Raw genomic sequence first — 72,089 nt, 5'->3', positions numbered from 1 at the left:
AGGGTCTATTTTTCTCAATTTCCGCCTGACTGAAGTGCCCAAAGTAAACTGCCTGTTGCTCAGGTCCTAAAGCCAGGATATGCATATAATTGGTACCATTGGAAAGAAAACACTCTGAAGTTTGTAGAAATATTAAAATAATGTAGGAGACTATAACACAATAGATATGGTAGGAGAAAATCCCAAGAAAAACCAACAATAATTTTTTTTTTGAGAGCCCATGCTCTTCCAATGGAACGTATAGGGAAAAAATGTAATCTAGTATGCAATTCCTATGGCTTCCACTGGGTGTCAGTAGTCTTTGTTCAAGGTTTCAGGCTTGTTTCTTCCAAAAACGAGGAAGAATAATGAGTTTTAGTACAGGGACGGACTTAGAAATTTGTGTATGCGCGAGTGACGAAGAGGACACGCACCTGCTAATATCATTTTCCTATTGAACATACTTTTTCCGTATGAAATATTATAGTTTAATTACATTTTAGGGTATCTGAGGATTAAAAAGAAACGTATTTTGACTTGTTTTAACCTGTCTGGGCTAGGGGGCAGTATTGAGAATTTTGGAAAAATATGTTCCCATTTTTAACTGCCTCCTACACCAACTCAGAAGCTAGAATATGCATATTATTGTTCAGGTTTGGATAGAAAACACTCTGAATTTTCTAAAACTGTTTGAATGGTGTCTGTGAGTATAACAGAACTCCTATGGCAGGCAAAAACCTGACAAGGTTTCAAGCAGGAAGTACCCTGTCTGACAAGGAGTCGTGCGTCTTGCATCTTTTTATTGAAAAGTAAGGATCTTAGCTGTAACGTGACAATTCCCAGGGCTCCAATAGGCTCTCAGAGCCCGCGAAATAACTGAAGGTTTACGAGGGAGCCTCAGGTTGAAACATATTATCGCCTTTTGTAAGTGGATGCTCAGAGGACCTTTGAGTGATGCGCGTGCATGAGTCGCTTCTGAGGAGAAATTTTATTCGGCTGTTTAGGCTCAATGCATACTCCCGGTCGGAATATTATCACTTCTCTACGACATAAATGGCATAAAAATTGGTTTTAAACAGCGGTTGACATGCTTCGAAGTACGTAATGGAATATTTAGACATTTTTGACACGCCAATGCGCCATGCGCGAAACCGGGAAGAAGCATTCTAGAACTCACGAACAAAACGTCGCTGTTTGGATATAACGATGGATTATTTGGGACCAAACCAACATTTGTTATTGAAGTAGAAGTCCTGGCAGTGTATTCTGATGAAGAACAAGCAAGGTAAGAACATTTTTCTTATAGGAAATGTGATTTTGGTGGATGCTGACCTGGGTGGGTATCTAAATAGCTAGCCCTGTAATGCCGGGCTATGTACTTAGATTATTGCAAAATGTGCTTCATCCGAAAAGCTATTTTAAAATCGGACATATCGAGTGCATAGAGGAGTAATGTATCTATAATTCTTAAAATAATTGTTATGCTTTTTGTGAACGTTTATCGTGAGTAATTTAGCAAACTGTTAGTAAATTCACCGGAAGTTTGCCGGGGGTTATGCGTTTTCTGAACGTCACATGCTAATGCAAAAAGCTGTTTTTTGATATAAATATGAACTTGATTGAACAGACATGCATGTATTGTATAACACAATGTCCTAGGTGTGTCATCTGATGAAGATCATCAAAGGTTAGTGCTGCATTTAGCTGTGGTTTGGGTTTATGTGACATGATATGCTAGCTTGAAAAATGGCTGTCTGATTTTTTCTGGCTGGGCACTCTGCTGACATAATCTAATGTTTTGCTTTCGTTGTAAAGCCTTTTTGAAATCGGACAGTGTGGTTAGATTAACGAGATTCTTGTCTTTAAATAGCTGTAAAATAGTCATATGTTTGAGAAATTGAAGTAATAGTATTTCTAATGATTCAAAAATCGCGCCACTGGAATATCAGTAGCTGTTACGTAGGTGGGACGAAATCGTCCCACATACCCCAGACAGGTTAACAAAGTTTAGCGGTAGCTTTTTGGATTTCTTTCTCTGCATGTCGAACAAGTGGATTACTCTAATCGATGGTGCCAACTAAACAGACTTTTTGGGATATAAAGAAGGATTTTATCTAACAAAACGACACTACATGTTGTAGCTGTGACCCTTTGGATGACAAATCAGAGGAATATTTTCAAAAAGTAAGTGAATATTTAATCGCTATTTGTGAATTTATGAAACCTGTGCCGGTGGAAAAATATTTTGATGTGAGGCGCCGTCCTCAAACAATCGCATGTCATGCTTTTGCTGTAAAGCCAACCACAAATCAGACAGTACAACTAGATTAACAAGAATTTAAGCTTTTAACCAATATAAGACAATTGTATGTACCTAAATGTTTAATATCCATTTATTTGAATTGAGCACACTCCAGTTTCACCGGAAGTTGTCCCGCTAGCGGGACGCCTAGCCTTATTAACCAACAGTGCAGATCAAGAAGAAGAAAATATTTACCAAGTAGGCAAAAATAAGAAGTAATAATAAAAAGTACGCAATAAGAATAACAATAATGAGTCTATATACAGGGGGCACCGGTACCGAGTCAGTGTGCAGGGGTACAGGCTAGTTGAGCCAATCTGTATATGTACATTTACATTTACATTTACATTTTTGTCATTTAGCAGACGCTCTTATCCAGAGCGAGTTACAGTAGTGAATGCATACATTTCATTTCATACATTTTTTTCCCCCCGTGCTTTGGGTGAAGTGACTACGCGTAGGTAACAAACAACAGCGAGTAGCAGCAGTGTACAAAAGGGAGAGGGAGGGGTCAATGTTAATTGTACGGTGGCAATTTCTGTGAATTGTTCTGCAGTCTAATGGCTTGGGGGTGGAAGCTGTTGAAGAGACTTTTGGTTCTAGACTCCGGTACAGCTTGCCGTGCGGTAGCAGAGAAAACAATCTATAACTTGGGTGACTGGAGTCTCTGACAATTTTATGGGCTTTCCTCTGACACCGCCTATTATATAGGTCCTGGACGGCAGGAAGCTTGGCCCCAGTGATGTACTGGACCGTTCGCACTACCCTCTGTAGCGCCTTACGGTCAGATGCCGAGCAGTTGCCATACCAGCCGGTGATGCAACCGGTCAGGGTGCTCTCGATGGTGCAGCTGTAGAACCTTTTGAGGATCTGGGGACCATGCCAAATCTTTTCAGTCTCCTGAGGGGGAAAAGGTTTTGTGGTTCCCTCTTCACGACTGTCTTGGTATGTTTGGACCATGATAGTTCGTTGGTGATGTGGACACCAGAACTTGAAACTCTTGACCCGCTCCACTACAGCCACGTCGATGTTAATGGGGGCCTGTTCGGCCCATCTTTCCCTCTAGTCCCCGATCAGCTCCTTTGTCTTGCTCACATTGAGAGAGAGGTTGTTATCCTGGCACCACACTGCCAGACCTCCTCCCTATAGGCCGCCTCATCATTGTCGGTGATCAGGCCTACCACTATTGTGTCGTCAGCAAACTTAATGATGGAGTTGGAGTCATGTTTGGCCACGCAGTCGTGGGTGAACAGGGAATACAGGAGGGGCTAAGTACACACCCCTGGGGGGCCCCAGTGTTGAGGATCAGCGTGGCAGACGTGTTGCTGCCTACTCTTATCACCTGGGGGTGGTCCGTCAGGAAGTCCAGGATCCAGTTGCAGAGGGAGGTGTTTAGTCCCAGAGTGCTTAACTTAGTGATGAGCTTTGTGGGCACTATGGTGCTGAATGCTGAGCTGTAGTCAATGAATAGCATTCTCACATAAGTGTTCCTTTTGTCCAGGTGAGAAAGGGCAGTGTGTAGTGCGATTGAGATTGTGTCATCTGTGTAACTATTGGGGCTGTATGCGAATTGGAGTGGGTCGAGGGTGTCTGGTAGGATGCTGTTGATGTGAGCCATGACCAGCCTTTCAAAGCACTTCATGGCTACCGAGTTCCATGGGGCGGTAATCATTTAGGCAGGTTACGTTCGCTTCCTTGGGCACAGGGACTATGGTGGTCTGCTTGAAACATGTAGGTATTACAGACTCAGGCAGGGAGAGGTTAAAAATGTCAGTGAAGACACTTGACAGTTGGTCCGTGCATGCTTTGAGTACACATCCTGGTAATCCGTCTTGCCCAGCGGCTTTGTGAATGTTGACCTGTTTAAAGGTTTTGTTCACATCGGCTACTGAGACCGTTATCACACAGTCATCCAGAACTGCTGGTGCTCTCATGCATGCTTCAGTGTTGCTTGCCTCAAAGCGAGCATAAAAGGCATTTAGCTCGTCTGGTAGGCTCGCATCACTGGGAAGCTTGCATCTGGGTTGCCCTTTGTAGTCCGTAATAGTTTTCAAGCCCTGCTACATCCGACGAGCGTCATAGCCGGTGTAGTAGGATTCAATCTTAATCCTGTGTTGACAATTTGCTTGTCTGATGGTTCATCTGAGGGCGTAGCAGGATTTCTTATAAGCGTCCGGATTAGTTTCCCGCTCCTTGAAATCGGCAGCTCTAGCCTTTAGCTCGATGCGGATGTTGCCTGTAATCCATGGCTTCTGGTTGGGATATGTACGTACAGTCACTGTTCGGACGACGTCATCGATGCACTTATTGATGAAGCTGATGACTGAGGTGGTGTATTCCTCAATGCCATTGGATGAATCCCGGAACATATCCCAGTCTGTGCTTGCAAAACAGTCCTGTAGTCTAGCATCCGTGACATCTGACCACTTCCGTATTGAGCGAGTCACTGGTACTTTTTGCTTTAGTTTTTGCTTATAAGCAGGAATCAGGAAGATAGAATTATGGCCAGATTTTCCAAACGGAGGGCGGGGGAGAGCTTTGTATGCATATCTGTGTGTGGCGTAAATGTGGTTGCACATGTGACATGCTGGTACAAATTTGGTAACACTGATTTAAGTTTGACTCCATTAAAGTCCCCGGCCACTAGGAGTGCCGCTTCAGGGTGAGCATTTTCTTATTTGCTTATGGCCTTATAGTTGGTTGAGAGCGGTCTTAGTGCCAGCTTTGTTTTGTATTGGTAAATAGAAGGCAATGAGAATTCTCTTGGTAGATAATGTGGTCTGCAGCTTATCGTAAGATACTCTACCTCAGGCGAGCAATACCTCGAGACTTCTTTAATATTAGACATCGCACACCAGCTGTTATTGACAAAAAGACACATACCCCCACCCCTTTTCTTACCAGAGGTAGCGTCTCTGTTCTGCCGTTGCATGGAAAATCCCGCTAGCTCTATGTTGTCCGTATCTTCGTTCAGCCACGTCTCGGTGAGACATAAGATGTTACAGTTTTTAATGTCCCGTTGGTAGGATAATCTTAATAGTAGGTCATCAATTTTATTTTCCAATGATTGCACGTTAGCAAGAAGAATGGAAGGCATTGGGAGTTTACTCGCTCGCCCCGGGAATCTCAGAAGGATCTCCGATCTGCGTCTCCTTTTCCAGCGTCTTTTCTTCACGCAAAAGGCGTGGATCTGGGCCTGTTCCAGTGAAAGCAGGATATCCTTCTCGTCGGACTCGTTAAAGGAAAAAGTTTCTTCCAGTCCGCGGTGAGTAATCGCTTTTCTGATGTCCAGAAGTTATTTTTTCGGGTCATAAGAGACGGTAGCAGCAACATTATGTAGACAATAAGTAAAAAAATAAGTTACACAAAATGCTTTTTTAAAACCAAAATAGCACAATTGGTTGTTGGAATGTAAAACGTCAGCCATGTTCTTCGGTGTCATCTTCACAATCTTGTGAACCCTTGTAGAGTGTTTATCAATTACTATCAATGCGGTCTATCTAATATCAGTTCGTCCTTGCATGGCCCCTACAATCCATTAGTACAATGTCTATTTGATCGCCACTTGCTCAGTGGTGGAAATAGTACTCAATTGTCATACTTGAGTAAAAGTAAAGATACATTGAATGTCCAATGCAACAGTTTTTTTTTTATCTCAATATCAAATCATTTCTATGTAACAATTAAGTACATTACTGTGATTGTTTTCAATTAAAATAATCTAAAATAAAACAAAAAAGCTTCTTAGCAAAGCGCAATTTCTCAAGCAAGAATATTGCTAGGACTATCTGGGAGTGGTCTGAGTGGGGACGGGAACCTGAAAACTAGCAGTTATTGGCAGAGAGGTTTGGAACTCTTTCTTATTGATCTATTAACTCATTTACTGCCTGGTGATGTCACCGGGCAGGCCAAAACTCCATTCCACCACAACAGGCTGAAATGTCAGCCGTTCTTTTCAAACAGCTGTCACACTAAAAGGGAATTATCATAATTTTCACAATTTGACATTTTTATTCCAACCTCAGTGTGGAAAAAATATATATAAACGCAACATGCAAAGTGTTGGTCCCATATTTCATGAGCTGAAATAAAATAGTAGAATGAGCTGAGTAGTATAAAGCCCTTTTGTGGGGAAAAACTAATTCTGATTGACTGGGCCTGGCACCCAAATAGGTGGGCCTATGCTATGCCCTCCCAGGCCCACCCATGGCTACGCCCCTGCCAAGTCATTTGAAATCCATAGATTAGGGTCTAATGATTTTTTTCAATTTACTGATATCATTATATGAACTGTAACTCAGCAAAATCTTTGAAATTGTTGCGTTTATAGTTTTGTTCAATGTATACATAAAATGAAGATTTTTTTTTGGACTGCACTCGGCCATTAATAGAAAAGGACTCAAGTGAAAGTAATTTGTTATCATAACTTTAAAATGTAGTTGATGTGACTAATATAGTTTTGAGTCAGTGCCAGATAAACATTTTAAGTAATAATGACTTTTCATTGACTCCGAGTTCAGTTTACTAGAAGTATTTGAGTTAAAAATGCCTTGGGGTTTAGAAGAGAAAGTATTCAAAAATATAAATAGTACAGTAAATGACAGATACTGCAACGACTTAAGTAGTACTTCAAAATATTTTTACTTAAGTTACTTTTCCTCAATAAAGTAGCTGTCAGCAACGAGGGGGGTCAGGTGCAAGTGTTGGTTCAGGAAAGTTTTTTTTACACCACTGTACTTGCTCAATGATGGAAATAACAAAATAGCTAATCGACAATACAGGGTCTACATTGGAATAATCTGAAGCCATGTGTATCCCAATAGGTTGTCCCAACCAACCATGTTGAATGCATAGGCTGCCTCGTAAAGGTGCGTCTCACCGTCCCATAACGCTGCGCTCGGCTCACTCACACATTACTTCGTGGGGCGTCGGTGACGCTGCGGACGGACTCAACTATTACTTGAAAGGCAAGTAATTTCACTCAATAGACCAAACAAGCAAGACTTAACAAGCAATTCAACGAAATGGTAAACTTGACAGTTACTTGAAAAGGGTTGATGCACTTATAGTGTGTGAACAGATGCAATCAACGTCAACAAATCGGTTATATCATGGGTTATAACTGCAAAAAGCAAACCTTCATGTAATGCGTTATTTGCTTAACCCTTTAGTTTTAATATTTGCAACAACAAAAATGTGTCTTGCATCTATATCAGCCATAGAAAATGGCCCACAAATGTGTTTAATTAAAATGCAACATAAAGTAATGTAGCCGAGCCTTATAAATCAGAGAAGCCAGCATTCAATAGTAACAGTCAATTCATATACACACCGAGTGTACAAAACATTAGGAACACCTGCTTTTTCCATGAGACTAGACCAGGTGAATCCAGGTGAAAGCTATGATCCCACCTGTTAAATCCACTTCAATTGGAGTCGATGAAGGGGAGGAGACCGGTTAAATTATGGTTTTTAATGTGTGCCATTCAGAGGGTGAATGGGCAAAACAAAATATTTAATTGCCTTTTACGGGGTATGGTAGTAGCTGCCAGGCGCACCGGTTTGAGTGTGTCAAGAACAGAAACGCTGCTTGGTTTTTCACACGCAACAGTTTCCCGTGTGTATCAAGAATGGTCCACCACCCAAAGGACATCAAGCCAAATTGACACAACTGTGGGAAGCGTTGGAGTCAGCATGGACCAGCATCCCTGTCGAACGCTTTCAACACCTCAGAGTCCATGCCCCAACAAAATGAAGGCTGCTTTGAGAGCAAAAGAGGTGCAACTCAATATTAGGAAGGTGTTCCTAATGTTTTGTACACTCAGTGTAAATTGTAGACAATTAGGAATATAGCCCACAACTATATCAATATCTTACAATTAAACAAACCAAACTCAGATTGATTAATTTGCGCATTTAACCTACCTTATGTTGTGTTGGTAGAAAACAGCAAGCACTCCCTGGTATAATCCTATACAATTCACCGTCTTTGAATAGTAGCTTTCTCTTCTGCCAATGAAAACTCGACAGGAGGTCCACTGGTTGTCAAGTCCCAGTCTATACTGGCTGCCTGTACCTGACCGTCTGTGAGCTGCTGCTGCATCACAGATCGCATGGAACTGCGCTTGGGCTGAGCACGGCATTGTGGAAAACCCGGAATGGGTTAGGCACCTTGGGGCCAGACCATCTGCCTTCTACTGTATGTACCAGCCACTTGATTTGCACCCCTACTCTAAGTACTGAGAAAATAAAACCGGTTTCCCAGATGTAGGACTATGATTACAAATTGTGACGATGTGGCTTGGCAGTTTTCATTTCATGTTCCCACTTAATGCATAAATGTATGCCTAAACTATGCTTTATTAGGACTACCCCCAGTATTTATAACATTATTATCAAAGCCATGTGCCAGAATCAATCACTTGCTACTGTGTTTGGCTAATTTCATGTTAGGCTACCAACTGGGCACAACCTGGTTGAATCAACGTTTTTTCAACATAATTTGTGGAAAAGTGGAAAATACATTGGATTTGAAGAAAGTAATCATCTGTTGTTTTGAGGGTGAAATTTCAGCCACATGATTAAGTCATCATGGTAACCATTTTTTAACACAGACAAAGCTTGTATAAAATATGTTGAATTTGTACAATATCCACTGTCAAAAAACAAAACAATAGGCTGGGCAACACCTCCTACTGGAGAGTTGATCTATCTACAGCTATTCATTTGGTCTCACGTGCAGCCTTGCGTAACTTTGATATTTGTCACTAGCTAGGTTTCCATCTAATTGGCGACAGATTTTCAAAACGATATGCACATTTTCCCACCAGAAATTGGTTTCCATCAAATTGACTTGCTTCATATAAAAGCCTGTGCTTGATGGAGTAGTGCGCATAAAAATACATTTTGTGGTTAAATTCCTATGTACCGAATTAAACGTTGACTGGGTTTCCATCGTATTTTCAACTTCACTGATGCTTTTCTCACAAAACACATTCAGTTATATACGTAGCGAATGTGTCCACTCTGGTATTTACATGAACACTCTAGCCAACAGCTCGCAGATACATATAGCCTACATGATGAGATTATTATGGACAAAATAGTGAGATCATTTTTTATATGTCAAACAGCCAAGCATCATGTCACCAGAATAAGACCCTCGATATTTATTGGAATGGAGCATCAACCTCATTACCTTTCACCACCCTGTAAAGTTCATTTTACCTAATAATAATAATAAACTGCATGCTTTCCCAACGAGTCGTAGTGGGAGGACCACACAGCATGTCATCCCGTAATTCCAAATTTACTTAGATTTGATGATTATATCAACATTTGCGCATAAAAGCGTTTCCACCGACATTTCCAACGACGCATCATTATTTTTAATAACACAAAATATTCCCACCTCTTCTAGTGTATTTTGTTGTCGACATTTGGAAAGTTTACCGATACATTTTCTGTTTCCATCAGGCCTGTAATTAATGTGTGTGTTTGTTTTGCCAACATGTACATTATCCGCATAAAAATGTTGGATGGAAACCTGGTTACTGACTACTACCAATGGGCTGCGGTGAGAATGGGTGCGAGATCTCTTAAAGGGATAGTTCACCCAAATTACGAAAATACATATTGGCTTCCTTACCCTGTAAGCAGTCTGTTTCAGCATTTGTGGCACAAATCCCATTGAAGTCATGGGACCGATATAAGAATTGTCCAAAACATCAAAAAGTATCTACAATTGATTGTGAAGCTCCACAATGCTACTTATAGATTATTTAAAAATGCTTCTATCTATCCCATGACTTCAATGGGATTTGTGCCACAAATGCTAAAACATTAGCATGTGGAAACAATGACAGAGACTAAACCAAAACATGTAATGTCCATAGACTGCTTACATGGTATCCCTCCCTGTTGCTTTCAAAGTCATTCCAAAGGGTTTAATAACAGGGTTCAACAAAAAATGATGTTTACATTTTAATCATTTAGCAGACGATCTTATTCAGAACAGTCATTCTGAAAAGTACTGTTTCTCTCATGGCTAACAACCAGGAAGTTTGAAAAGACAGGCTGAGTGGGCGCGGAGCTTAAATTCATGAGCTTGCCTTGACTGACAGCTCTTTGAAACGCATATGTCAAGCAACTTGGATGCAGTGAGCAGTGTTACAATAAAATAATGTCAAGCAAATTTAGTGATGCACAAAGCAATTCAAACAACATTGATTTTGTGTCAATGACATCATTTAAAAAAATATATATTTCGCGTTTGGCATGTCTCTTGTGATGCGGTTCACAGCAGCAGTGACGGATGTGTTGACTTGACAACTGCATCAAAGTTTTGAAAGACCCTTCCCCCCCTTTTGTTCCATGCTGGCTGACGACCTAGCTATCCCGTAACTAGCTAATACCAGACTAGATGAAATGGGAAACATAAGAATCTTTGCCATAGATGACTAGGGTAACTTTTAATGATATTTTCTGACACTAAAGTTACATTTTGGCACCAGTAGAGTAGCTATCTAGCTATGTGAACCACGCAACTCTGCAAACACGCCTTTGATGTTGGTTAGAAGGCAATACTTATTTAAACTAGGTAAGAGTATCATGTTAAAATTGGTGTATTAAAATGAGAGTTAAGGGGTGGTCACCTTGTCCCCTTAATAATGAATCAAAGTGTTTGACATGGGGGAGGGGACCAGTAACTTTAAGATCAAACTTTATCAATTTAGAAGCAACAGTCATTTTTCAAGCTTTGGTCATCATATTTTGATCTGGTTTCCTTCAAATATCATCCAATTTTGTAAAAAAACATGATTTTGACTATTCATGACCTTACAGCTAGATGGGACAACCACATATCAGCCATAGTAAGTACATTCTTCCTCAATAAAGTAGCTATCAGCAAAGTCAGAGCTAGTAAGCTTAAATTTCATTGAAAGCAAGTCTAAGAAGCATTAGTTCTGTTTTATGTGCACTATTTCTATGCTCCCCATTCTTAAGTTTAGTTTCTGCATCATTTACTTTCGGTTTTGTACACCAGCTGCAAACATTTTAGGTAATGGAAAATGTATTTTACAGCGGTTTAGATGGTACAATGATTCTCTACACTATACTTGCTTGTTTTGTCACAAACTGAAATTAGGAGAACTATTATAATTTTAGCAACCAGGAAATGGAGGAGCAATTTCTGCATAGTGTATCTATAAGATACTCTTTGAAGAGGTAGGGTTTCAGATGTGTTTGGAAGATGGGAAGGGACTCTGCTGTCCTAGCTTCACTACCTGTAGGGTAGTGAGGGGCAATAGACCAGAGGTGGCAGAACAGAGTACTCTGATTGGGGTATAGGATTTGAGCATGGCCTGAAAGTAGGGAAAGGGAAAGCAAAAGGCATTCAGTTGTACAACTGAATACCTTCAACTGAAATGTGTCTTCCGCATTTAACCCAACCTCTCTAAATAAGAGAGGTGCGGGGGGCTGCCTTAATCGACATCCACGTCTTCGGCGCTCAGGGAACAGTGGGTTAACATACTTTGCTCAGGGGCAGAACGACAGATTTTTGCCAAGGGAGGGGCAGTTCCTGTTGCTGCTCCGTATGCAAGTACCATTATCTTGTAATGGATGGGAGAATTGACTGGAAGCCAGTGGAGTGTGCGGAGGAGTTGGGGGACATTGGAAAACTTGGGAATGTTGAACACCTTCCCAAGAATGCAGAGTTCTGGATAAATTACAGGAGTTTGATGGCAGAAGCAGGGAGCCAAGCCATCAGCGAGTTGCAGTAACCAGAGAGACACCCCAACACTACATAAAGAGAGACCTAAGACAACAACATAGCATGGCAGCAACACATGACCACACAGCATGGTAGCAACACAACATGGAAGCAGCACAACATAGTAGCAGCATAAAACATGGTACACACATCGCCATCAAAGCAAGCTAAACAGACACCCGCCAAGTTCTGGGGTCACCTAAACTCAGTATTAGTTTTATAAATATTCTCTTACCTTTGTTGATCTTCGTCAGAATGCACTCCCAGGACTGCTACTTCCACAAGAAATGTTGTTTTTGTTCGAAATAATCCATATTTATGTCCAAATACCTCCGTTTTGTTCGTGCGTTCAGGTCACTATCCAACGGTATAATGCGCAAGCGTAATTCGAGACACGAAAAGTCAAAATGTTCCATTACCATTCGTCGAAGCATGTCAAACGTTGTTTACAATCAATCTTTATGGTATTTTTAATGTAAAAATGCAATAATATTCCAACCGGACAATAGCATATTCATTCCAGAAGAAAAAAAAGGAGGGGCGCGCTGTCAGGCTCACGCATCACCAAGTCCTTAGTCCTCAGGCAGTCCACTCATTGACTGAGCTCCTATTCTCTGCCCGGTTACAGGAGAATGATGAAAAAACTTTCTGAAGGCTTTTGACAGCCAATGGAAGCCTTAGGAAGTGCAACGTGACCCCACAGACACTGTAGTTTCGATAGGGATTCAAAAGAAGAACTACAATTCTCAGATCTCCCATTTCCTGGTTGAATTTTTCTCAGGTTTTTGCCTGCCATATGAGTTCTGTTATACTCACAGACATCATTCAAACAGTTTTAGAAACTTCAGAGTGTTTTCTATCCAAATCTAATAATAATATGCATATTCTATTTTCTGAGCCAGAGTAGTAACCAGTTTAATTTGGGTACGTTTTTCATCCGGCCGTGAAAATACTGCCCCCTACACCTTAAGTTAAACAAATGTGGTTTCTACTGACAATTGAGATGTACAAACTATGGCATAAGGGGATGACAAGCAGATAAGAGGCAATCCGTAATTTTGATTATGACATTAATGAACAAGCGAAAACGGACATAGTCAATATAACTATTTGTTCAGCACTTTTGAAATATACAGTGACAGAATTCAGAACATGGGCCATTCTTACAGTGTACTCCCCATACAAGTCAGAACTGTAGGACAAATAAAGGGGGCATATAAACAAACAATGAAAGCTCTTATAATATTAAATGATTACATTTCTGTTAAACAGGTTATAGGGTATATGTGCACCACCAAGTTAGAACAGTAGGCGAAATTAAGAGGTGAAAATAGAACATATTATTAGTGTGAGGCACATTGAACGCTGTTTGGGTCTGTGTGTCAAAAAAGATACACTTCATATAACACCATTTGACACGTTAATTAAGCTTTTAATTTGACCCATCAAATAACACAATTCTATTATAGAATGCTGTGTGTGCTGAATTTGCACGTGCAAGCCAACCGCCACCACTACTATCAGTAGCACTGTCAAAGCTGTACAAAACTGTAGCCAAAAAAAGCACACACCGGGCCATGAACGATGTGTTTACTATACCTCGTTGGTGAAAATAGACCAAATTATTAGGGTGAGGCACATGGGCTATTAACAGCTTACTACACAACATGTACTTAGTATTACTTTCTTAGCTTCAGTATATATTTCTCCCTTGCATATTACGTAATTTATGCAATAGCATAGAAGACAGTTTGGACTCTGTGGGCATATTTTGTCATCAAACTTTGTCATCAAAGTCTGGCATTCTGGCAAACAGCCACTCCATTAAATAGCAGGCTAACGTTAGTGGTTTCTTTGCAACGCTTGCAGTTAGCCACTGATTCCTTCCAAACAACTCATTGTTGAATTTGTGATTTCCAACTTGTTGTGTAATGTTCATGTCCAATGGCCGATGAGCACCGATACGTTTTATCAAATTTCTATTAATTTCTCTTCATAATTTCTCTTCATATGACAAGGATTAAAACGGATTTGCTAGTAGATTGTCGACTTGATGATAACTGATGATGACTGCTAGCTAAGACTTTGAAAGTAAGAGGTTGACATCAGTCCAATCAAAGCTACTGTAGATATAACGTGATTTGACGTCATTTTTATCTGTGGCCAATAACCTTGACCCTTCTTGGAAGGGCACTTCTGATCTAAGTCTATGGCAGGACCCAAAGGGCTCACATTATTGATGTCTACCCTTACTAAAGCAGGGTGACGTAGTGTCCCCATGAGTGTCAGAACACTGAGCCAATCACGGTACAATGCTCCTATTTTCTGCTGGCCTGCCCCACCACCACAGAAAGCACTGAGCTAAGCAGAAACACCTGCATTTTGGAGCTGCGTGTTTGTATGTAGCTTTATTAACTCAATTATATATATTTTTAAAAATTACATTGTTTTCAAATCTAGATGAGAGAATGCCAAGAGTGTGCAAAGCTGTTATCAAGTCAAAGGGTGGCTACTTTGAAGAATCTAAAATATTAAATATATTTTGTTTGTTTAACACTTTTTTGGTTACTACATGATTCCATATGTTATTTCATAGTTTTGATGTCTTCACTATTATTCTACAATGTAGAAAATAGTAAAAATAAAGAAAAACCCTTGAATGAGTAGGTGTGCCCACACTTTTGACTGGTACTGTAGGAGGAAATGTTGCACTATGCACATGCATCATTTCATGTCATTTTTTATCTGACCTGATTCTACATATTCCCAGCGATACGGTTGGTTAATTTTGCATGGTTTTGTATTGTCTATGCTCCGTGATAGAGAGGCTACGGTATGTGGCCTACCACTGCTTCTACAGTAGTTACATATTATATAGTATGCAAGCTTCCAGTGCCTCCACAGTGTGATGTAACGTGTGGACTTCATGCACAGAGTGAACTGCAGGTGTCTCTGCTGGAATATAATCGGCAGTGAAAAGCACACTGAAAGAGGCAACACACAACCTCATTATCAACCGTCAGGGTTAATAATTCACATCTTTCAAAGCTAAGACACAATTTAAGACATTTTAAGTTTGCTCTTATGCTGAGTTTGACTTTTTCAAATATTTGGTTGTACACACAGACTGCGCGGGGGCACACACACACGCTGATAAAGAGCACACATCATCATCACATTGTGAGAGTGTCACATCGTTAGAGGTCCACTGTGCTATCCTGCTCTGGTCTAGGAGTGAGGCAGTGTTTTGCAAACACACACACACACACTGCAGGGGGCTGATGAATGACCAGAGTATGGGCTTCTCTTATGCGCCAGTGGAGCAAAAATCTCTGTGCCTTGAAGATGGATTTCATAACAAGACTCTACTGCACACTTTATTAATGGCAGAGTCCTAGGCAACAGCAACAACAAGAGCAACAGAGAAGGAATGCTGTAGTTACCGTACGACTATGTATTCACACATATAGGCTATGAGGCTTACATAAATGTTACATTAGGGTTACATCAACATATATCCTGGTTTACAGTCATTTCACTTTCTCTTTGTCAAAACTTCCCTCAGTGAAATAAATTATATACATTTACATCGCATTCAGCACACTTTTATTCAAAGCGACTTACAGCAGTGCGTGTATACATTCTCGAATGGGTGACGCCAGTTGGAATAAAATCCACAACCCTAGAGTTTAAAGAGCCATGCTTTATCAATACGAACGGAGCCACGCAGGACCATAATGTAGTTTGGCAGGTGTTCAGATCGATAATGGCTCTTGTATTGTCTCGGAATCAAATTGTCTGGGAAATTTCAACTCAGGAACAACCGACAGCTTATTAACTATACCAGCAAGATTATGATGCCCTACAAAGGGCAATACAACAAAGCATAGCAGCAGATTTTTATTTATTTATTTCACCTTGATTTAACCAGGAAGGCAAGTTGAGACCAAGTTCTCATTTACAATTGCGACCTGGCCTAGATAAAGCAAGCAGTTTGACACATACAACAACACAGAGTTACACATGGAGTAAAACAAACATACAGTCAATAAGAACATGCTATGACATCTTATGGTTTCAATGATGTTTCTGGAGACAATATCTCTCTCATCATCACTAGTAGAAAAATAGTAGAAAAATAAGTCTATATCCAAAGTGAGCAAATGAGGTGAGATAAGGGAGGTAAAGGCAAAAAAGGCCATGGTGGCGAAGTAAATACAATATAGCAAGTAAAACACTGGAAGGGTCGATTTGCAGTAGAAGAAAGTGCAAAGTAGAAATAGAAATAATGGGGTTCAAAGGAGAAAAATAAATAAATACAGTAGGGGAAGAGGTAGTTGTTTGGGCTAAATTACAGATGGGCTATGTACAGGTGCAGTGATCTGTGAGCTGCTCTGACAGCTGGTGCTTAAAGCTAGTAAGGGAGATAAGTGTTTCCAGTTTCAGAGATTTTTGTAGTTCATTCCAGTCATTGGCAGCAGAGAACTGGAAGGAGAGGTGGCCGAAGGAGGAATTGGCTTTGGGGGTGACCAGAGAGATATACCTGCTGGAGCGCGTGCTACAGGTGGGTGCTGCTATGGTGACCAGCGAGCTGAGATAAGGGGGAACTTTACCTAGCAGGGTCTTTTAGTCTTTTAGTTCAGTTGGAGGCCACGGAAGGAGAGTTATATGGCATTGAAGCTTGTCTGGAAGGTAGTTAACCTGTTAGGGTATAGGGGGCAGTATTGAGAATTTTTTGAAAAAATATGTGCCCATTTTTAACTGCCTATTACACCAACTCAGAAGCTAGAATATGCATATTATTGTTCAGGTTTGGATAGAAAACACCCTAAAGTTTCTAAAACTGTTTGAATGGTGTCTGTGAGTATACCAGAACTCATTTGGCATGCAAAACCCTGAGACAGATTCTGACAGGAAGTGGATACCTGATGTGTTGAATTGACTTTAAGCCTATACCATTGAAAAGCAAAGGGGGTGAGGAATGTTTTGGCACTTCCTATTGCTTCCACAAGATGTCCCCAGCCTTTACAAAGTGTTTTGAGTCTTCTACAGTGAGATCTGACTGAAGAAGAGCTTTGGAACGGCGATGGCCCATTAGACACCTGGCGTGCGAGTTGATGGTGGGTACTCTCATTCCGAAACGTTTTAAAAGAGAACCCAATGGTCCGCCTTGAATTTTATTCATGTTCTGGTTAAAAAAGGCCCTAATGATTTATGCGATACAATGTTTGACATGTTTGAACGAACGTAAATATATTTTTTCCGTTCGTGATGTGAAGTGAAGTCCGGCTGGCTTAGATCATGTGCTACAACACGGAGGTTTTTGGACATAAATTATGAGCTTTTTTGAACAAAACTACATTCGTTATGGACCTGGGATTCTTTGGAAGTGACATCTGATGAAGAGAATCAAAGGTAATGGATTATTTACATAGTATTTTCGATTTTAGATCTCTCCAACATGGCGGTTAGTCTGTATCGCAATGCGTATTTTTCTGGCGCGGTGCTCAGATTATTGCAAAGTGTGATTGCCCAGTAAGGTTAATTTTAAATCTGGCAAGTCCATTGCGTTCAAGAAATGTAAATCTATAATTCTTTGAATGACAATATAATATTTTACCAATGTTTTCTAATATTAATTAATTATTTTGTTGTCATGACTTGACTGCTGGTATTGGAGGGAAACGATTTCGTGAACATCAACGCCATAATAAAACGCTGTTTTAAGCGCCCTCTCTGACCATTTCTTGGCCTTCTTGATCATCTCTATCCAAAACAGGGGATCTCTGCTGTAACGTGACATTTTCTAACGCTCCCATAGGCTCTCAGAAGGCGCCAGAGCGTTAAATGATGACTTTGCAGGCCATGGCTGAAAAACAGTAGCTCATTTGGATAGTGGTCGATCTGAGAACAATGAGACTGGGGGCGCGTGCACGAGACGACTCCATGTTTAAATTTTCTGTCTTTGAACGAAAACAACGACTCCCGGTCGGAATATTATCGCTCTTTTATGAGAAAAATCGCATAAAAATTGATTTTAAACAGCGTTTGACATGCTTCGAAGTATGGTAATGGAATATTTGTAATTTTTTTGTCACGAAACGCGCCGGGCGCATCACCCTTCTTTACCCTTCGGATAGTGTCTTGAACGCACAACAAAACGCCGCTATTTGGATATAACTATGGATTATTTGGAACCAAACCGAGATTTGTTATTGAAGTAGAAGTCCTGGGAGTGCATTCTGATGAAGAACAGCAAAGGTAATCCAATTTTTCTTATAGTAAATCTGAGTTTGGTGAGTACCAAACTCGGTGGGTGTCAAAATAGCTAGCCCGTGATGGCGAGCTATCTACTCAGAATATTGCAAAATGTGCTTTCACCGAAAAGCTATTTTAAAATCGGACACCGCGATTGCATAAAGGAGTTATGTATCTATAATTCTTGAAATAATTGTTATGTTTTTTGTGAACGTTTATCGTGAGTAATTTAGTAAATTGGGTATGCTAGTTCTGAACGTCACATGCTAATGTAAAAAGCTGGTTTTTGATATAAATATGAACTTGATTGAACAAAACACGCATGTATTGTATAACATAATGTCCTAGGAGTGTCATCTGATGAAGATCATCAAAGGTTAGTGCTGCATTTAGCTGTGGTTTTGTTTTTTGTGACATTATATGCTAGCTTGAAAAATGGGTGTCTGATTATTTCTGGCTGGGTACTCTGCTGACATAATCTAATGTTTTGCTTTTGCTGTAAAGCCTTTTTGAAATCGGACAGTGTGGTTAGATAAAGGAGAGTCTTGTCTTTAAAATGGTGTAAAATAGTCATATGTTTGAAAAATTGAAGTTTTCGGATTTTCGAGGACTTTGTATTTCGCGCCACGCCCATCATTGGATAATGGAGGAGGTGTTCCGCTAGCGGAACGTCTAGATGTAAGAGTTAACACAGTGTCCAAAGAAGGGCCAGAAGTATACAGAACGGTGTCGTCTGCATAGAGGTGGATCAGAGACTCACCAGCAGCAAGAGCGACATCATTGATGTATACAGAGAAAAGAGTCGGCCCAAGTATTGAACCCTGTGGCACCCCCATAGAGACTGCCAGAGGCCCGGACAACAGGCCCCCCGATTTGACACAGTGAACTCTATCAGAGAAGTAGTTGGTGAACCAGGCAAGGCAATCATTTGAGAAACCAAGGCTGTTGAGTCTGCCAATGAGGATGTGGTGATTGACAGAGTCGAAAGCCTTGGCCAAGTCAATGAATACGGCTGCACAGTATTGTTTCTTATCGATGGGGGTTAAGATATCGTTTAGGACCTTGAGCGTGGCTGAGGTGCACCCATGACCAGCTCTGAAACCAGATTGCATAGCGGAGAGGATGCAGTGGGATTCGAAATGGTCGGTAATCTGTTTGTTGACTTGGCTTTCGAAGACTTTAGAGAGGCAGGGTAGGATAAATATAGGTCTTTAGCAGGTGAAGAGTGTCCCCCCCTTTGAAGAGGGGGATGACCGCAGCTGCTTTCGAAACTTTGAGAATCTCAGACGACACGAAAGAGAGGTTGAACCGTCTAGTAATAGGGGTTGCAACAATTTCGGCAGATAATTTTAGAAAGAAAGGGTCCAGATTGTCTAGCCCGGCTGATTTGTAGGGGTCCAGATTTTGCAGCTCTTTCAGAACATCAGCTGAATGGATTTGGGAGAAGGAGAAATGGGGAAGGCTTGGGCGAGTTGCTGTGGGGGCTGCAGTGCTGTTGACCGGGGTAGGGGTAGCCAGGTGGAAAGCATGGCCAGCCGTAGAAAAATTCTTATTGAAATTCTCAATTATAGTGGATTTATCGGTGGTGACAGAGTTTCCAATCCTCAGTGCAGTGTGCAGCTGGGAGGAGGTGCTCTTATTCTCCAAGGACTTTACAGTGTCCCATAACTTTTTTGAGTTTGTGTTGCAGGAAGCAAATTTCTGCTTGAAAAAGCTAGCCTTGGCTTTTCTAAATGCCTGTGTATATTGGTTTCTAACTTCTCTGAAAAGTTGCATATCACGGGGGCTGTTCGATGCTAATGTAGAATGGCACAGAATGTTTTTGTTTTGGTTAAGGGCAGTCAGGTCTGGAGAGAACCAAGGGCTGTATCTGTTCCTGGTTCTATATTTCTTGAATGGGTCATGCTTATTTAAGATGGTAAGGAAGGCATTTAAAAAAAATAACCAGGCATCCTCTACTGAAGGTTTGAGGTCAATATCCTTCCAGGATACCCAGGCCAGGTCGATTAGAAAGGCCTGCTCGCTGAAGTGTTTCAGGGAGCATTTGACAGTGATGAGGGGAGGTCGTTTGACCGCTGACCCATTACGGATGCAGACATTGAGGCAGTGATCGCTGAAATCTTGGTTGAAAACAGCAGAGGTGTATTGAAAGGGCAAGTTGGTTAGGATGATATCTGTGAGGGTGCCCGTGTTGACGGCTTTGGGGTGGTACCTGGTAGGTTAATTGATAATTTGTGTGAGATTGAGGGCATCAAGTTTAGATTGTAGGATGGCTGGGGTGTTAAGCATGTCCCAGTTTAGGTCACCTAGCAGCACGAGCTCTGAAGATAGATGGGGGGCAATCAGTTCACATATGGTGTCCAGAGCACAGCTGGGGTCAGAGGGTGGTCTATAGCATGCGGCAACGGTGAGAGACTTGTTTTTTAGAGATGTGGATTTTTAAAAGTAGAAGTTCAAATAGTTTGAGTACAGACCTGGATAGTAGGACAGAACTCTACAGGCTATCTCTGCAGTAGATTGCAACACTGCCCCCTTTGGCCGTTCTATCTTGTCTGAAAATGTTGTAGTTAGGGATGGAGATTTCAGAGATAATCAACATGTGATCAATAATGTATTTTGGGTGGTAAGTCGAATCAAATGAAACCCCAGGAGCACTGTGTGTCACTGTGATCAATATCCCTACATATGAGAGAACACGCACACACAGAAAATCTACATAACTGAGAGCTAAACACAGGCGACCAGATTTGGACTGAGATGGTTTTGTAGTATCATATTCATGATTGATCACCAGTGTTGTCTCTAGCACTGCATAATGCATGAATAGTGAAGGAGAAGGAACAGTTCTTTAGAAAGGCTATCCACACATTCCCTCTTACCCTCTCTCTCTCCACTCTCCTCTTTCCCTATTTCCTCTCTCTCGCTCTCTCTCTCTCTCTATGTTTTGCCTTTTAAATTATAATGAATGGACAGGGATGGACCTGATCCTCGATCAGCACTCCTACTCTGAAATGCTTTATGAATATGGGCCCTAATGAGGTGTCTGTTGTGTATGTGGCTCCCTCTAAAGTCAGGGTGGATGTCATATCATATTTTTTTTTACTGCTGATGCGGAGCCCCATCGGGCCTTCACGACTGGACCACCGACGTTATCTGCCCGAGGGAGTTATCCAACTGGCCCCTCCGTCGCGACGTAACCTGAACGCCCATCTGCGGCCCGCTAATCGTTAGCCATCTTATCGGCTGCTATCTGAATAGGTCTATCGGACAACGTTTTTGGGCCACTATAACTATAACTATTTTGCCAATTGGACTGGTCCCCCCTACCACACGGAACCCCACTAATCTACAGACGGAAACGCACGAGGTGGCTAAAAACAGACCTCCCTCCATCTTCTACCAGCTTGCTACCTATGGCTCGGCTAGCTATCTAATTCTCACTGGACCCTTTGATCACTCGGCTAAGCATGCCTCTCCTTAATGTCAATATGCCTTGTCCATTACTGTTCTGGTTAGTGTTAATTGGCTTATTTCACTGTAGAGCCTCTAGCCCTGCTCATTATACCTTATCCAACCTCTCAGTTCCTCCACCCACACATGCTATGACATCTTATGATTTCAATGATGTTTCTGGAGACAATATCTCTCTCATCATCACTAAATGCCTAGGTTTACCTCCACTGTATTCACATTCTACCATACCTTTGTCTATACGTTATACCATGAAGCTATTTTATCGCCCCCAGAAACCTGCTCCTTTTTCTCTCTATTCCGGACGTCACAGACGACCAATTCTTATAGCTTTTAGCCGTATCCTTATCCTCATCCTTCTCTGCTCCTCTGGTGATGTTGAGGTGAATCCAGGACCTGCAGTGCCTAGCTCCACTCCTACTCCCCAGGTGCTCTCTTTTGATGACTTCTGTAACCGTAATAGCCATGGTTTCATGCATGTTAACTCTTACATCTAGATGTTCCGCTAGCGGAACATCTGCTCCAATATCCAATGATGGGCGTGGCGCGAAATACAAATTCCTCTAAAATCCGAAAACTTCAATTTTTCAAACATATGACTATTTTACAGCTATTTAAAGACAAGACTCTCGTTAATCTAACCACACTGTCCGATTTCAAAAAGGCTTTACAACGAAAGCAAAACATTAGATTATGTCAGCAGAGTACCCAGCCAGAAATAATCAGACACCCATTTTTCAAGCTAGCATATAATGTCACAAAAACCCAGAAGACAGCTAAATGCAGCACTAACCTTTGATGATCTTCATCAGATGACACACCTAGGACATTATGTTATACAATACATGCATGTTTTGTTCAATCAAGTTCATATTTATATCAAAAAACAGCTTTTTACATTAGCATGTGACGTTCAGAACTAGCATACCCCCGCAAACTTCCGGGGAATTTACTAACAATTTACTAAATTACTCACGATAAACGTTCACAAAAAGCATAACAATTATTTTAAGAATTATAGATACAGAACTCCTCTATGCACTCGATATGTCCGATTTTAAAATAGCTTTTCGGATGAAGCACATTTTGCAATATTCTAAGTACATAGCCCAGCCATCACGGGCTAGCTATTTAGACACCCGGCAAGTTTAGCCTTCACCAAAATCACATTTACTATAAGAAAAATGGTCTTACCTTTCCTGTTCTTCGTCAGAATGCACTCCCAGGACTTCTACTTCAATAACAAATGTTGGTTTGGTCCCAAATAATCCATAGTTATGTTCCATCAGCGACGTTTTGTTCGTGCGTTCTAGACACTATCAGAATGGTAAATAAGGGTCGCGCATGGCGCATTTCGTGACAAAACATTTCTAAATATTCCATTACCGTACTTCGAAGCATGTCAACCGCTGTTTAAAATCAATTTTTATGCGATTTATCTCATAACAAAGCGATAATATTCCGACCGGGAATCTGCGTATCGCTAAAAAGAGGGAAAAACAGAAAGGCGGGGGCGGCCAGTGCACGCGCCTAAGCCTTTTGTCTGCTGATAGACCACTTAGCAAAAGCGCTCGTGTGTTTCAGCCAGGGCTTTGAATTACGTCATTCAAGTTTTTCCCGGGCTCTGAGAGCCCATTGGAGCCGTAGGAAGTGTCACGTAACAGCAGAGATCCTTTGTAATGAATAGAGATGACAAAGAAGGGCAAGAAATGGTCAGACAGGGTACTTCCTGTACAGAATCTTCTCACGTTTTGGCCTGCCAAATGAGTTCTGTTATACTTACAGACACCATTCAAACAGTTTTAGAAACTTTGGAGTGTTTTCTATCCAAGGCTAATAATTATATGCATATTCTAGTTTCTGGGCAGGACTAATAATCAGATTAAATCGGGTACGTTTTTTATCCAGCCGTGAAAATACTGCACCCTAGCCATAAGAGGTTAACCTCTCTAGGGTAGGTGGCACCAAATCGTCCCACCTACGTAACAGCCAGTGGAATCCTGTGGCGCATTATTCAAATACCTCACCCCCAAAGCCAATTCCTCCTTCGGCCACCTCTCCTTCCAGTTCTCTGCTGCCAATGACTGGAACGAACTACAAAAATCTCTGAAACTGGAAAAACTTATCTCCCTCACTAGCTTTAAACACCAGCTGTCAGAGCAGCTCACAGATCACTGCACCTGTACATAGCCCATCTATAATTTAACCCAAACACAACCTCTTCCCCTACTGTATTTATTTATTTTATTTATTTTTGCTCCTTTGCACCCCATTATTTATTTCTACTTTGCACTTTCTTCTACTACAAATCTACCATTCCAGTGTTTTACTTGCTATATTGTATTTAATTTGCCACCATGGCCTTTTTTGCCTTTACCTCCCTTATCTCACCTCATTTGCTCACATTGTACATAGACTTATTTTTCTACTGTATTATTGACTGTGTGTTTGTTTTACTCCATGTGTAACTCTGTGCTGTTGTATGTTGTCGAACTGCTTTGCTTTATCTTGGCCAGGTCGCAATTGCAAATGAGAACTTTTTCTCAACTTGCCTACCTGGTTAAATCAAGGTGAAATAAAAAATAAAATAAAAAATATACAGTATATTATTTTACAAACATGAAATCTGTGACATCTGCACTCTGACCTTTCATCCCCATTTGTATGAAAGATATTGGTTTGTTTAAAAATATATATTTGCAACAATTATTTGTTATTTTTGTTCCCCTTTTTCATCATATCCAATTGGTAGATACAGTCTTGTCCCATTGCTGCAACACTGCTTCTTGACACAATGCCCGCTTAACCAGGAAGCCAGCCGCACCAACATACACCTGGCGACCGTGTCAGTATGCATTGCACCCAGCCCGCCACAGGAGTCGCTAGAGCACAATGGGACAAGAACATCCCTGCAGGTCAAGTCATCCCCTAACCAAGACAATGCTGGGCCAATTGTGCACTGTCCCATGGGTCTCCCAGTCCCGGCCGTCTGCGACTGAGCCTGGACTTGTACCAGGATCTCTAGAGGCCTTAGACCACTGCGCCACTCGGGATGCCATTGTTTCCCTTTCTAATCATGGCATGGGGATGTTCAATGACAGACATGTATTTGATTGAAATCTATCACTTGATGGTTTAATTTCAGAGAGAAATAATCATGTTTTTTTGCAAAACACTACAGTATATTTCTGACTCATTCTCAAATAAATAGCTGGTACTGCTAGGTTTTACACAGGCAAAAGTAACAATCGAAAAGTTTTGTTTTGTAAAGATCTACAAATGATACATTTGTGACATCAATATAAAAAATATATATAAATCAATACAGTAATAGGAGATCTGTACAGTATGCAAAACATTTACATTATACATTTTAGTAGCATTCGTCTTAAGATAGCTAGGTGAGACAATCATATATCACAGTCAAATATACAGTATACGAACATTCCATTCGAGCTAAAGAATTGATATATAGCATTTTGAAAAAAGTTACACATTTTAATGCACACCTACAATCTATGAATTACTAATCTGAGAGCAGTAATATTTTACACACAGATGAAGGTTCTCATAAGCAATCATTTCTGTTGAAAAAATACAAATGTGAAAAATGTGTGAATATAGTGTAAAAACATATAGATACTACTACATACTACATATACTACATATAGTGTAAAAACATATAGATACTACTACAAATAGATATTACTACATATACAGTACCAGTCAAAAGTTTGGACACACCTACACATTCAAGGGTTTTTTACTATTTTTTACATTGTAGAATAATAGTGAAGACATCAAAACTATGAAATAACACATGTGGAATCATGTAGTAGCAGATGCTAAACTACAGGACTGTTTTGGTATCACAGACTGGAACATGTTCTGGGATTCTTCTGATGGCATTAAGGAGTACACCACATCAGTCACTGGCTTTATCAATAAGTGCATCGAGGACTTTGTCCCCACAGTGACTGTACGTACATACCACAACCAGAAGCCATGGATTACAGGCAATATTTGCACTGAGCTGAAGGGTAGAGCTGCCGCTTTCAAGGTGCGGGACTCTAACCCGGAAGCTTATAAGAAATCCTGCTATGCCCTGCAACGAACCATCAAGCAGGCAAAGTGTCAATACAGGGCTAAGATTGAATCGTACTACACTGGCTCCGACGCTTGTCTCATGTGGCAGGGCTTGCAAACTATTACAGACTACAAAGGAAAGCACAGCCACGAGCTGCCCAGTGACACGAGCCTACCAAACGAGCTAAATCACTTCTATGCTCGCTTTGAGGCAAGCAACACTGAGGCATGCATGAGAGCATCAGCTGTTCCAGATGACTGTGTGATCATGCTCTCCGTAGCCGATGTGAGTAAGACCTTTAAACAGGTCAACATTCAGAACTGCGAGGACAGACGGATTACCAGGACGTGTGCTCCGGGCATGTGCTGACCAACTGGCAGGTGTCTTCACTGACATTTTCAACATGTCCCTGATTGAGTCTGTAATACCAACATGTTTCAAGCAGACCACCATAGTCTTTGTGCCCAAGAACAACAAAGGCAACCTGCCTTAAAGACTACAGACCCGTAGCACTCACGTTCGTAGCCATGAAGTGTTTTGAAAGGCTGGTAATGGCTCACATCAACACCACTATCACAGAAACCCTAGACCCACTCCAATTTGTGTACCGCCCAAACAGATCCACAGATGCAATCTCTATTTACTCCACACTGCCCTTTCCCACCTGGACAACAGGAACACCTACGTGAGAAAGCTATTCATTGACTACAGCTCAGCGTTCAACACCATAGTACCCTCAAAGCTCATCACTAAGCTAAAGATGCTGGGACTAAACACCTCCCTCTGCAACTTCCTTGGTGTCCATATCACCAACAAACTAGAATGGTCCAAACTAGAGGTCGACCGATTAAACGGACTGGGCGATTAATTAGGGCTGATTTCAAGTTTTCATAACAATCAGTAATCGGCATTTTTGGACACCGATTGTGGCCGATTACATTGCACTCCACGAGGAGACTGAGTGCAGGCTGACTACCTGTTACGTGAGTGCAACAAGAAGCCAAGGTAGGAAGATGGCGGACTGAACGAAGTTATGTAGAGCACCTCAAGATAAAAACATAATATTCAATATTGTTAAGTTAGACAAAAATATTTGCACTTCACAATCTGGTGGGTGATAACCTTCAATCTGGATAATAACACAAAACAAATCTTAAGACTAGAGACATTTATCGACAAATATTACGAAAACAAGCAACACCCAAACATGACAGATAGTAAGACAGGGGAACCGATTTCAAAACAAAAACGTGACTCTTCTACAGACACAGATTTAATATTTTCACCACCGGGAATGGTAAAGGTCGAAACCGATCTGTTAAAATCAATAATTTACAAACTGGCTATACTTGAATTAGTTAGTAAGGATATAAAAGAGTTGAAGGCCTCGAGATGAGTGATGAGAAAGCTACGACATTGGAGAAGGAAACACACAAGCTAAAAGGGACAGTCAACAAGATTGAAACCGAAGTGAATGAAATTAAAAAGGAGAACACCGTTCTGAGAGAAGCCTTACTGGACGTACAAAGTAGAACCATGAGAGAGAATCTGGTACTTACAGGTATCCAGGAGAAAGAAGGGGAAGTTCCTGAATCTGTAGTTAGAGAGTTCCTCCTTACAGCGCTTCAAATCCCACGCGAAGCTATCGACAAAATCCAACTTGAACATGTACACCGCTTCGGACAAAGAGGCCAAAGGTATGAACGCCCAATCGTTGCCAAATTTGCTTCATTTAAAGATAAAATAATGGTTAAAAACCTGGGTAAAAGACTTGCTGGGAGCAAAATTGGCATGAATGATCAGTTTCCGAAGGAAATTGCAGAACGACGTAAAGTCTGTATCCAATTTTCAAAGAAAATAGATTATTAAAAGGGAAATGAGTAGCTCTCGTCATTGATAAACTATATATTGATAACCAGTTTTTCAGAGACACAAAGACTACTCCATGGTTATTTAAAAAATTACAAAGTTCTCATAGACGAGGAAAATAATGAAACACAATTCTAGCCCGGTTATGGATTGTAACAATACAATTTAAAAAAATTGCTTTTGTATATATCTTCACATATAACTAATTGGAACACACAAGCACTAATTCAACATGGTGAAGACAAAAACTAAGTAAACAGAAGGCACAGTATGTGTGGATGGTGGGTGTTTGTTTATCTTTTTATTTTATTTGTTATGTTTGGGAAAGTTGAGTGAGTGAGTAATGAAATGGTTGCATATCCCAGAACCAATATATTGCTGTGAGTCGGGGTATGAGAGAGCTTTCAATGTTGTTAAGATGATAGATATACTTTTTTATAATGAACTATACGTCTTATTTATTTATTTATTGTCCTATCATGGTGGAACAGTTTTCAAATAAATTATACATTTAATTTACTTATTGTCTTATCATGGGGATCTACATTTTTAAAATAAATTATACCTATTTATTTATGATCCTAATTTAATGGTACGGTCCACAACCCTATACCCTAGACACCCACCTGAATGACCCAGATACTAAGGAGAAGTCCCTAACTGTTTTATGTGCCTGCTGTAAGTGGTCTCTATGCAGCCAAAATGCGGTCAGAGACCGAGAGCAGCACTGCCCCCTCAAGATTCTGAGCCTGCTTGGCAGGGTTGGTCCTGCAAAGCCAAAGCCCCCTAAAGGGAGAGCATACTACACAAGGAAATTCTCAAAGCTGCTAATGAGAACCTTGACGACCTTGTACCTAGCCGGTGGGGATTCCGGTGGGGTGCCCCCACCCAGGCAGTGGCAGTGCTGGCAACACTAGCTGCAGTAACCCATGGGCAGGGGGTCACACTCGGATATTCAGAGAGGAGATATATTATTGTGACCCTGGTGGAACAAAATCAAAAGTCTGACTACATGGAGATGCTTGGGAATATGGTCAATACGGGTGACTGTATTGTGGGTGTTTCAGGGAAAAGGTGTACATTTCACCTCCATCATCTAGGATGTGACAATGGTTAATAAAATCTCTCAATTTCTGCACATTTTTTGCACGGTCTTGCAGGCCTTCTAATGCAGCTGCAACTGTAAATGCATTTGTAAATCAAGATCTTTCTTGAGTTGGGCTCTGCGATGGTGCAACTGTTGAGAATGTGAGCTTATGGTTGTGTGGGGGGAAAGGGTTGAGTGTGTGTGGGTGTATGTGTGTATCCCACAACTGTTGTGAAGGAGTAAAAGATGTTAGGGACAGTAGAGGATGATCCACAGCTATATATAATACAAATCGAGGTGAGGGCGATGAAAATGCATTTGGCAATTGATTTACTTCAATTCGGTAAATGGCACTGTGTGCTCTTTTCGAAGGATGGATCCCAGTCTGTTCAGGGCTATGGGATACGGGGGATCGGGGGGTGGTCTGCCGGGCATTGGGATGACAACTCAACTAGGGATGAGGAAGGCTTTTAGCGGGTGGAATACTAGGGACCAATTGGAGGTTTACTTAGTAGCAATGCAAATATCATGGTACAGCTATATAGACACTCAGTCATCATGTTACTTGTTAATGGTACGTTTACAAACATATATTTTCATAAATAGAATTTAAAGTTGTCTCATTATGGTAAGTGGTGAAATAAGTATAGCCAGTTACAATTGTAATGGCCTAGCAGATAATAAGAAAAGACGATCAGTATTTACCTGGTTAAAAGAGAAGGAATATAATATCTATTGTTTACAGGAAACCCATTCAACAATTTTAGATGAAGTTTTGTGGAAAAAGAACTGGGGGGCAAAATATATTTCTCCCATGAGCAAAGAAATTCAAAAGGGGTGATGGTTTTAATTAACAGTAATTTTGATCCAAATGTGCAAATTGTCCAAACAAATTATCAAGGTAGATGGATTATTTTAAATATGTTATTGGACAATAAACAGATATGGCTTATTAACCTATACGGTCCGAATAATGATGATCCAACCTTCTTTGAAAATATATATAAGAATTTATCAACTCTACAAGCAACACTAGACTCTATTATTATGGTGGAAGATTTTAATACGGTCTTAAATACCTCTATGGACTGGAAAGGAAATCACACTACAAACTATCACCCTCAGGCACTTAAGGAAATCATGAATGTCATGGATATATTGGAATTAGTGGATATATGGAGACTTAAATACCCTGACCTAGTGAGATATACATGGCGGAGGCTTAATCAAGCTAGTCGTCTTGACTACTTTCTTATGCCATTCTCTCTGGCACCAAAAGTTAAATAAGTGTTGATAGGGGACAGAATGCTGTCGGATCATCACATAATTGGCATATATATTACTCTTACAGAACTTCCACGTGGGCGAGGATATTGGAAATTTAATCAAAGCCTACTAGATGATAAATTGTTTAGAACTAGGACAGAAGAATTTATTACTGACTTTTTCAGACATAACATAGATCCCCTTATTGTATGGGACACTTTTAAGTGTGCCTTTAGAGGCCATGCAATTCAGTACTCATCTATAAAAACAAAAGCAATTTAGATCAAAAGAGTCCATATTAACAAAGGAAATTGAAGGACTAACAGTACAGTTAGATAGCAATAAAAACGGTAACATAGAGGCACAGAATAAGTTAGATGAAAAACAAAAAGAAACGGAGGAACTTATTCAAGAAAGATCCAATGTAATATATTATAAAAATAAAGCGAACTGGATGGAATATGGGGAAAAATGCACCAAATTATTTTTCAATCTTCAATATAGAAATGCTTCAAAAACAAATCTATTAAAACTTGTTACAAATGATGGAGTCACGCATGATTCACCAAATGATATTTTGAAAGAGGAAGTAAAGTACCTTAAGAATATGTTTTCGTTTCAGGCTCCTCCATCTTCACTAACTGAAACTAATTGTATGGATTTTTTTCCAAATGTAAAATTAACATCTGTACAGAAAGACTCATGTGAAGGCTAAATTACAGAGGAGGAACTGCTTGATGCAATTGGGGCCTTTAAGGATGGGAAAACTCCAGGGCTGGATGGCATACAAGTGGAAGTATATAAAACTTTTTTTGATATACTCAAAGGACCATTATTAGCATGTTTTAACCACTCCTATATAATGGTAGATTATCAGACACGCAACAAGAAGGTCTGATATCATTATTACTGAAACAGAACCCAAATGGTATATATAAAGATCCAATCCATGAAAAAAATTGGAGACCTCTTACACTTCAGTGTTGTGATGCAAAAATCCTAGCAAAATGCTTGGCGCATAGAATTTAAAAAGTATTGTCAAATATTATTCATCCTAATCAGACAGGTTTTTTACATGGACGATACATTGGAGATAATATAAGACAAGTACTGGAAACAATAGAATACTATGAAATATCGGGGACACCAGGCCTGGTATTCATAGCTGATTTTGAAAAGGATTTTGATAAAGTACGACTGGAGTTTATATATAAATGCCTAGAATATTGCAATTTTGGGGAATCTCTGATAAAATGGGTCAAAGTTATGTATAGTAACCCTAGGTGTAAAATAGTAAATAATGGCTACATCTCAGAAAGTTTTAAACTACATAGAGGAGTAAAACAAGGTTGTCCACTATCGGCATATTTATTTATTATTGCCATCGAAATGTTAGCTGTTAAGATTAGATCAAACAATAATATTAAGGAATTAGAAATCCATGGCTTAAAAACGAAGGTGTCATTGTACGCTGATGATTCATGTTTTCTTTTAAAGCCACAATTAGAGTCTCTCCACGGCCTGATAGAGGATCTAGATACTTTTGCTATCCTCTGGATTAAAACCAAATTATGATAATTGTTACGTATTACAATATTACGTATTGGATCACAAAAAAAATGCAAATTTTACATTACCATGTAGTTTACCAATTAAATGGTCTGACGGAAATGTGGACATACTCGGTATAAAATAAATAAATGATCTCACTCCAATACATTTTTATAGAAAGTTAGCAAAAATAGATAAGATCTTGCTACCATGGAAAGTAAAATACCTGTCTATTTGTGGGAAAATCACCCTAATGAACTATTTAGTCATATCACAGTTTACCTATTTGCTTATGGTTTTGCCTACACCTAGTGACCTGCTTTTTAAATTATATGAACAAAAAATATTCAATTTTATTTGGAACGGCAAGCCAGATACAATTAAAAGGGCCTATTTATATAATGAAAATGAATTCGGAGGGCAGAAATTATTAAATATTAAAGCATTAGACCTCTCACTAAAGGCATCAGTCATACCAAAGTTATACTTAAATCCAAACTGGTTTTCTAGTAAATTGGTACGAATGTCTCATCCTATGTTCAAGAAGGGCCTTTTTCCCTTTATTCAGATTACACCTGCCCACTTTCAGTTGTTTGAAAAGAAAATAATCTCCAAAATATCTTTATATTTTAAACAAGCCTTAGAAAGCTGGTTGCAATTTCAGTTTAATCCACCTGAAAAGACAGAACAAATAATACAACAAATATTGTGGTTAAATTCAAATATAGTAATTGATTAAAAAAACGGTATTTTTCTAAGAATAAAAAAAAGGTATAATTTTAGTGAATGATATTATAAATAGGACTGGTGGAGTGATGTCACATATGCAGCTAACACAGACATATGAAAATGTCTGCTCTACCCAAAATTACAACCAATTAATTGCAGCATTACCACAAAAATGGAAGAGGCAAGTAGAAGGGGAAAAAAGTAAGGACCTTGTATGTCGGCCCTGTATTAAAGAACATAAATGGTTAAAGAAAAGTGTGATAAATAAAAACATATACCAATTTCATTTAAGGACCAAAAAACTGACAGCTGTGCCATATAAATTGCAAAATAGTTGGGAAGAGATTTTCGATGTACCCATTCCATGGCACATGGTTTATGAATTGATACGCAAAACAACGCCAAATTCAAAACTTCGAATTTTTCAATTTAAATTACTATACAAAATTCTTGCAACTAATCGAATGTTATATATATGGGGGATACAATCTTCCCAGCTCTGCAGTTTCTGCTGTGCGGAGGCAGAGTCATTAGATCATTTATTTTGGTATTGTCCATAGGTAGCTCGTTTTTGGTCACAGGTCCAGGAATGGCTGAAGAATTGCAACATTTGCCTAGAACTAACGCTGCAGATAGAAATACTGGGTGATTTGAAAAGCCATAGTCAATCAATCAATAATATAATAATTATTATAGCATAAATGTTTATTTTTAATTTACAATCTGTAGAAGCTATGAGAATGGAAAGGTTCAATTGTTTTGTGAAGCTTCACAACACAGTTGAAAAATATATGGCAAATAGAAATCAGAAATGGATGATGTTGAGAGATAGATGGGAGGGAGGGGTTGAATGGAGCTGAAGGGTGGGACTAATAACAAGATAAACAATGTAAAACATACGGGGTCTGTAAAATGTATATAGGTTCAGAACTTTTGTGAAATAGCACAGCTACAAATAGAAATCAAACTGGGTGGACATCAGAAATAGAGGAAGGACTAAAAAACAAACAAAAAAAAAATATTGTAAAATAGACTGTGTCTGTAAAATGTGTAAAAGATGAATAAATTGAAGGTAAAAGCCGAAGTGTTTATTAGGTTACTCCAATTGGGGGATCGGTGGTAGGGTTTGCGGGGAATTTAAATTGTAAAAAAAATAATTACAAAAATGTAAATAAAAGCCAAGGTAAGTTGCTAGCTAGCATTAAACTTATCTTATAAAAAAAAATCAATCTTAACATAATCACTAGTTAACTACACACGGTTGATGATATTACCAGTTTATCTAGCCTGTTAGGGACAGACGTTCCGCTAGCGGAACGCCTCACCAATATCCAATGGTATAGCGTGGCGCGAAATACAAATACCTCAAAAATGCTATAACTTCAATTTCTCAAACATATGACTATTTTACACCATTTTAACGATAAGACTCTCGTTAATCTAACCACACTGTCCGATTTCAAAAAGGCTTTACAGCGAAAGCAAAACATTAGATTATGTCAGGAAAGTACCCTCCCAAAAATAATCACACAGCCATTTTCAAAGCAAGCATATATGTCACAAAAACCAAAACCACAGCTAAATGCAGCATTAACCTTTGATGATCTTCATCAGATGACACTCCTAGGACATTATGTTATACAATACATGCATGTTTTGTTCAATCAAGTTCATATTTATATCAAAAACCAGCTTTTTACATGACCATGTGAGGTTCAGAACTAGCATACCCACCGCAAACTTCCGGTGAATTTACTAAATTACTCATGATAAACATTGACAAAAAACATAACAATTATTTTAAGAATTATAGATACATAACTCCTTTATTGAATAGCGGTGTCAGATTTTAAAATAGCTTTCGGTGAAAGCACATTTTGCAATATTCTGAGTACATAGTCCGGCCATCACGGCTAGCTAATTTGACACCCACCAAGTTTGGCCCTCACCAAACTCAGATTAACTATAAGAAAAATTTGATTACCTTTGCTGTTCTTTGTCAGAATCCCAACTGAAAACACACCTTAAATAAATCCCCACTAATGACAACACAAAACAGGTGCGGAACAGACAGACAAAACTAAACGACAGAAACAACGATCGGTGGCAGCTAATAGGCCGGCGACGACGACCGCCGAGCGCTGCCAGACCGAGGAGGGGCGCCACTTTCGTTGGATCCTGTGACAGTTTATGCTATTTTTCTCGTAAAATAGCGATAATATTCCAACTGGGTGACGTTGTGTTCATTCAAACACTGAAAGAAAAACATGGAGTCGTCTCGTGCATGCGCGCCTCAGTGCATTGTTCTCAGCAGGACCACTCACAACAACCCCTGCTGTTTTTTGCCCAGAGACTGGAGAGCTCTCATTCCACTTTCTGGCGCCTTCCTAGAGCTAATGGAAGCCTTAGAAAATATCACGTTACAGCAGAGATGCTGTATTTTAGATAGAGATGCCCTAGAAGGAGAACAAATTGTCAGACAGGGCACTTCCTGTATAGAATCTTCTCAGGTTGTGGCCTGCCATATGAGTTCTGTTATACTCACAGACACCATTCAAACAGTTTTAGAAACTTTAGAGTATTTTCTATCCAAATCTACTAATTATATGCATATTCTAGTTTCTGGGCAGGAGTAGTAACCAGATTAAATCAGGTACGTTTTTTATCCGGCCGTGAAAATACTGCCCCCTATCCCAAACAGGCTAGCTTGTCCTGCTTTGCATATAATTGATGCGGTGCGTGTTAATTTATCATCGAATCACAGCCTACTTCGTCAAACGGGTGATGATTTAACAAGCGCATTCACGAAAAAGCACTGTCTTTGCACCAATGTGTACCTAACCATAAACATCAATGCATTTCTTTAAAATCAATACACAAGTATATATTTTTAAACCTGCATATTTAGTTAATATTGCCTGCTAACATGAATTTCTTTTAACTAGGGAAATTGTGTCACTTCTCTTGCGTTCCGTGCAAGCAGAGTCTGGGTATATGCAGCAGTTTGGGCCGCCTCCCTCGTTGCAAACTATGTGAAGACCATTTCTTCCTAACAAAGACCGTAATTAATTTGCCAGAATTGTACATAATTATGACATAACAATGAAGGTTGTGCAATGTAACAGCAATATTTAGACTTAGGGATGCCACCCGTTAAAATACGTTACGGTTCTGTATTTCACTGAAAGAATAAATGTTTTATTTTCAAAATTATAGTTTCCGGATTTGACCATATTAATGACCTAAGGCTCGTATTTCTGTGTGTTATTATGTTATAATTAAGTCTAGGATTTGATATTTGATAGAGCAGTCTGAGTGAGCGGTGTAGGCAGCAGCAGGCTCGTAAGCATTCATTCAAACAGCACTTTCGTGCATTTGCCAGCAGCTCTTCGCTATGCTTCAAGCATTGAGCTGTTTATGATTTCAAGCCTATCAACTCCCGAGATTAGGCTGGTGTAACCGATGTGAAATGGCTAGCTAGTTAGCGGGGTGTGTGCTAATAGCGTTTCAATCGGTGACGTGACTCGCTCTGAGACCTTGAAGTAGTTGTTCCCCGGGGCTTTTGTGGAGCGATGGGTAACAATGCTTCGAGGGTGGCTGTTGTCGATGTGTCCCTGGTTCGGGGCGAGGAGAGGGACGGAAGCTATACTGTTACACTGGCAATACTATAGTGCCTGTAAGAACATCCAATAGTCAAAGGTATATGAAATACAAATGGTATAGAGAGAAATAGTCCTATAATTCCTATAATAACTACAACCTAAAACTTCTTACCTGGGAATATTGAAGACTCATGTTAAAAGGAACCACCAGCTTTCATATGTTCTCATGTTCTGAGCAAGGAACTTAAACGTTAGCTTTTTTACATGGCACATACTGCACTTTTTCTTTCTTCTCCAACACTTTGTTTTTGCATTTTTTAAACCAAACATGTTTCATTATTTATTTGAGGCTAAGTTGATTTTATTGATGTATTATATTAAGTTAAAATAAAAGTGTTCATTCAGTACTGTTGTAATTGTCATTATTACAAATAAATAAATTGGCTGATTAATCGGCATCGGCTTTGTTGGCCCTCCAATAATCGGTACCGGTATCGGTGTTGAAAAATCATAATCGGTTGACCTCTAGTCCAAACACACCAAGAGAGTCGTGAAGAGGGCACGACAAAACCTATTTCCCCTCAGGAATCTAAAAAGATTTGGCATGGGTCCTCAGATCCTCAAAACGTTCTACAGCTGCAACATTGAGAGCATCCTGACTGGTTGCATCACTGCCTGGTACGGCAATTGCTCAGCCTCTGACCGCAAGGCACTACAGAGGGTAGTGCGTACGGCCCAGTATATCACTGGGGCTAAGCTGCCTGCCATCCAGGACCTCTACACCAGGCTGTGTCAGAGGAAGGCCTTAAAAATGGTCAAAGACCCCAGCCACCCCAGTCATAGACTGTTCTCTCTACTACAGCATGGCATGCGGTACCGGAGTGCCAAGTCTAGGACAAAAAGGCTTCTCAACAGTTTTTACCCCCAAGTCATAAGACTCCTGAACAGGTAATCAAATGCCTAGCCGGACTATTTGCATTGTGTGTCCCCCCAAACCCTCTTTTTACACTGCTGCTACTCTCTGTTTATCATATATGCATAGTCATTTTAACTATACATTCATGTACATACTACCTCAATTGGCCCGACCAACCAGTGCCCCTGCACATTGGCTAATCGGGCTATCTGCATTCTGTCCCGCCACCCACCACCCGCCAACCCCTCTTTTACGCTACTGCTACTCTCTGTTCATCATATATGCACAGTCACTTTAACCATACCTACATGTACATACTACCTCAATCAGCCTGACTAACCGGTGCCTGTATGTAGCCTCGCTACTGTTATAGCCTCGCAACTGTATATAGCCTGTCTTTTTACTGTTGCTTTATTTCTTAACTTACCTATTGTTCACCTAATACCTTTTTTGCACTGTTGGTTAGAGCCTGTAAGTAAGCATTTCACTGTAAGGTCTACACCTGTTGTATTCGGAGCACGTGACAAATATACTTTGATTTGATTTGAGTAACCAAAAAGGTGTTTCACAGATCAAAATATATTTTATATTTGAGATTCCTCCAAGTAGCCACCCTTTGCTTTGATGACAGCTTTGCACACTTGGCATTCTCTCAACCAGCTTCATGAGGTAGTCACCTGTTTCAATTAACAGGTGCGCCTTATTAAAAGTTAATTTGTGGAATTTATTCCTTCTTAATGAATTTGAGCCAATCAGTTGTGTTGTGACAAGGTAGGGGTGGTATACAGAAGATAGCCTTATTTGGTAAAGAACAAAGTCCATATTATGGCAAGGACAGCTCAAATAAGCAAAGAGAAACGACAGTCCCTCATTACTTTAATTAAGACATGAAGGTCAGTCAATCCGGAAAATTTCAAGAACTTTAAAAGTTTCTTCAAGTGCATTTGCAAAACTCACCAAGCGCTATGATCCTCAAAAGGTTTTACAGCTGCACCTTTGAGAGCATCCAGACGGGTTGCATCACTGCCTGGTATGGCAACTGCTCGGCCTCAGACCACAAGGCACTACAGAGGGTAGTGCGTACGGTCCAGTACATCACTGGGGCCAAGCTTCCAGCCACCCAGGAACTCTATACCAGGCGGTGTCAGCGGAAGGCCCTAAAAATTGTCAAAGACTCCAGCCACCCTAGTCATAGACTGTTCTCTCTGCTACTGCACGGCAAGTGGTACCGCAGCGCCAAGTCTAGGTCCAAGAGGCTCCTAAATAGCTTCTACCGCCAAGCCATAAGACTCCTTGTCTTTGTGAAACGCACAGTAGGTGAATGGATGATCTCCGCATGTGTGATTCCTACCGTGAAGCATGGAGCAGGAGGTGTGATGGTGTGGGGGTGCTTTGCTGGTGACACTGTCAGTGATTTATTTAGAATTCAAAGCACACTTAACCAGCATGGCTACCGCAGCATTCTGCAGCGATACGCCATCCCATCTGGTTTGCGCTTAGTGGGACTAATATTTGTTTTTCAACAGGACAATGACCCAACACACCTCCAGGCTGTGTAAGGGCTAATTGACCCATAAGGAGAGTGAGGAAGTGCTGCATCAGATGACCTGGCCTCCACAATCACCCGACCTCAACCCAATTGAGATGGTTTGGAATGAGTTGGACTGCAGAGTGAAGAAAAAGCATCCAACAAGTGCTCAGCAATATGTGGGAACTCCTTCAAGACTGTTTGAAAAGCATTCCAGGTGAAGCTGGTTGAGAGAATGCCAAGAGTGTGCAAAGCTGTCATCAAGTCAAAGGGTGGCAACTTTGAAGAATCTCAAATATATTTTGATTTGTTTAACATTTTTGTTGGTTACTACATGATTTCATAAGCGTTATTTCATAGTTTTGATGTCTTCACTATTATTCTACAATGTAGAAAATAGTAAAGATAAGGAAAAACCCTTGAATGAGTAGGTGTGTACAAACTTTTGACTGGTACTCTTCTTATTATTGGTGCACTTGAAGTGTTTCAATTAGCCTTATAAGTCTGTGTCAGGCTTTGCAGAATAGTAAGGTAGCGATCCTTTATTATTATTATTACTACTGCATGAGGCCATAACCCGAGCACTCCATTCTACCACCTCAGGTATCTTGGCCCAGCTCCCACTCAGCCCAGTCCAAGCTCTTCTCTGTCCTGGCACCCCAATGGTGGAACCAGCTTCCCCCTGCCCATCTTCCGAAAACATCTGAAACCCTACCTCTTCAAACAGTATCTGAAGTAAATTATTTTCTTTCTTTAAAAAGCACTTGCACCTTCCAAATCCATCCATTACGCACAGTTCTCCCTCTCAAGCGTTCCTGCTTGAGGATGCACTCAAATCAATATTTTACTTACCATCAAATTAATAGGTTGTTGTCATCGGTTCTACTGAAAATCAGATAGATTCCTTATGTTACAGTAAACCATTAGCCAACACTTCAACGATTAAACAAATGTCTCTTCATTTCAATTAAAGGCCTATCACAAACCTCGTGTAGGCAATTCTGTTAGGCTAATAAAAGCATGTTATTCACAGCACAAACCAGCCTGTTATCTCTGAAGTTCATTCACTTATTGGTGATGGCTACTTTAACTGTACGTTTAGGTTAGTGTTAAAGTGCTCACATAGGCCACTTCTCTGCCATAGCTGTGAGATAACTAGTTCTAAAGGTAAGTGCGGTCTAAGCAATTCCCTTATGATATCACGTTACCTTCCTAGTTGATTCTATTGATGGAAAACTGTTGTTTACCTCATGTCGCACACATTTCCTTCTAGCTCACTCCATCAAGGACAGCTGTATTTTAGGCTTTTCAAATATATTCCATTCTCCTTTCTCTTGTTTATTTTCTGGCTATATTCCAGCTAATATTAATTTATGTAATTAAGCTTATAGATATGTATTTTTCTGTCTTTATTATAATAATAATACAATTTTAATTTGTAAAGCGCATTTCCCACACTAAATGCACATACTGAAGCTTTATGGTTCTTGCTTCTGTGCACAAATCATTTAACCACTGCAGTTTTAGATTATTTATTTAGAATCTGATACTGGCCTTTATTATTTATTTTTTATTTCTGATATTTTAGCTTAATTAAATTGGTTTATATTATAGTGTTTCTATTCCAAGAAAAATTCAAATACATTTTACAGTCGCCTATTTATTGCCTACCTAAAACACCTGCTAATACATTTGAAGTAGAAATGAATCCTAATGTTAGAAAGTAGAATAAGAAACAGATATAAGCTACTGTGGGTGGGTAAGCTAAATAATTACAACTGAATAGCCCTAATTCAAAGAATAGTGATAAAGGAGATGAAATATGCTAGGTAGAGCATGCCCAGAGCTTGTGGCTAAGCAGTACAGAGTGAAAATGTAGCAGAAAAGAAGGCCAACAGCAATTGTACTTTCTAATCCTAGCGCCACACTTGCCCACTTGAATGCTCTGACATTCAAAAGCAGCCCTGATTTAGGCTATAAAAGAACTGTTAATGAATAATCATATCAATGGATGGAATTAGTGTATGAATGGCTGCAGCAACCATTACACGGACTTAAAATCTGCATAAGAAATGAGGCCTAATTAGACAAAATAACAATTAAGTCAAACGAGATAAGTTGTTCAAACGGCTTTGTATCTCATTCGAATGACTTAATATCTCGTTTGAAGATACTAAGAGATTCTAACTTGTTTAAACAAGATAATTCCAAGAATCTATTGTTTTTTTTTGTGGGCAGGGGGCCTTGGGCTTCAGGGCTTCCTTCTGCACAGGAGTAACATTAAAACATAATATTATGCCCCACCAACATTAGACAACTATACAGAAAACCCTCAAAATGCTGAATAAAGTAAATTAAATTCATGAAGAGAGAATAGTCAAATTGACTGACAACTAAAATAGCAATGTAGATGGCACGCGTTTGCTAACGATAAGGGTACACCAAATCCAGAGATTGTGATTTCAAATCCCAGGTTGGGTCATATTGAAAAGTAATGTAATGTAATCATGTGAAATAGCTGTTTTCACATGTTGAGCTGAAAAGACACGTGAGACCAGTTGTTCACATGTTAAAACCATATGTTGACATGTTAAAACCATATGTTCACATGTATTACATTTAGAGTTCACATGTTAACACCACCTTTTCACATGTCAGGAGAATAACATGTTTTCAACTCACGTGTTGAACTTGCATTTTCACATGTGAAAAACTTTCAGCGCTTCCTAGATCATGAGTAAGGGCCCTGGTGTAATCTCGACATAACCTATGGTTGTAAAATATATTGATTTGATGTTGTTGCAGGTGTAATTACAGCATTAATACACAAGGAAATCTAATTTATATAAAGTGTTACCTTTCATTCAAGTTATTTGATTTAAAAATATCTGAGTATATTTGCAACTGATATATCATCGACCATTTTCAAATATACTTAATATAATGACAATGCCCCTGTAAAGAAACAAATTAAGCTAATCAGACATGTTTCATCTTGTCAATTAGAGAATGATTGTTATGCCCTGACCATAGAGAGTCTTTCTATTTCTCTATTTGGTCAGGTCAGGGTGTGATTTGGTGGGCAATCTAGTTTTCTTATTTCTTTGTTTGGCCGGGTATGGTCCCCAATCAGAAGCAGGTGTCTATCGTTGTCTCTGATTGGGGATCATACTTAAATTGCCCTTTTCCCACCAGTGATTGTGGGATCTTTTTTTTGTGTAGCTGCCTGTGTGCAGCCCAGAACGTCACGTTTCCCTTTCCTTCTGTATTTGTTTTTTTTGGTTTCAATTCGATTAAAGGCTGTGGAATTCCATGCACGCTGCGCCTTGGCTTATTTACGACAGGGAGTTTGAAGACAGCGATCGTGACAATGATAGTTGGCATGTGGACTGCTAACGAGTACTAGCAGTCCAATTTGATGACCATGTCCTCTCTCCATTCTCCACAGACACTGGTTCAATTCAGCTCATTAGGAGTGGTAAATGTCGTTATGACAGGAGAGGACAGGAAGGAGTGGAACCTTGTCTATCTGGATTGTATTCATTAGCGCACACTATTTCAATGAATGAATGAATGACTGTGGAAAGGTATGCACGAACTACGGCCACTTTATATTAAAGCACTAAGTCTCTTTGGGTAAAAGCATCTGCTAAGTGGCATATCTCATTATTGAATGAATGAATGAATGAATGAATGAATGAATGAATGAATGAATTAATTAATGAATTAATTAATTAATGAATGGCTTATTAGAACAATCCAACCACTGACAAAAATCTAATTTATCAGCCAGGGAGAAATTCTTTCCATCCTTCTTTTTGTTATGGCTGTAGTGCCACCACCCACAGGTACAATGAGATGTTCAATCATTTATTTCCTTTCCTTTATTTTCCTCCCCGAGGCAAAAATAAAAATGTGGGCCTGTCATGTATGTGTTAGACATGATGGCGGTGGTTGTCACGTGTGTGTGTGCTTGTATGTGCCATCTACTTTATATCTCATTATGAATTCATAACACTGGTTAATAGAATGTCTCTGTAAACCGTATCAGACCTTTGAGATAAATTCAGATCTGGACTCATGTAGCAAGGGGTTCAGAGGACATGAAATCAGTTGGACTGGATGGGAGAACATGAGTACATTTTCTCCATGATTTATGGATCGATAGAATAGCCCAAAGGGACATCCTACAACCTTTTCATGGTCTTGTGAAGACTGGAAGATTTATTTGAAGCAAAACTGTGACATAGCCGATAAAGTGGCTCTTGACAATATTAGCAGTGTATCTACTGTCTAGTCTATCAGTTCAGATTGAAATTATTCAAATGAGAGATTGAGTGAAATAAAAGGTGCAGTGCCTTATGTCTTTTTCATTTTCCACAATATTCCACTTAGGAGGTGGATGGCATGATTAAACATTTCAAGAAGTGTACGTACATACGGAATTAGGATCTTAATTTGAGCCAGTTTGCTACAGCATGAAAATAATCCTGCAGCAACAGGAAATGTGGATTCTAATTAATGGACGTTTTTGATGGGGTTGATACATTTTAGTAGTAAGTAAGTAAGAGTGCTCTATTGTGGCAGGGAGCATTACTGTGAGACGTTTGCCATGGTTTTGGCATTCTGTTAGTGTAATGCCCTTTAGATAAAGACAGAAAGTAGCAAGTTCCTTGGTGCGTGATTTACTGACAGGTAGGTGTTGCTGAATGCTCTGGCCGAGTGACTATACTATCCTCGCTTCAGCGCTTTCGCACACACACACACACACACACACACACACACACACACACACACACACACTCTCACTCTCTCTCTCTCACTCTCTCTCAATTATCTCACTCTTTCTCTCTCTGCGGTTACCCTGTCCTACCTGAAGTGACAAGTGCCAGAGGTGGGACTAATCATAATGACTAAAGACCTTGACACAGAGTTCTGCTCCTGCCACATCCATCAACTGCTCCTGCCACATCCCCATACTCGCTCATCTTTTAGACACAAAGGAAGCTGACAATGGTAGTTGTTGAGTAGGAGCCTTCCATGTTGGAAAAGTGTGCAATGCACCACCTAAACAAATCAGGTTCAATGACAAAATCACGCTTTTTTGAATGTGACACCATTTATATTCTGTGTTAAGAGATGTTCCCTTTTATAGTGCACCATGTACACTCTTAACAATAAATATGCAAGTTGGAACCAAATAAGGTTCTTAGGAGCAATGCCATAGATTAACCATTTTAGGGTCTCTGAAGAACCATAAATGGGATGGTTCTTTGAAGAACCATACACAAATCAGAAATGTTTTGGCCCTCCAGGATCGGAATTGAATAGCCCCAGTGTAGGGTTTTAAGCCTTAATTGCAAATTTCCCAGGGTGAATTTTAGAGTTACCAGTACCACCCATGACTGTGTTCGCTAGTGACAGAAAAATGGTTGTTGCGTTCATACATTTTCAGTCCTGTGGCCTTCACAAAGTTAGATCCTAAGTGCTTATGTCATCATCAAAATGTAATTCTCCAACATAATAAATACAATGCATTCGGAATGTATTCAGACACCTTGACGTTTTTCACATTTTGTTACGTTACAGCCTTATTCTAAAATAAAATATATATTTAAAAAATCATCAATCTACACACATAATGACAAAGCAAAAACAAGTTTAGACATTTTCGCAAATGTATAAAAAAAAAAAACTGAAATATCACATTTACATAAGTATTCAGACACTTTACTCAGAACTTTGTTGAAGCACATTTGGCAGCGATTACAGCCTCGAGTCTTCTTGGGTATGACGCTACAAGCTTGGCACACCTATATTTGGGGAGTTTCACCCATTCTTCTCTGCAGATCCTCTCAAGCTCTGTCAGGTTGAATGGGGAGCGTCGCTGCACAGCTATTTTCAGATCTCTCCAGAAATGTTAGATCGGGTTCAAGTCCGGGCTCTGGCTGGGCCACTCAAGGACATTCAGAGACTTGTCTTGAAGCCACTGCTGCGTTGTCTTGTCTGTGGGTTTAAGGTCATTGTCCTGTTGGAAGGTGAACCTTCGATCCGGTCTGAGGTCCTGAGCGCTCTAGAGCAGGTTTTAATCAAGGATTTCTCTGTACTTTGCTTAATTCATCTTTTCCTCAATCCTGACTAATCTCCCAATCCCTGCCACAGAAAAACATCTCCACAACATGATGCTGACAACACCATACTTCACCGTATGGTGAAACCGGATGGTGCCAGGTTTCCTCGAGACATGCCACTTGGCATTCAGGCCAAAGAGTGCAATCTTGATTTCATCAGACCAGAGAATCTTGTTTCTCATTGTCTGAGAGTCTTTAGGTGCCTTGGGTAAACTCCAAGCGGGCTGTCATGTGCCTTTTACTGAGGAGTGGCTACCGTCTGGCCACTCTACCATAAAGGCCTGACTGGTGGAGTGCTGCAGAGATGGTTGTCTTTCTGGATGGTTCTCCCATCTCCACAGAGGAAATCTAGAGCTCCCTGATCAAGGCCCTTCTACCACGATTGCTCAGTTTGGCCGGGTGGCCAGCTATAGGAAGAGTCTTTGTGGTTCCAAACTTCTTCCATTTTAGAGTGATGGAGGACACAGTGTTATTGGGGACATTCAGTGCTGCAGAAATGTTTTGGTACCCTTCCCCAGATCTGTGCCTCAGCACAATCCTATCTCGGAGCTCTACAGACAATTGCTTCGACCTCATGGCTTGGTTTTTGCTCTGACATGCACTGTCAACTGTGAGACCTTATATAGACTGAATTATATAGATTGAATTTACCAGCGGTGGACTCCAATCAAGTTGTAGAAACATCAAGGATGATCAATGGAAACAGGATGTACCTGAGCTCAATTTCAAGTCTCATAGCAAAGGGATACTTTCTGAATGCACTATATTTCATAAGGCCTGCATTTACCCTAGTACATTTGCCTGAAACTTGTGCAACCTGCATTTAAAATGACTGCCAGTGCCAGGGTTGGGAAGATGAAGACATGAAACTGGCTTAAACATCTCAACTGGAACAACCATTTCCGTAATGGGTGCAATAAATCCAAGTAACAGATTGGAATGGTTTAGAAAAATGTTATTTATATTTGAGTAGCGTAAGATTAATTAATCAATAAACATGCAAAAACATAGATATTGATAACAAACAATTGTAAAAAACATTTATTCATCATACGTGTGTGTGTGTGAGTGAGTGAGTGAGTGAGTGAGTGAGTGAGTGAGTGAGTGTGTGTGTGTGTGTGTGTGTGTGTGTGTGTGAGCAGGTAGCCTAGCAATTTAATAGTATTTGACCAATTACCTAAAGGTCACTGGTTCGAATCCCCGAGCCAACTAGGTAAAAAAAGCTGTCGCTGTGCCCTTGAGCAAGGCACTTAACCCTAATTAAAGCTACAGTAATAGGAAGTATACTATGATTGAGGTGATGTGCAAAATAGAACACATTGTCCAAAACACGAGCCATACGGCTCTGTAGCTCATTCACATCAAGCATAGAATCTCACCACAGTTGTCTTTTTCATCGTCATTTGTAATCTCTGTCAAGCCCACACTATTGGTCACTGGGTGTTGCATTCATTCCAGAAGGAAAGCGAATGTCTGACACAGATTTAGCGTGAAAGTCACACGCCATCTAAAGTGAGAGATAGAGGGTAAACAAGAATTTGAAAACACACAGCTCGTTAGTCACGGCCCTTCATTATTAAACTGTTCATGTAGGAGTCAAACAGGACACTGGCTAAGGCTTAACTTTGAGTGAGTGAGTGAGTGAGTGAGTGAGTGAGTGAGTGAGTGAGTGAGTGAGTGAGTGAGTGAGAGAGAGAGAGAGAGAGAGAGACTGCTTAATAATGAACTATATGTTATGTAAAAATTAACAATAGCCAAGAAAACTGAGTATTACTCTAATTAGCTCCATGCTGAAACAATGACAGTTCTTCATTTTCACATATACATTTAAATATTGGTTATTCAGCAGACGCTCTTATTCAAAGTGACAGTGCATTCAACTAAAGTAGATAAACAACAATATATCACAGTCAGAGCAAGTAAGAAGTTAAAGTAACCGTTACTGAGAATGTTTTTTGCTGTTCAGCCGGCTACTTGCAAATATATTTTTGTATTTTCAATTACAAAATACACACATTTTAATGAAATACAATACTTTGCAAAATTATTTTGATACATTGGTCTTTAGCGTATTTTGTAATTGTAATTTGTAATTTATGTCCATCCCTGGCTTTAATCATGGCAACAATGCAACGTTATTAGGGCCAAGTCAACACATCTGTCAGCGCGGCTGTGAATCACATCACAAGAGACATGCCAAACGGGACATGAAGACATTTTTTTTTTTTACATAATCGATGAAATTTAAATGTTTTTTTGAGTTGCTTTGTGAATGACCAAATTAGCTTGAGATGATTTTACTCCATCCAACTTTCTTGACATAGGCATTTTAAAGAGCTGTCATTTAAGTCAATTTTATTGGGTTTATATACAAAACAAATATTATGGGTGCAATTTCAGTCACTCAAAAGGCTATTTTATATGGGTATCAGAATGAGTGCTCTGGACCATTAAGGGCCCTTGGAGTACTGTTGCACAATAAAGAACCTTTGAGATCTGTCCCTTTCATAGCACACAGCAAATTGGCCAGTGTTGCCTAGTGTTGATTTTTCAGTGCAACATTTCCAATGTTGATTCAAGAGTTAAATTAACACTGTAAATAGATAAATTAACACTCAGGATCTAACTTGGTGAAGGCCATAGGACTGAAAATGTATTAATGCAATAACCATGTTTCTGTCACTAGCAAACACCCTGGGAAATATGCAAATAAGGCTTAAAACCCTACAGCAGGGCTGTTCAATTCCTGTCCTGGAGGGCTGAAACATTTCTGGCTTTTGATTTGTGTGTGGTTCTTAAAAGAACCTTCCCATTTATGGTTCTTCAGAGACCTTACAATTGTCACCTAAGGCATCACACTCAAGAACCTTATTTCGTTCCAACTTGTACCTTTATTTTTAAGAGTGTAGTTGTATTGATTTAAGACTGTAAGGCATCATTGTTGTAGCCATTGCGGAACCTATTCTTTGTAGATTCTTTCCGCAATGTCTGTTTCAATACAGAGTAGTGTTTATTCTGGCATTTCATGGGGCAGTTTTTAAGGATTGTGATATTATTTAAAGAACTACACACTGTGTCCATTTTAGGACAGCCTCGGTCTCAACAGTCCTGCTGAAACTGAGGCTTTCTTAGTATGGAACCATACAAATAAGATTTGATGGTCTCTGTCAATAAAACCTACAGTCTTAGATTGTGAAGATACAGTTGAAGTCGGAAGTTTACATACACTTAGGTTGGAGTCATTGAAACTAGTTTTTCAACCACCCCACAAATGTCTTGTAAACAAACTATAGTTTTGGCAAGACGTTTGGGACATCCTCTTTGCGCATGACACAAGTAATTTTTCCAACAATTGTTTACAGACACATTATTTCACTGTATCACAATTCCAGTGGGTCAGAAGTTTACATACACTAAGTTGACTGTGCCTTCAAACAGCTTGGAAAATTCCAGAAAATGATGTCATGGCTTTAGAAGCTTCTGATACGCTAATTGACATCATTTGAGTCAATTGGAGGTGTACTTGTGAATGTATTTCAAGGCATACCTTCAAACCTAGTGCCTCTTTGCTTGACATCATGGGAAAATCAAAAGAAATCAGCCAAGACCTCAGAAAAACATTGTAGACCTCTACAAGTCTGGTTCATTCTTGGGAGCAATTTCCAAATGCCTGAAGGTACCACGTTCATCTGCTCAAACAATAGTACGCAAGTATAAGCACTATGCGACCACGCTGCCATCATACCACTCAGGAAGGAGACGCTTTCTGTCTCCTATAGATGAACGAACTTTGGTGTGAAAAGTGAAAATCAATCCCAGAACAACAGCAAAGGACCTTGTGAAGATGCAGGAGGAAATTGTTGCAAAAGTATCTATATCCACAGTAAAACAAGTCCTATATCGAAATAACCTGAAAGGCCACTCAGCAAGGAAGAAGCCACTGCTCCAAAACCGCCATAAAAAAGCCAGACTACGATTTCCAACTGCGCATGGGGACAAAGATCGTACTTTTTGGAGAAATGTCCTCTGGTCTGTTGAAACAAAAATAGAACTGTTTGGCCATAATGACCATCATTATGTTTGGAGGAAAAAGGGGGAGGCTTGCAAGCCAAAGAACATCATCCCAACCGTGAAGCACGGGGGTGGCAGCATCATGTTGTGGGGGTGCTTTGCTGCAGGAGGGACTGGTGCATTTCACAAAATAGATGGCATCATGAGGAGGGAAAACTATGTGGATATATTGAAGCAACATCTCAAGACATCAGTCAGGAAGTTATAGCTTGGTTGTAAATGGGTCTACCAAATGGACAATGACCCCAAGCATACTTCCAAAGTTGTGGCAAAATGGCTTAAGGACAACAAAGTTAAGGTATTGGAGTGGCCATCACAAAGCCCTGACCTCAATCCTATAGAATATTTGTGGGCAGAACTGAAAAAGCTTGTGCGAGCAAGGATGCCTACAAACCTGACTCACTTACACCAGCTCTCTCAAGAGGAATGGGCCAAAATTCACCCAATTTATTGTGGGAAGCTTGTGGAAGGCTACCCGAAACGTTTGACCCAAGTTAAACAATGTAAAGGCAATGCTACCAAATGCTAATTGAGTGTATGTAAACTTCTGACCCAGTGGGAATGTGATGAACGAAATAATAGCTGAAATAAATCATTCTCTCTATTATTATTCTGACATTTCACATTTTTAAAATAAGGTGGTGATCCTAACTGACCTAAGACAGGGAATTTTTACTAGGATTAACTGTCAGGAATTGTGAAAAACTGAGTTTTAATGCATTTGGCTAAGGTGTATGTAAACTTCCGACTTCCAACTAAATCTAATGATTTAGATGACTTCAGTGGCCTTTGCCTTCGATGATGTACAGATGTAGTTAAAAGTGCTTGAATCAAAGATCAGTCCAAGTGACGGATAGTGGTGTATAGTGATGGAGTTGACGTGAGCAGTATCCATCATCATATGGGTGATGAAAGATGGTGTGTATGCAATAGAGCTGGATTCAATCTTATCGTCAAAGTATCGCGGAAGGTTCGCTGCATTAAAGGTAATTTCTGATTGAGACGAAATATGCAGTTTTTACCGTGAATTACCTTCCCTTCCAGAAAAACCACATGCATTTCACATGTGATCTTATGTGAAGTTAATGTGATAATGTGACATCTAAAAGCAACATGTGATAACATGAAATTACACGTAAAAACATTTGAGCACATTTTAAAACATGAAATAAATGTGACAACATGGGGATGCAAAATGTCAACATGTGATATCATGGAACTACACGTGACAACATTTGAACGTTTTTCACATGTAAAACTGCTAATTCAATTTTCGCACGTGAATGTTTTTCCACCAGCGAAAAGACTATTCCACGTGTGAGAGTTAGATTTTCACATGACACTTTTTCACATGTGAATCTGCAATTCACACGAGGTGAAAACATGTTATTCTCCTGACATGTGAAAAGGTGATGTTAACATCTGAACTCTAAATGTAATACATGTGAACACATGGTTTCATATGTGAACCAACGACCTTGCGCATCTCTTTTGTTTTCACGTGAATATTCCAGCTCAACATGTGAAAACAGCTATTTTGTATAAATAGAAGTCATGAAATGTTATGGGGGTTTAAAGGTAAGTGACACACTGTTCAGCTAAAACAGTGTACACATCTTTAATCAATAGGATTACATTTGACATGATCACCTGACATTTCTGTATGACCCCCACCTGGAATTAGAACTCATAATCTTTGGACTTGGGGTACGCTGATCATTCTGCTGTGCCACAAAGTCTGTAGCATTCTCAGAACTCCCATTAAGATTCATGGCCTATAATACATCTCTGCACTTAGCAAAATAGTGCCAAGTGCACTGCTATTTTAGTTATCAGTTAATCTGTCTATTCTCTCATCCTTGATTTCATTTCAGCAAGCTGAGGGGTTTTCTGTATAGTTTAATGTTGGTGGGGCATATTATTCTATTTTCATGTTGCTTCTGAATCACTATGATAAATATAATAGTTTATCTTCAGTGTATTTTTAACGAAGCTGATAACTACTTTAAAGTCCAAAGTGTATGAATACAGGTGGAATCAGTTATTGACACAGACATGGTGGCGTAGCAGGAAGTTTGGAATGCCGTGACCCAAGAGGTTGTGACTTTAAATCTCTGCTGAGGAACATGTTAAATAATAATTCGTAAATAAACATATACTATGTAATGATGTGTGTCAAATATGTAAGTTGATAACACTGTGTGAAGTTCCGGGGACATCCTAACGACTAATTCTTGTTTGCAGGGCATCACCTGTGAAATCTTGTGTGAAAAATAACCACATGTGAAACTTCATGTGAAGTGTTCCAAAACCACATGTTTTTCCATGAGGTAGATTTAAAAGACAAATAGCCTCCCTTCTGCCTGAAAAAGTCCTCAAGATTGTTAAGAGAAAATGAGGGCCCAGTAGACACGTCAGTGTGCTATGACCAATGAAACTTTAAAGAATCCTTATCACTCTGATTGGCATGGCTTCCCATCCTCTACCTCCTAGTATCATAGTCCAGTAGCTTTACTGTGTGTGTGTGTGTGTGTGTGTGTGTGTGTGTATGCTTACCTGTGTGTGTGACTGCCTGGCTGGTTTCTACGTGTGTGAGACAGTGTGTGTGTGAGAGAGCTCATAAGTGCTTAATACCCTAGGGAGTACTTCATTAATTATACAGAGCGTTTGAAACGCCATACACCACGGGGCAACATCTGGCGCAGTAGGCTCTCTGGGTCGAGGGCTCTGTCGGGAGGTGGAACACCAACCAAGCGGTGCCACGGTGCCCGCTCCCTCATCCCCAGAACAGAAATAAAAGGATCAAATGACCAGTCTCAATTACCCTTCAGTACACTGGAAAAAAATAGAGGTTCTTAAATGGTTCTCCCTCGGCTCTTAAGGTTCCTTAGAGAACTTGCCTGATAAAGAACCTTTGAGTTAAATGTGGGGTTCTTGACGTGGCATCTATGGTTCTTCATAATTCTTCATAATTAAAGAACTATACTATTTATGGTTCTTCAGAGACCCAAAAATGGTTCCCTTATTTTATCGCTCTCAAGAACCTTCTTTGTCTCCAAATTGCACCTTTATTTTTAAGAGTGTACACAATGTCTTAACCCTACGGTGTCCATATTTGTAACGCCATGGCCATAGAGAGGGTTGTTTTGTTATCTATTTTGGTTAGGCCAGGGTGTTACATGGGTGGGCATTCTATGTTTATTTTTCTATGTTGGTTTGTTTCTTTGGTTGGCCGTGTGTGGCTCCCAATCAGGAACAGCTGTAGTTCGTTGTTGCTGATTGGGAGTCATACATAAGCAGCCTGTATTTCCTTTGGGGTTTGTGGGTGATTGTTTTCTGTTTAGAGTGTTTTCCTGACAGGACTGTTTTGCTGTCGTCTTTTGTTTAATTTTGTAAGTGTTCTCTTTTTCTATAAAATTTCAAGATGAACACACATCCTCCGCTGCACCTTGGTCTCATTACTACGACAGCTGTTACAATATTAGGACAGCCTCTGTCGTGGAGAGTCACCTTCATTAGAAAACATGCCTGAGATGTAAGAAGAAACCTCGCCCAGTTATTGCCAGTGTTGCCATTGGGTTTGGGAGGATCTTTTCTTAAGAGCTCAGTGGTGTTTTAAAAGCAGTACACATGTAAACAGGAATTGAGCTGCAGGCGATGCTGTCTGGCGGAAGAATTAACGGATTGCAGAAATAATACTAAATGCACGGTATGCCTACTGGTGTAATATAACGCAATGGTGACACTGTGTGGTATAAGGCTATATGTCACATGCTGTTACAGCATGGCTATAAAAAAAGAATAGAGCCGATCTGACACCTTGTGGGCCCATGGAATACATCATCCATTTAGATGGTTAAGATATCTGAGTGAGGTACAGGCTCCTCTTTTATTCAGGGACATAACATTGAGGTGACTCCACTATTATAACATAAGGGAGTTTGTTTTGTTCCACAGTGTTCCTATGCCGTGGCCTATTCAACGTTGTGTAAGGGTTGACATTATTACAACAATGACACGACTTGTTCCCGCACACAATGGTGCGGATTGTCCTTCGGATATGACTTAATGTGGGCTTGTGAATGGAGATAGAGGAGGAGTCTCTGCTACGTCCACCCACATCTCTCTCCGTCCATGGGCAGATCTATTTATTATCTGTGGAGACAGCACCAGCAGCAGACAGACCATCCTCAAGACTGTGAACCTAATGTGTGCTGCATCCACCTACTCTCCTGTGTGGGAGCATCTGGGAACAATCTGTTGATGACTTTGTCCACAGAATATCCAAGAAGGTCTATCCTAGAAGGAATTAACAGTGTTTCAGGGCCACCATCATAAGGTAAGATATTCTATTTCACATACTGTTCATCAGTCTTATGACAGTATCGTTTAGAAACAATTAACTGAATTTTATTAGGAACAATACATGCATTGTTGTACTGTAATAATGTTGAATAGGGCCATCTGAGAAACATTGTGGAACGAAACAAACTGCCCAATGTGGTGCAGCGGGGTAGAACACAGAAATCAAATGTTTTTGACATAGTGAAATGAGGGTGTGACTGACTAAAATGACATGTGACTTCTGACTGAAATTACTACTAAAATGACCGTACTGAAATGGATTGAAATGTCAGTACTGAAATTAGTTTTGTACTTCTGTCCTCAGATCCTGAACATGGGCGAGTGCATTTCAGTCCGTGTTTTGCTGATGTTTCTGGCCCTAATCAGCTATCTAATTTCACTGACATTCAACATATTGGCTCTATTTGGGCCCTGGACAGGTGAATTCTTAAAGTCCACTTCAAGTCAATGACATCTGTTTGAAATATACTTCCTTTTTTTTGCATCTGACGGAATGTTTTGTAACCTGTGTGTTTGAACATGTAGGTGCGTTCATGCAAACCACACAGTATGTGCTGAGCAAGTCCACAACGCACCTAACCCCGGATAGATGGGTACTCTTTCTATGGGACGTCCTTAACGTCTGGTTGATCGGCATGTTCATCTATCTGATACACAATCTCCGTAGAAGGTACGATACTGTCCATTAAAGCTAGACTCTCGCTGACACTACAACAATCATGTCAACATTGTTCCTTCAGACATTTTTGGTTATTTTCCAAGCCAAACCCTGGCTGGAATGAAATTAACTTTGCACTGGACATTAGCCTGGTCCCAGATCGGTTCCTGCTATATTGCTGAATCATTGTCTCTCACTGTCTTGCCAAACATGACAATTCCATAAGGAGGCATCCAGGCTAACTAGCCTGTATTTACTGACAATCTAACTTAGGTGAGACAAAAAAATAAAAAAAATATTGAAGTGCAGAAAGAGTGATTTTTACTGTCCTGGCTAGGGTTGCAGAATTCGGGTAACTTTTCCAAAATTCCCAGGCCTAGTTCTGGCCATGATGATGATGATGATGATGTTTTTGATTATGATGAGGCTGATGGTGATGATGGTGATTTTGTTGTTGTTGTTAATTGTCATGATGATGTTCCTGTTCCTTAGGGAAGCCTATACATGGATGTACACCACTCCTGCTGTCCTGCCCTACGGATTCTACTTGTCCTGGATCGTGAATAGTATTTTGAATATGGCATGGTTATTTCTGTACGACAAAGAGTAAGTGATCATATTATGTGTATTTACTGTGCAATTATATACAACTTTTAAAATGTTTTGAGTTGTTTTTGAGTTTCTACTTTGAATTCGTGGCAAGGAAATCACTTGTATAGTATTTCTCAAGACAGATTACGTTTTCTAGATTCTGTGTTTGTCATAGAAAGATGGTGCCAACACTCCTGATCACAGCATTACAGGCCATCTCCAACTGCGTTATTATCATGTTCTCCTGCTACGGACTGGTCGTCTATGGAGCGTGGCTCCATAAATATCACAACAATGATCTCTGGCTCATTCGAATACTGGTACAAAAGCATTTTTTTCTACGAATCTCCAAGAACATTGTATTGTGTACACAAACCTTCCATAAGTGTGCCGGACAGTTACTTTTTTGGTACAGACATGTGTTATCTGTTTATGGTGTCCATATTATGAAGCCTCAGTTTCAGTAGGACTGAAGCTGTCCTTATATGGCCACCGTATTTTTAAACTCTTTTACAGGTGCAAAACGGAGTGGCTTTGTATGCAACATGGTGGGCTGTGGCTACTTTTTTACACTTGACCGTTGTTTTAGACCATCAAACCCCAATACCCAAGACAGATGCTGCAATAATGGTACTAGTTCTGCTCCAATTGGGACTCATAGGATGGTGAGAGTTTGATCCTACATTTTATCTAACCTCTTAATTCAGTGATGTTGATTCAATAAACCACACCATTTGAGCTTTGCCAGTAGATTTTCCATTGCAAATTCATGAACAGTGGATTTACTTAATATACATAAACTATGACAGTGGCATGACAAGATAATGATACAGTGGCCCTAAGCGACAAAGTAGCTTCTAAAAATTGTGTGAAAGCTCGTGCACACAAAGCAAGTGCCTGCAAATCATTTTGATTAAAATGTAGTGACAGTGTATGCACACAAAGCAAGTGCCTGCGTTGTGTGCATGCTGTCACTACATTTTAAAAGCTAATTTGCCCCTTTGGGCCACCATACAATCACCAGAAACCTTTCCTTCTCTCCCCTTTTTTTAAGCATGGAATTTGATGCACTATTGATTTAAATTTTCTTCCTCCTCATAACTCTCTCAGGTTTGTCATAGAGAACTGGTACTTGGATAAGCACGTGCGTTACATCCTCACAGTGTACCCTGTGGTGATTCTGGTGTTGGCAGCAAGTGTGGCCAATCCAGCCACGCCCGGTACCCACATAGACATCATGTCTGGTAGGCCCTATGTCCTGACTGACTCCTAAACTGACACCCAGAGGAAGATAACATAACACAGCCTGTCCTAATATGGACACCGTACATATGTTTAATTAGTAGATGATCAAGTCTTAAGATTAGATCGTGTTATATTTACTGTACATAAGTATAATGAGAACTGAGTATACTTATGTACAATTGGCAATGTTTACACTATCTTCACTACTAGACTAGTGTCAATGTTATTCTCGTATCCCTGTCTGTAGTCACTGCAGTGACTTTCCCATGGCGCTTATGGCTAATATGCTTGATGCCTCATCTCTTTTCCAGCTGTCATATTGGCCATAACTAGTGTCATGTTCCTTGTACGCATTGTCATGGTGTTATGGAAGCACAAGAACAAACCGTTTTACAGAGAAGAGGAGCTCATGTCTCCAGTGGACATCGCCAGAACACAGAAGCTCATCTTTATGTAGGAAGAAGAGAGCTGCTGCGGATATTCATTCCTTGTTTGAATGTTGTTTTCTTAAACATTTAATGGCTGAGACATGATCAAACTCTCCCTGTGTTGGATTCATAAGGCTTTGCTTCAGCAAGACATTTAGGTGATGATTTAGGCTAATAGTGCCTTTGTACTGTATAGATTGAGCTCATAACCATTGGCCATGCTAATGTCTTTTCGAAATCATATCAATGACTGTGTGTGATAAAACTATGAACCGGAATTCTCTCATGACCGCAATACTAATTCAATGACGTTAATGTGATTGTGTTATTTATTTATTTTGTTAACCTTTAACTACCACAATATTGTTTGTATACCGTGATCTGATCTACCTTTGTGTTTTGACGTTTTGTTTTAGGTGCTATACTGTACAACAATTTGGACTGCATTTATGTATGAATGAAGCTATAGAAATAAAGTGTAATATTATACTTACTAACGTACTTATCTGTAAATGTTATTGTGATTTAACAATAGTAAATACAACCGTGTACCACTGTGCAATAGTAGGAGCACCCATTGGTTAGACACCATGGGGAAAAATAACCAAACACACACACACACACACACACACACAAATTATGTACACATACACACACATACACACAGTAAACCTATTATGCTACAGTAAACCATGATACACTGACTGAAACAGTGCCATCATCCAAAGTCCAATGCACGCGATCCAAGATAGTGTGTGTGTGTGTGTATAAAAGAGTGTGGTGTGTGAGGCGAGTGTTCTACAGTTGATAGCTGGACAGGGAGCATGTACCGCTCCCGTGTGTCTTCGTATGGCCAGGCCAGTATGGGGGGACACCATCACCATGTGGTCCTACACGGTGCATGTATCGCTCTGGCCATGTTTAGCCTGGTGGTCTCCGAGACCTTCCATGTTCTAGCATCAGGGACCAACTCTGGCGGTGAGTGAAATCTACCAGACACCTGGTCCATCTCTGTACTACAGTACAATACTGTGAGGGCATCAGGGACTTTGGTTCAGCAGACACTCTGGATAAACGAGTACAGTGGCTAGTGGATGTATCCTAAATGCAATGATATGATTATAATGCCACCATTTGTAGAGTCAAGATTGCAGTGTCAAACGCTTGATGTGGTCATTGCGTCCTGGGAACATGGGACCAAATACTAAACTTATCACTACTTTTTTAATATTAATCTTTAGGCGTGACAATAATTTTGACCTCTACCTTTTTTGAGGGGGAAAAAATACTATTTATTAAACAACATTTCTTCATCCTAGCTATTGTATTAGTATAAAATAATAGAATTTCAAAAAAATTTAAGCAGACAATATAGTCAGTGTTTGAGTATTTTACACAGTCATTATTGCTCATCTTTATCAAGGCTGCCAATCATTTCGGACCCCCCTGTATATATGATAACTTTGTCACTGTCGTAATTAATGACTATTTTACCCAATATGACCTGTAAATGATATCTCCTGCAGGGATGTGTCAAATGCATATACAGTATGTCACCCAAAGGATCCCTTTGAGAAGATAAGTTAGAACAACTTGTCATACACCAATGTATCCACAGTGGAATGACTTTATCTAACGATAGACCTTTGATCTGCCACGCATTCTAAATGTCACCTTTTTACAGCCCAGCACTGAAGAGAGGCCAATGATTGTATTTTTAAATCCTAATCTGCATGTCACCAACTACATTACATAAGCATATGAGTTGATAAACGCACTATCCGGACACTTCTGAAAGGAAACTTTGTAAACTGGAGGTGATGTTACCACCGAGTTTTCAAACCCAGAGGTACAACATCATGATACTTCCGGGAATGCGTCGCGAAGGAGTCTCAACAGACCAGACCGGGGTTTGGGGTTTGGAAAGTCAATGGGAGACGGGACAAATGTGTCCTTAGTTGTTCATTTTCTCAAATTCTAAAGGCCCAACCTATATTCGAGCCAATGGCTTAACTAGCTGAACATGTCATTACAACAACCTGGGGGAAAAAAGTGAAAAACTGACACGCTTTCATTTTTGTCAAAATCGAAGGAGTGCCTCTCATTTGACGACCTGCACATGCGCAGTTCTACGCAACACAATCGTCAGACCCAGGGGAAGTGTTTCTATGCATGGGCTATTCTTGCTAACGCCGCCATGACATCACCTAGAGGTGTGATCAGGGATTTCTATTGGAGAAGCAGTTTCTGCACATCTTCACACTGTGCTGTCTTTGATGTTACTGCTCATACTGATGTATTCTCCATCTCACTGTTAAACAGTGTCCATATTAGGACTGTGTCAGCAGGGCTTGTTTCAGTCTGAGGTTGTCCTAATATGGACACCATACTCGTGCATGCTGTGAATCTGTTTCCTATGATGGGAGGCAAACACTAAAGTATCTCCATTGCCAATAGGATAAGCTGGCTTGTTATTCACAATACAGCTTCATCTTCACAGAGCTTATACTGGTATTACATTGCAACTCTATACTTACTGTTAGACACAGTAAATGTATGGTGTCCATATTAGGACACCCTCAGTCTTAGCAGGAGGCTGTCCTAATATGGACACTGTAGCACATGGATTGTAGAGCTTGCTAGTTTATAGTAAAAAAAAAACAGAAATGAGTTACCTCTGGTTCGTTTAGCCTTTCCTATGGAGGAAATTAATGGGGCAACTATGGGGTTTTGGGACAAACGCCCGAAAATAAGGCCTGAGGTTAACACAGACTTAGGAGATCGTATATATTTTGTTCTATGAGATAATATCAGTCAGTTAACATGACTTTTATGAGTTCTGAAGCCTTTATGTGCTTGTTTTCTTTGCGAAAATGTAAAAAAATTCACACAAAAGGACGTTAGCTGATGAAGATTATCTCAAAGACCAAAACATATAGGGACTCCTAAGCCGGTGTTTACCATAGACCTTCTTTTCTGCGTTTATCTAAAGACTCAACAACAAAAACATGTTTTCCCTATAGGCTTTGGCCAATGAGCCATGGAGGAGTCAATGCCTACAAAAAGACAGCATTACTATTGCTCTCTACAGAGTCCTTTTACCGAACATGCAATGGCTTTACTCCCTAGGTTTGTTTATGACCACATTGGATAATGTCTCTGAGTCCTTTCCTCTGGAGGTGACCATGGACTGCTGGGCAGACAACACCTGGATCATGCTCCGGCTATGGAACAGTGCTTGGCTCATACACTCTCTTTTTACTGTGTTCCAGAGGTATCACACATACACTCACTCACTCACTCACTCACTCACTCACTCACTCACTCACCCCCTAGTCTTCCAAAGGTTAACTGAATGCCTAAGTGATGACAATTAAATGATGAGGCTGTACAGCATGTGTGATTTATATCACTCAGTTGTGATTGATGTTCTCTGCATAAAAGGAATGTGTTTGGTCCAGTCTCCTGCAACCCTGAGATTCACCCTCCGTCATTCTATCTGATCTGGACTATAATCAACGTAGCAAAGATCACCTGGCTGTTTCTCTGGGACAGGCAGTAAGTAGTTTGGCACTTTTTGCATTTAAAGGGGAAGTTTTAAAAATGTAATGTTAGATGATTTCTCATCCTGAAAGTGGTCTACGTGCCAGGATAAACTCTAACCCATGGTTTACTGTTATTTAAACAGCCACTACAAACTTCAGCTAGACTACTTTCAGGGTGAGGAACCATCTAACAGTTTTAAAGGCCCAATGCAGGCAAAAACGTGATTTTCCTGTGTTTTATATATACACAGTTGAAGTTGGAAGTTTACATACACTTAGGTTGGAGTCATTAAAACTTGTTTTTCAACCACCCAGCAAATTTCTTGTTAACAAACTATAGTTTTGGCAAATCGGTTAGGACATCTACTTTGTGCATGACACAAGTAATTTTTCCAACAATTGTTTACAGACAGATTATTTCACTTATAATTCACTGTATCACAATTCCAGTGGGTCAGAAGTTTACATACACTAAGTTGACTGTGCCATTAAACAGCTTGGAAAATTCCAGAAAATTATGTCATGGCTTTAGAAGCTTCTGATAGGTTAATTGACAACATTTGAATAAATTCGAGGTGTACCTGTGGATGTATTTCAAGGCCTACCTTCAAACTCAGTGCCTCTTTGCTTGACATCATAGTAAAATGAAAAAAAATCTGCCAAGACCTCAGAAAAACAATTGTAGACCTCCACAAGTCTGGTTCATCCCTGGGAGCAATTTCCAAATGCCTGAGGGTACCACGTTCATCTGTACAAACAATAGTACACAAGTATAAACACCATGGGACCAAGCTCAGGAAGGAGGCAAGTTCTGTCTCCTAGAGATGTATGTTCTTTGGTGTGAAAAGTGCAAATCAATCCCAGAACAACAGCATAGGACCTTGTGAAGATGCTGGAGGAAACAGGTACAAAAGTATCTATATCCATAGTAAAATGAGTGCTATATTGACATAACCTGAAAGGCCACTCAGCAAGGAAGAAGCCACTGCTCCAAAACCACCATAAAAAAAGCCAGACTACGGTTTGCAACTGCACATGGGGACAAAGATCGTACTTTTTGGAGAAATGTCCTCTGGTCTCATGAAACAAAAATAGAACCTTTTGGCCAAAATGACCATCGTTATGTTTGGAGGAAAAAGAGGGATGCTTGCAAGCTGAAAAACACCATCCCAACCGTGAAGAACAGGGGTGACAGCATCATGTTGTGGGGGTGCTTTGCTGTAGGGGGGACTGGTGCACTTCAACAAAATAGATGCCATCATGAAGAGGGAGAATTCTGTGGATGTATTGAAGCAACATCTCAAGACATCAGTCAGGAAGTTAAAGCTTGGTTGCAAATGGGTCTTCCAAATGGACAATAACCCCAAGCATACTTCCAAAGTTGTGACAAAATGGCTTAAGGACAACAAAGTCAAGGTATTGGAGTGACCATCACAAAGCCCTGACCTCAATCTTTTAGAACATTTGTGGGCAGAACTGAAAAAGCGTGTGTGAGCAAGGATGCCTACAAACCTGACTCAGTTACACCAGCTCTGTCAGGAGGAATGGGAGAAAATTCACCCAACTTATTGTGGGAAGCTTGTGGAAGGCTACCCGAAACGTTTGACCCAAGTTAAACAATTTAAAGGCAAATATACCAAATACTAATTGAGTGTATGTAAACGTCTGACCCACGGGGAATGTGATGAAAGAATTAAAAGCTGAAATAAATCATTCTTTTTACTATTATTCTGACCTTTCACATTCTTAAAATAAAGTGGTGATCCTAACTGACCTAAGACAGGGAATCTTTACTAGGATTAAATGTCAGGAATTGTGAAAAACTGCATTTAAATGTATTTGGCTAAGGTGTACGTAAACTTCCGACTTCAACTGTTTTTCTACACTATGAGGTTAGAATAATACTGTGAAATTGTTTAAATTATGATAATACCCTTTTAGTTTAAGAGCTGTTTGAAAAGACCACCTGAAATTTTTGTCTGTTTATCTGGGATGGAGATTTGGCCTGCCTGGTGACATCACACAGGCGGTAAATTAGATAACAGACCAATAAGAAAGCGAGTTCCAAACTTCTCTGCCAATAACAGCTATTTTTCAGTTCCCCCTCCCACTCAGACCACTCCCAGACAGTCTTAGCAACATTCTTGCTTGAGAAATGGATCTTTTTGATGACAATTTTAATTGGAAACAATCACAGTAAGTTACTGTATTGTTACCCAGAAATTATTGATATGGAGATAAAAACAGCTGCATTGGACCTTAAAATATAAACTTCCCCTTTAAGATACACATTTTGGGATTTTAAAATATGACAAAATAAATACAGTGGGCCTATGTGCAGAACCAAGAAAGGCAATACTAAATATGGAACATCTTTTGTGTTTTTACAGTGACCTTCTACCATCCCTGTTTTTTAAATGGGTTATGCCAATTCACAGCTTCCAAATGCTGTATGTGTCCTACCGAAACCTGCACAATCACAGAACCTGGCTGGCCATCAATAACCCTAAAGAACCCTGGTGGACCCGCTATCTGGTGAATTCAAGATCTTATCTACATAATGATGTCAAGATGTAGCACAGTTGCTTGTTTTATCATGCTGCTGTTAGCCAATGAGCTTCAGGGCAAAATTACCTTATGTAACCAAGTTGAATTGGTTAAACTTACTCTTTAGCTTGAAATACCACCACCCGTGCAGCCGAAGTGCTAGCTTTTCTTGTTTGCAAAAAATACAAGTTAGTGCTCTTAAGAAAGCCGCAAGCGGAACAGTTACGCTAACAGGTCGTAATAGATGTTTTCTTGAGATTATTTGCAGCAATGACCTCACTAACCTTAAGATAAGATAGTACTTTATTAACCTTGGTACAGTATGTCTTGTTTTAATATATCGGATTCATATGTCTTAGTAGTCATTAGAGATCATTAAGGTTTTCTTGGCATCATTTGCAGCAATGACCTAAGATCAAATTATGTAGCACTATCCCACTGGGCACAGATGTCAATTCAATGTCTATTCCATGTTGGTCTAACGCAATTTCATTGAAATTACATTGAAATTACATGAAAACAATGTTGATTCAACCAGTGTGTGCCCAGTGGGATATACAGTGCATTCAGAAAGTATTCAGAGCCCTTGACTTTCCACATTTTGTTACGTTACAGCCTTATTCTAAAATGGATTAAAAAATATATATCCTCATCAATCTACAAACAATACCCCATAATGACAAAGCAAATGTTTGCAAAAAAATTTAATATCACATTTACATAAGTATTCAGACCCTTTTCTCAGTACTTTGTTGAAGCACCTTAGGTATTTTCAGGTCTCTCTAGAGATGTTTCGATCATGTTCAAGTCAGGGCTCTGACTGGGCCACTCAAGGACATTCAGAGACTTGTCCCGAAGCCACTCATGAGTTTTCTTAGCTGTGTGCTTTGGATCATTGTCCTGTTGGAAGGTGAACCTTCGCCCCCAGTCTGAGGTCCTGTGCGCACCTTCGCTCCCCATCCAACCTGACAGAGCTTGAGAGGATCTGCAAAGAAGAATGGGAGAAACTCCCCAAATATTGGTGTGCCAAGCTTGTAGCGTCATACCCAAGAAGACTTAAGGCTGTAATCGCTACCAAAGGTGCTTCACAAAGTACTGAGTAAAGGGTCTGAATACTAATGTAAATGTGATATTTCAGTTTTTCCATTTGTATAATTTGCAAAAATGTATAAAAAACTATATTTGCTTTGTCATTATGGGGTATTGTGTGCAGATTGATGAGGGGGGGGGACAATTCAATCAATTTTAGAATAAGGTTGTAAAGTAACAAAATGTGGGAAAGGTCAAGGGGGCTGAATACTTTCCAAATCATTATATATATAAAAAAAATCTAATATTTTTTAAAATATATTTTCCTTCATTATTTCCCCCTAACAATCTCCCCTCCCCTAATTGGAGTAAACTAATGGACAACAACACTTAGGTTTCTACTTCCAGCTTATACATGCTATATACAGTAACAGTCAAAAGTTCGGACACACCTACTCAAGAGTGTTTCTTAATTTTTACAATTTTCTACATTGTAGAATAATAGTGAAGACATAAAAACTGTGAAATAACACATGGAATCATGTAGTAACCAAAACAATTGTTAAACAAATCAAAATATATTTTAAATTTGAGATTCTTCAAAGTAGCCACCTTTTGCCTTGATGACAGCTTTGCACACTCTTGGCATTCCCTCAACAAGCTTCACCTGGAATGCTTTTCCAACAGTCTTAAAGGAGTTCCCACATATGCTGAGCACTTGTTGGCTGCTTTTCCATCACTCTGCGGTCCAAACCATCTCAATTGGGTTGAGGTCGGGTGATTGTGGAGGCCAGGTCAAATGATGTGTCACGTGTGCTCCCTCTCCGACCTCTAGGTCACCAGGCTGCTCGTTATGGCGCACACCTGTCACAATCGTTACGCGCATTATGACACTCACCTGAACTCGATCACTTCCCTGATTACCTTCCCTATATATGTCACTCCCTTTGGTTCCTTCCCCAGGCATCATTGTATCTGTTTCTTGTCTCTGTGTTGTTCGTGTTTTGTATTATGTTACATTTATTTATTAAAACACTCCCTGAACTTGCTTCCCGACTCTCAGCGCAGATCGTTACATGATGTAGCACTCCATCACTCTCCTTCTTGGTTAAATAGCCCTTACAAAGCCTGTCGGTGTGTTGGGTCATTGTCCTGTTGAAAAGCAAATGACAGTCCCACTAAGCACAAGACAGATGGTATGACGTATCGCCCGCGATTGCTGTGGTATCCATGCTGGTTGTGTGCCTTGAATTCTAAATAAATCACTGACAGTGTCACCAGCAAACCACCCCCACACCATCATACCTCCTCCTCCATGCTTCACGGTGGGAACCACACATGCGGAGATCATCCGTTCACCTACTCTGCGTCTCACAAAGACATGGCAGTTGGAGCCAAAAATCTCAAATTTGGACTCATCAGTGCAAAGGACAGATTTCCACTGGTCTAATGTCCATTGCTTGTGTTTCTTGGCCCAAGCAAGTCTCTTCTTATTATTGATGTCCTTTGGTAGTGGTTTCTTTGCAGCAATTCGGCCTGATTCACGCAGTCTCCTCTGTACAGTTGATGTTGAAATGTGTCTGTTACTCTGTGAAGCATTTATTTGGGCTGCAATTCTGAGGCTGGTAACTCTAAGGAACTTATCCTCTGCAGCAGAGGTAACTCTGGGTCTTCCTTTCCTGTGGTGGTCCTCATGAGAGCCAGTTTCATCATAGCGCTTGATGGTTTTTGCAACTGCACTTGAAGAAACTTTCAAAGTTCTTGACATTTTCCGGATTGACTGACCTTCATGATGGACTGTCCTTTCCCTTTGTTAATTTCATCTGTTCTTGCCGTAATATGGACTTGATCTTTTACCAAATATGGCTATCTTCTGTATACCATCCCTACATTGTCACAACAGAACTGACTGACTCAAATGCATTAAGAAGGAAAGAAATTCCACAAATGTACTTTTAACAAGGCACACCTGTTAATTGAAATGCATTCCAGGTGACTACCTCATGAAGCAGTCTGAGAGAATGCCAAGAGTGTGCAAAGCGCAAAGCTGTCATCAAGACAAAAGGAGACTACTTTAAAGAATCTAAAATATAAATATATTTTGATTTGTTTAAAACTTTTTTGGTTGCTACATGATTCCATATGTGTTATTTCATAGTTTTGATGTCTTCATTATTATTCTACAATGTAGAAAATAGTAAAACAAATAAAGAAAAACCCTTGAATGAGAAGGTGTGTCCAAACTTTTGACTGGTACTGTACAATTTACAGACACAGTATATACAACAGTTATCTTTGATTTGTTTTTAGTCCTATCCTTCATCTACCCTCAACCCCTGCCATCTATTTCTGAAGACCATCCAGTGTTGATTTCTATTTGCCATATATTTTTCAACTGTGCTATTTCACAAACGTTCTGAACAGACCTCCGACTTCCCTTAAGGGAAGTTCACCATTCACAAAACCTCACACATTCGCATCCATCCGCTAAGCCGCGCACCAGGAAGGCAGCGGAGAGCCCAGCCATTATGGTCACCCAATGCCCCTCCTCAGCGCACCTCCGGCCCCCTAACCCATATTCACAAGGCATTAGAGCCTCCACTAAAAACAATGCATTAGAGCCTCCATTAAAAACAAGGCCAACCAGGACCACATCACAAATCTAAACACACCAATACATATTCTAAAAACAGATCCTTTACCAATAAATACTACGTCTTGTTTTAATATGTCTGTTTCATATGTCTTTTATCGTGGTCCCTCTGGTCTAACTGTGCGTTGATGTGTTGGTGTTGTGTGGGACAGACCCAGAACGGACTGGCTGTGTTTGGCTGGTGGACTCTCCTGGAGGCCCTGGTCAGTCTGGGAGTTGTGCTGAGGTACCAGGCTGGGCTACCTGATCCTCTGGTCAGCTCAATGGTGCTCACTGTACTTCTCCTGGGGATGCTCATCTGGTAATAACTGACAATGAAATAATGATGGGCCCATACATATAAATTGTAATCATTTATTGAATGGAAAAATGATCATTGTGGTGTCCCTATTAGGATAGTCTCTCCTGCTGAGACGGAGGCTGTCCTAATATGGACACCGTACTGACTAAATCGGTACACTATACTAGGAAGCTGGGGTTTAATTCAGTTTTGAAAACAATGCTATTTTCTAACAGGTTTGTCTTTGAGAGCTTCATATTCTCCAAGTACATCCGCTACACGTTTACTGTCTACCCTGTGTTGATTGTGGGCCTGGGAGCCATGTTCACCAGAAGCTATCGTGTCCATGACCTTGCTCCTAACACAGTATATTGTGGTAAGAACATAGAGTTGGATAGACGGCGCACTTAGCCCAAAGCCTGTTTTATCATGTGCAGTGCCGTTGAGGGCTTTCACCATTCACCATTCACCACTTTCAACTCAGTGGGACTTGCTAAGGGTAAGGAAGATCACAGAATTCCATCCAGGTCAGCAGGAATTATACTCCTGAGCAAACATTCCCTAAATCGCTCCAGATAAGAGCATCTGCTAAATTACTAAAATGTAAATGTATAATCAGGTGGCAGTAAATCACTAACCTTGTCTGTTCAGACTATGCACATTGCAAAGATAGGAGATGAGCTCTCTAGTACAGCTCTATGGAATGAACACATACTGGAGTAATACCAACCACTCACACCCACATTCTGTAAGAGATCAATTTTAATGTAGGCAGATGCTGGCCAATTATAACATGATTTTATAGTCACATTACATATACTGTAATTGGAACAGTGCTAAGCTAACGCTGTAGGCCAGTCATAATTGAATACCAGAAAAATCTTGTAGACAATTTTGTATAATCTGATGAATAACAGTTACGTAACACTTACATTACACTTGACTTTGTATTTCTTGTCCCAACCACACAGGGTTCCTTATGCTTGCGGCAACTGTCTTGAACTGTATCCGTTTGATCGCTGCATGCTTTTACCCAGATGACACCTCCAACTATTTGACCAAGGAGCCCAACCGTAAACCTGACTTCTGCAAGACTGTATGCAAACCAATGGGAAAGGACAGCACAATGGCTTCACAAATTGGTTTTGTGAATCCTGTCTTCTGTAATAACTTAGACAATTAGCAGAGGATACGGTGTCCATATTAGGACAGAAACGACTCCTGTTGAGGATTTACCCAAAGTGAATTGTTTTGCATGTAAATAATTTTGATACTGATTAATAGTATTTTCTGTAAGAATGGACATTGTGCTGTTGGTGATGGGTAGCTACAGCTTGAGTAAACTCTAAGCTTAGAGTGTTGACATGCCTCCACATTCATCACAAACAAATAGATTCCAGAATACCAAACAGTCCCTTAACAATTCAGAATGTTGAATAAACTTTATTTGAACTTACTTTACCGGTTTTCACTGAGTTTTCACTCCTCCTCCATGAAGGGAGCCATTCGCTGACCAGCTGATCATTCTCACCTCTCTTCCTTGCGGACATGACTGCATTCATAAAAGCCTTCCTCAGCATGACTAGATTCCTGGCTCGCTACTGATGTTTAGAGGTCAATGCTGCCGAACATTGGACTTCAGCTCCTGTCGATAGTATTGAGTGCTGACCAATAGGAAAGTTTTGCTTTGAGTATAATAATTTCTCTACTCGTCAGTCTCCATTTAGCTAGCACCACACGGCTAGCTATCGAGACTTGGTTAGGCCTAGCCGCAAGGCTTTAGCTAACTTGGCTAGCTAGCTTCAAAGCTAACTTACCACACAAAGGACAAGCTCTCGCTGCAAGGCTAAACCTAACCTGTGTAACTCACAAGGCTAGCTACACCAAACTAGCTTTTCTACCTACACAGGTAGAATTGCTAGCTTTCCTCTCACATTTAGCACAAACCACTCATGGGCCGTGTTGACTAGACTGACAGCACTAGCTTCACAGCGTGACAATCGAGAGACCCGCGTTGTTCGTGGAGTAACAAAGAAAGCACGCACTTTCTCTGGCTAGCAGTGTGCTAACTAGACAGGCTATTAGCCTTGAGGCGAAAGATAGGTTGGTTTGGTAGAAGACAAAAAGGTTATGATGTGCACACGCTATGGAGTGTGGGACATCATCTAGGAGGACTAAAACCTCGATATTGATTAGAAAGAAATACTCTAAATCAATGACAAAGAGGAGGAAGAAAAAACTCAAGCTCATGCCTCAGTGCAGCATCAGCACATAATGAAAAATATAGGCTTATCGATGTCTGTAAACGGGTAGGAAGCAGGCTCGGTATTGACTGGCCAACACCCGTGGGGGGTGGCAGCACTGACAAGGACTGGTTCAATGGGAAGAAACTGCCCTCTCACACCATCGCAGGGAAACATCTCCTCCCAGCGGTCTCAGCATGCATGGCGGAAGCCTAACGTCACTGGGACAAGCCCCTGTTCAGCTAGATCCAAACCTCGGCAAACCTCCAGTAGTTGAGCTGTCCTTGGCTAGCCACCTCTACCCCTCATCTATGACCGGCACTGTTCTCCTCTCCTCCATATTCCAAAAGGTCTATGTGGCTGTGGCACGTTCAGTACAGGTGTTGAACGTAACGTCCCTACTGCTGGCATACCAAGCCAAGCCAATGAGCACTCTCTTAGTCAATGGCAAAACCAGCCCAGACCAATGGGACGAGATCTGTGTCATTGCGGATCTCAACCTCCGATCCTCCAGAGGTGCACGTGTGCGTGTATGTGTTTGTGTTTCTGTTCAACCAAATATTTCTTAAGCCCAGTGGTCGAAATTCTTGCTGGATTCATTGCATCTTCCTGGGGTCCTGCTGCTCCACGGTTGTACTCTCATATTTGCTGAAGTACAAAAGACACTGCCTCCCTCTTTGGTGGCTCCATCTCTGTTGATCTGCTCAGGATTCAGTATGCACGCGAAGCAGTGACTTCAGGGGGACCTGTGCAAACATAATAGTTTCAGTATAGCTTAAGTTTTTCAAATTATTTTCGTTTTTATTTAATTTTAGTTTCAGTTTTTGTTTACTATAATGACCTTGATCGGTACTCCTAAAATAGGGGGGTCTCGCTCAACCCCTGAGTATCCCCCGTGCCACAGCTCTCCCCTCAGCGCTTTCACGAGCAACTGAAGCAGAAAAACAATTTGCCAGTCGCCACCAAGCAGTCCCCGAATCCCAGTGTTTCAACACTGCCCTATGTAATAAAAAAGTATCTGTTGCATCCAGGCTTCTTGCCAAAGGTACAGAGGAGAAATACGACAAAGGGGCAACTAGCTCCAATGCCCCCAGAGGGCACTACGGCACCACTAGTGAGTGAGAGTCATTCGACTTGTGGCCGATCGCTGCAAGAGCAGGGAACTGGTGGCATGCACAGTCAAATCAAATCAAATTTGCCACATGCGCCGAATACAACAGGTGTAGACCTTACAGTGAAATGTTTACTTACAAGCCCTTAACCAACAATGCAGTTTTAAGAAAATACCCCCCAAAAAGTAAAAGTAAGTAATTTGTATCAAGAATATGCATATCCTTGCTTCATGTCCTGAGCTACAGGCAGTTAGATTTGGGTATGTCATTTTAGGCGAAAATGTAAAAAAGGGGCGGATCCTTAAGAGCTTAGTGATGAGCTTTGAGGGCACTATGGTGTTGAACGCTGAGCTGTAGTCAATGAATAGTATTCTCACATAAGTGCTCTTTTTGTCCAGTTTGGACCAGCCTTTCAAAGCATTTCATGGCTACAGACATGAGTGCTACGGGTCGATAGTCATTTAGGCAGGCTACCTTAGTGTTCTTGGGCACATGGACTATGGTGGTCTGCTTGAAACATATTACAGACTCAGACAAAGAGAGGTTGAAAATGTCAGTGAAGATACTTGCCAGTTGGTCAGAGCATGCTCGGAGTACATGTCCTGGTCATCCGTCTGGCACAGCGGCCTTGTGAATGTTGACCTGTTTAAAGGTCTTACTCACATCGGCTGCGGAGTGTGTGATCACACAGTCTTCTGGAACAGCTGATGCTCTCATGCATGTTTCAGTGTTACTTGCCTCGAAGTGAGCATAGAAGTTATTTAGCTCGTCTGGTAGGCTTGTATCACTGGGCAGCTCTCGGCTGTGCTTCCACTTGTTTCTAATCCTGGTACGTCCTGGTTCCCAGGGGGGCATTGCATACACTCCAGTCTGGACCTAAGGATCCGCAACAGCTATCATCATGTTCTGTATGCTTACATACAATATGCTGTTTTGTTTTATTCGTCAAGGCAACTGGTTCAGTTCAGTCGACCTATAGGGGGCTTATTTTCATATAAGCATTCTGCCAGCACACGGGACATTTTCAGGTTTCCTTTCAAAGCACAGCCTACAAATACCTTGCTGTTCCCTTCGGGCTAGCACTTGTTACCGGTTTGTTCAGCAAGTTTGTGGAAGCGTCTCTAGCACCCCTGAGAACCAAGGGGCTAAGAATCTCCGCCTACACAGACAATTACCAGCTTTGATCCCCTATACAGTGTAGTCAGCGGTTGTTTCCTCAAAAGTGTCGTTGAGTTTGAATTTCATCTCAATCGTTTTGAAAGTGCTCTGGGATTTTACAAAGATCAATCCTTGGTCGTCCATGTTGATGATCAGACTGGGCTTGATGTGGTTTCCCACCTGTCGGGTCATGAAGCCAACACCTGCACAATGGAGAACAAACTGTCAAGAGGGATCCATTGACAGTATTGTGTGGTGCAACCAAAGGCATTGCCCATGTGTAATAACTATAAATAGAAATTATTAGCCTAACGAGATCTTAAGATTGTATCAGAAATATATTCTTCTAAAAAAAACTCCTATCATTATATTTCAGCAATCATTTATTCAATTGGAGAAAAACATATCATACCAGAACTTTCACATACTCAAAGTCAAAGTTCTCACTGGAAATCAATTTCCAGGTCCCCACAAATTTGTCAACCATCTTTCAAGTTATCTTTAATATCTGCTAATTTACTCAAATGTAAATGTAAATTTCGCCAACAGTGCAGTCTATTGATTCAAACTCGACTATATAATTCACGGTGTGAAAAGGATCTCTCTGGCACGTGTGTTCTAATGCAGCCCAACGTCACGGCCATGAACGTCACGGTACGGGTGAAAGGTGAAAGGTTTTTGAGTTCCACATCTACTAGGCTACTGTGCTAAATTACATTTAGTTTACTGGGCTGTGTCTACTACCTCAGCAAATAGTTGACTGATCAAATGCTCCTAAACTACGACAGAGCAAGATAATGGCCTACATTTCATAGTTTGGACAAAGATTATCTTAAACAAACTTAGCAAAGAAGAAAATGTATATATTTCACTTCAAATAATCTTAGGCTATCTAACCTAAATAACTTCAAAAGTGGACAATAAAACTGCAAACCATTCAGTAGAGGCAAAAACCTGGAGGCAATTGGCATGTTGAAAACATATACTTAATTGTTTGAAACCTGGACGTTTTACTTAATATTATGAGGCATGTCTTACCTTTCTTCAATGTAGCCTAGCCAATAATCTGATAGAAACTGATATTTTATGAAGATTTTCTCATATGCCATTGAAGCCAGCATTTCTCTCGTGTTCTATGGTTTTTCATATCAGCTTTCTTTCTTTGTCCAGAAGTCAAAGGTACAATAGTCATAACCCATCCTATTTCTTGCATATTATGATATCCCCTCTTTCTACGTTTCTAAGGAGATGTTAATCGCTGTCACATGAAACCTCCCACATCAGGTGTACCATTTTAAAATAGTGTTTTCCCGCAAATTGCATTTTGGCAAATGTTTGAAAATTACGTTTTACATCAATAATTATCACATGTTTTCTAAGCTCCATTCCTGGTAGGCCTACGCATGCATAGTATTTTCTGTTGGTCATGTAATTTACTGTTTGGAACTAATTTAATTGTTTGGTAGACAGTTATTGGGGAATAGTTAGTCGGCAATAAAATTGACCCGAAATTTGCAAACCCTATAACATTTTGTTGGTAATCATTGATGGACAGCAATATTCAAACCTTGTCTTTGTTTTTCAAGCAGATTTCATTCAGGACTGAGACTGGA

At 40.2% G+C, this 72,089-nt stretch overlaps 3 protein-coding genes across 6 annotated transcripts in view; 2 read left to right on the top strand and 1 right to left on the bottom strand.

Moving 5' to 3' along the window:
* The window catches only part of LOC115154326 (disks large-associated protein 1-like), a 297,949-nt gene extending 289,363 nt beyond the window's left edge, over positions 1 to 8,586 (bottom strand). For all 3 annotated transcript variants that reach the window (XM_029700440.1, XM_029700451.1, XM_029700458.1), the window contains exon 1: positions 8,207 to 8,586. The gene's annotated coding sequence lies outside the window, so the exon portion shown is untranslated. The remainder of the gene's footprint in view (positions 1 to 8,206) is intronic.
* Positions 8,587 to 52,767: 44,181 nt separating this feature from the next.
* On the top strand, positions 52,768 to 56,408 carry LOC115154318 (uncharacterized). 2 transcript variants are annotated; one of them, XM_029700429.1, is made up of 8 exons: positions 52,768 to 52,961; positions 53,292 to 53,406; positions 53,513 to 53,657; positions 54,138 to 54,251; positions 54,412 to 54,556; positions 54,753 to 54,901; positions 55,347 to 55,480; positions 55,793 to 56,408. In XM_029700429.1, the coding sequence occupies exons 2-8, from the start codon at positions 53,301 to 53,303 to the stop codon at positions 55,936 to 55,938; spliced, it is 939 nt and encodes a 312-aa protein (XP_029556289.1). In that variant the 5' UTR covers positions 52,768 to 52,961; positions 53,292 to 53,300; the 3' UTR covers positions 55,939 to 56,408. The 2 variants fall into 2 exon arrangements, with proteins under 2 accessions (XP_029556289.1, XP_029556279.1); XM_029700419.1 differs by having other exon boundaries at positions 54,394 to 54,556.
* A 285-nt stretch (positions 56,409 to 56,693) lies between these two features.
* LOC115154312 (uncharacterized) lies at positions 56,694 to 67,420 on the top strand. Its single transcript, XM_029700405.1, has 7 exons — positions 56,694 to 56,887; positions 59,039 to 59,183; positions 59,354 to 59,467; positions 61,845 to 61,989; positions 65,836 to 65,984; positions 66,200 to 66,339; positions 66,935 to 67,420. Exons 1-7 carry the CDS (start codon positions 56,734 to 56,736, stop codon positions 67,144 to 67,146), a joined length of 1,059 nt encoding a protein of 352 aa, XP_029556265.1. The 5' UTR covers positions 56,694 to 56,733; the 3' UTR covers positions 67,147 to 67,420.
* Positions 67,421 to 72,089: the final 4,669 nt, after the last annotated feature.

Source organism: Salmo trutta, chromosome 2 (genome assembly GCF_901001165.1).
Source record: "Salmo trutta chromosome 2, fSalTru1.1, whole genome shotgun sequence".
In the NCBI taxonomy this organism is placed as follows: domain Eukaryota; kingdom Metazoa; phylum Chordata; class Actinopteri; order Salmoniformes; family Salmonidae; genus Salmo; species Salmo trutta.
The sequence above is the reverse complement of the archived record's forward strand: the minus strand, read 5'-3'. Positions and strand labels throughout refer to the sequence as shown.

What these genes read in the sequence shown, in the direction of transcription:
- LOC115154318 (XM_029700419.1), top strand. Translation starts at nt 53,301, where the DNA reads ATGGGCGAGTGCATTTCAGTCCGTGTTTTGCTGATGTTTCTGGCCCTA. An exon ending in ATACACAATCTCCGTAGAAG is followed by an intron (nt 53,658 to 54,137) that starts GTACGATACTGT and finishes CCTGTTCCTTAG; the next exon opens with GGAAGCCTATACATGGATGT. An exon ending in CAATTGGGACTCATAGGATG is followed by an intron (nt 54,902 to 55,346) that starts GTGAGAGTTTGA and finishes TAACTCTCTCAG; the next exon opens with GTTTGTCATAGAGAACTGGT.
- LOC115154312 (XM_029700405.1), top strand. Translation starts at nt 56,734, where the DNA reads ATGTACCGCTCCCGTGTGTCTTCGTATGGCCAGGCCAGTATGGGGGGA. An exon ending in CTTTTTACTGTGTTCCAGAG is followed by an intron (nt 59,184 to 59,353) that starts GTATCACACATA and finishes TCTGCATAAAAG; the next exon opens with GAATGTGTTTGGTCCAGTCT. An exon ending in CTGTTTCTCTGGGACAGGCA is followed by an intron (nt 59,468 to 61,844) that starts GTAAGTAGTTTG and finishes GTGTTTTTACAG; the next exon opens with TGACCTTCTACCATCCCTGT.